At 34.8% G+C, this 72,089-nt stretch overlaps 1 protein-coding gene across 1 annotated transcript; it reads right to left on the reverse strand.

The window, feature by feature from the left end:
• Window positions 1-28,492: 28,492 nt before the first annotated feature.
• LOC100804592 (histone-lysine N-methyltransferase family member SUVH9) lies at window positions 28,493-45,711 on the reverse strand. The gene is made up of 2 exons (XM_003530263.5): window positions 43,125-45,711; window positions 28,493-29,060 (listed from the first exon to the last, which is right to left on the reverse strand). Exon 1 carries the CDS (start codon window positions 45,314-45,316, stop codon window positions 43,187-43,189), a length of 2,130 nt encoding a protein of 709 aa, XP_003530311.1. The 5' UTR covers window positions 45,317-45,711; the 3' UTR covers window positions 28,493-29,060; window positions 43,125-43,186.
• Window positions 45,712-72,089: the final 26,378 nt, after the last annotated feature.

Genomic DNA, 72,089 nt, shown 5'->3' on the forward strand with positions numbered 1-72,089 from the left:
AGCAGAAAAGACAATTTGGAGGTGGAGCAAGAACAAATACTTCTCAATTTGAACTTCATACCACGTGGGTCGAAGCTTGATAAATTTAGATCAACTTAAGGTTGAAGGAAACTAGGAATTACTATGGAAGCTAAAGATCCCACAAAAGGTTAAGCACTTTTTATGGAGAACGTGTCGTAACGTGTTCCCCACTAGGTTGAACCTCCAACATCGTGGAGTAGAGTGTGAAGGTGCTTGTGTAATTTGCATTGGGAATCCAGAGAGTTGCTGGAATTTATTTATTGATTGTGAAAAGGCAGGGTTGTACTAGAAATATGCAGGTATGAAAGAGACAATAGGGTAGTAGAAGGGTCAGGTGGAAGGTTTCACAGAGTTAATTTTCCTTATGTTAACCTCTATGGAAGAAGTGAAGCCATAGATAGCTGCATGATAATGTGGAGCTTATGGAGGCAATGAATGAGTGCTTGTGGGAAGAATTGTCTATCCCGATCAACCAGATTATTGCTCGTTCGAGGAATGTGCAGAACGATGCGACAATCACATGTCGGAGGAGAACCATTGATTTGCCAATAATAAAATGGGAAGCTCCATCCACTAGATTGATAGCATGCGATCGATGTGGATGTAAGCTTTTATGAGGATGGCAAACGCATGGGAGTGGACATTTTTTTTAGAGATATAATGTGGGCAATTTTATCCAAGCAAGAAAAAGTATGAGGACCTTTTTGCCAATTGTGGAGGAAGGGAAAACAATTGCACTGCTAGAAGCAATCTATTAGCTTTAAGAGCTCAACTATGGGAAGGTCATCATCTAGGTAGATAGCCAGAGAATAGCTTCTGCCATTGCTGGAAGGACGATGGATCAATCCGAGTTCAATTGTATCATCTGTCAGTGTGAGCATGCTCTCAATTTCTCAACAGACTTTAAAGTTTGCAGTGTTACAAGACAAGTTAATTTGGTTGCTCATAACTTAGCTAGGACATTATATTTGCAGTTCCCCATCAACATGTATTTTTTGAGAAACATTTGTTGCAAATTATATGAACTAGTTATTGTATATAAAAATAAAAAAACATTGCTTAAAGTTTAAAATATTCATATAATGCAAAAAATGCTATTATTTAAACTGCGTACATTCTTGGGTGATTCTTTATTTTGTTGCATATATATATTTTGGTCTCTTAATATTTAATTATAAATTAGAATACATATCAGAGTTGAACTCATGATATTTTAATTAAAGACAAAATAATAAAATATTCATATGTTTATTTTGTTTAATTAACTTTAGAAATATTATTTTATATCATTAGTCAAGAGTTATTAATTTATTTCGAATTATAAAAATTTATTTAATATATAAATATTTTTAAATTTCTTTTATATCATTTTATTTTTAATAGTTTACATATTTTTATTTTAATTTTACCAATTTATAATAAAATTTCATAAATTAGTATATAGATCATTTATATAAACTATTTTGTAAATTAATTCAATATATAAATTAATTTTACTCTAATTATATAAATTAATATAATTACATCAATTAATATGTAAATTACACAAATCAAAAAAATTATTTTAATATGTAAATTATTTTTATCCTAATTATATAAATTAATAAATATTTAATATTTAATTTTTAAGAAAACTTACATGTTATTATTTTTGTTTTAACTGTAAAAAATTATTTAGTAAATAATTTTTTTACTACTAATTTTATCAATCAAGAAAATTACATAAATTAATACGTAAATAATTTATATAAATTATTTTATTTAATTTATAAAAATTTTGTGAATTCATTTTTACATATAATAAATAATTTTTTATTTTAATTATAAAATGTATTAAATTTTTAAAAGATTTTTTTAATTATATTGTAATTTTAATTTTTTTAAAAAAGTTTAATTAAATGAAAATCATAAGATAGATAAGGAAAGTTATGATATTTATTTTCAAGAATTTGAGATTCAAATCTCCTACAATTAAGTAATTAGTTACATCTCTTATTAATGTTAATAAAAGTGGAAACAAGCGAGGAACAATGACAATTATAAGCTCATAATTGGTGATAAAAAAAAAGAAGGTTGGCAGAAATTGATGGAAGGAATAAGTATTTGAACGTAAATTGAAAAATGATTAAAAGTGATTTATGTGCCAATTGTTTGCTTTTATCCTCTTTGCTTCTATTAATCTGTCTCCCTCTTTATTCATGGGTTGGTTTTATCTTTGCAAGTTCTGTAACCTTAGCTTCGCTAAAACATTCTTATTGTATCATGGGAAGGTTACGTGGAACACTGCGGATAAACCTTTTAGGTCAGTGACTGCCACGCCTCAAAAAGTTCGACCGTGTTCATGATTTTCGACTTCAGCAACAATAATCTAAAAGGTTTATATCATGGCTAAAGTCGCAAAACCTGTCAACAATGTCGACGCTTCCAACCCCATGCCACTGACTGCAACCTTTGCCAATTCGTTGCCTAACGTCTCAAAAATTGAGGTCTTCACTGGCCAAAACTTTCGTTGCTGGCAAGAACGCGTTCATACCTTGCTGGACATGCATGGAGTTGTCTTTGCTCTTTCCAATCCCAAACCTGATGTCGCTGTTGATGCCAGTCAACTTCAACAATGGGTTTAGACCAATAAGGTATGTCGTCACACTTTCTAAAGTGCCTTGTCTAATGATCTTTTTGATGTCTATTGCTTCTACAAGGAATCTAAAGAGATATAGGACTCTCTCATACTCAAATACACTACCGAGGACATGGTCAGACAGAGATTCATCATCGTCAACTACTACCATTGGACCATGAACAAAGAAAAAGGCATCAAGGTACAAATCAACGAATCCTACAAGCTACTGGAAGACCTGAAGATTGAAAACATCTCTCTACCTAACAAGTTTGTTTTTGAACTCCTGATTAAGAAACTATCGAAGTCCTAGACAGACTATAAACAACAGTTAAAGCACAAGCACAAACAGATATCAATGCTAGTAAACCTTATCACCCACATTATCATTGAAGATACAAATAAGAAGTAAAGTGTTGCAACAAAGACCAAAGCAATGTCTTCCAAGGCAAACACAGTACAAGACAAACCGTTTCATAAGAGGTATGTAAACAAAACTGATCACAATAATAAGAAAAAGTACAAACATAATAACTCACATGTTGCTCCTTCTAATCTCATCCCACGTGCTAGTACTTCTAATCCTTCTTTCAAGAAAAAGGGAGCATGTTTTGTTTTTGGGAAGCCAGGACATTTCGTTTCTCAGTACAGGTGTAGAGTTATGAGAAATGACAATCCTCCTAAGCCTAGGGCTAACCTAGTTGAAGGAGATGGCATTATTGTTATGGTCATTTCTCAAGTGAATGTTGTCACCAATGTGAACAAATGGGTGGTAGACTCTAGGGCTACCAGGCACATCTGTGCTAATAAGAGTATGTTTACATCTTGGTGATTCGAGAACTACTTTAGTTCAAGGAAAGGGAAAAATACTTCTCAAGCTCACATCTAGGAAAACACTAACTTTGAATGATGTGTTACATGCTCCCTCTATCAAAGTTAACCTTGTTTTCGTAGCATTGTTGGGAAAGTTTGGGGTAAAGATATCCTTTGAGTCTGATAAGATAGTTATGACTAAGAATAATGTATTTGTGGGGAAGGGTTATTGTGATCAGGGTCTCTTTGTACTCAATGTTTCTGAAGTGATTAATGAGAATGCATCTTCTTCTGCATACTTGATTGATTCTTATGATATATGACATGCTAGATTAGGACATGTTAATATGCATGATAAACAAAGTAAGAAATGTGAAATATGCGTTGAATCAAAATTAATTAAGAAGTCATGTTCTTTTGTACAACATGAAACTGAACTGCTAGGCTTAATTCATTATGATCTTGCTAATTTAAAACAAACTATGACAAGAGGAGGTAAGAGTTATTTTGTAATCTTTATAGATGATTACTCTAGATATACTAAAGTTTATCTAATTAGACACAAAGATGAAGCGTTTGATATGTTTTTATCTTATAAACCCGAAGTTGAAAATCAATTGAATAGAAAAATCAAGAGGCTAAGATCCAATAGAGGTGGTGAGTATACTTTGCTTAATGAATTTTGTGAAAAAGGAAGGTATAATTAATGAAGTAAACTCACCATATTCACCCGAGTCTAATGGAGTAGTTGAAAGGAAAAATAAAACCCTTAAGGAAATGATGAATGCTTTACTTGTTAGTTCCTCTGCTCCTAACAACCTTTGGGGATAAGCCTTTTGGACTGCTAGTTTTTTACAAAATAGAATTACATATAAGAAAACAGGTTTGAGCCCTTATGAGTTATGGAAAGGATATAAACCTAACCTAAAATATCTGAGAGTGTGGGGGTGTCTAGCCAAAGTAATGTTACCCGATCCTAAGAAAAGGAAAATAGAATCTAAGACTTCTGACTACTTGTTTATTGGCTATGTTGAACATAATGTTGCCTATAGGTTTCTAGTTCTTAAGAGTGATATGATTGAGTGTGACACCATCGCAGAGACTAAGAATGCCAAATTATTTGAGGAAGTTTTCCCTTTCAGGTTTAGTGCTAGTTCTAATATCGTTTCTAGTCTTGAACAATTAGTTAAACCTATAGTGAACCTATAAGCGGGGATTTGAGAAGTAAAAGACATAGGACATAGAAATCTTTTGGAGATGATTATTATACATATCTTATTAAGGATGATCCCTTAAGTTTTTTAGAAGCTATTAGTTCTTTAGATGCAAACCTTTGGGAGCAAGTCATTAGGATTGAAATTGATTCTATTAAAAAGAATAATACATGGACTTTAGTATATCTACCTGAGGGTGCAAATCCTATTGGATGTAAATGGACCTTTAAGAGGAAGTATAACCCTAATGGATCTATAAATAAATAAAACGCAAGGTTGGTTGCTAAAGGATTTACTCAAAAACCTAACATAGATTTTTTTTATACCTTTGCACCTTTTACAAGGATTTCCTCCATTAGGAATTTTGATAGCCTTAGCTGCAATCCACAAGTTAGTGATTCATCATATGGATGTTAAGATAGCTTTCTTGAATGGTAATTTGGAGGAAGAGATATATATGACTCAACCTAAGGGGTGTGTGGTGGATGGTCAAGAGAACAAAGTGTGCAAACATTTGAAATCCATATATGGTTTAAAGCAAGTTCCTAAACAATGGCATGAAAAGTTTAATGAGACTTTACTTGTTGATGGCTTTTCTAGTAGTTTCGTTGATAGATGTGTGTATACAAAGTTCATGAATGATGATTGTAACGATCCACCTCGTCGCTACGATATCATCATTCTAAATTGCGATTATTTCAAATTTTAAATGAAAACTCCGTTAATTTTGCTTATGAAAAATGAAGGTAATTTTTTTCTCGACATACATTCACCAAACATCACACCATTACTTAAGTTAATACATATACATATAGGAATAGTAACTCAGTACGCGTCATACACATAATGGAAATAACATTTGTTCATACATATAATTAAATATGTGATTTACATCTTTAGTTCAACAAAAGGATCATGAACCAGCTATGCAGGAGTTGATTAACAAAACACAACTCTCTCCCAAAATAATCCCAACATCATCACGTCGGTTCGGCGGCTCCTCAACAAAATCTCACTTCCTGCACCCTACTGTTGTCATTCTACTCCCACGAACACGGTTCGCGATCATCACAGGTATCAACCACATGATACAAAATTGCAAGTGTGAGTTCATTATAAAAAGAATTAACACAAAAACCAAACAATCATGATTAGAAGAAACACATTAACAATTATCATAAGAATACACAGACATTTATTGATCCACACACACTCAAGAATCAGTCATTATCCATCTATGGATCCCATCAATCATTGCTCAGTATGATGCATGCACCTGACCTCAACTCTCAGATGCAATGTGGTACTGTACCATCCCCAAGGAAATAGCCTAAGTGTGTCCCCATGACACCTCACTTAGGGAAACTATGCAGTAAGTGTCGAGGCCATCCTGTCGCACATCGTAACCCCCCCCCCATGGTGATCAGCCTGGGCCACAAGAGAGTTCCCAAACCAAGTGACACACCCCCTAGTACAAGTAGTCCTCCTCACAAGGAACTACAAGTACATATTGCCATAGTTTATACTATTTCCCGTGTCATATGAGGCATGAAACATGGGCACCATCAAGTGCAAAGACCATGGATGAATTAAAGATCCTAAACATCCCCTCAGAGATGTTTAACTCTTTAACCACTCTATTTTCCCCCACCAGGGACATCCGACAAGGTCAATGCACCCCCCATGAACATACACAACATATGACGTATGAACGTGAGCACCATCAAGTACAAAGACCATGGATGAATTAAATATCCTAAACATCCCCTCAGAGATGTTTAAACTCTTTAACCACTCTATTTTCCTCCACCAGGGACATCCGACAAGGTCAATGCACCCCCCCCCCCCCACACGAACATACACAACATCCCACGTATGAAACATGGGCACCATCAAGTACACTGACCATGGATGAATTAAAGATCCTAAGACATCCCCTTGAAGATGCTTAAACTCTTTAACCACTCTATTTTCCCCCTCCAGGGACATCCGACAAGGTCAATGCACCCCCCCCCCATGAACATACACAAAATTCATCATCTCAATGCATTTCCAACATCATCAACATTTCATTTCAATATCATTCTCAACATAAACATCATCTCATCTTAATGACATTATCAACAACAACAACCTCATTCCATATCAACATAATCATCAATAATAACATCAATTCATGTTGACCTGATCATCACTAACAACGTCATCTCAAATCAATATCATCATAAATATCAACATCACCACATATCAATTTAAGTCATCAATAGCAACATCAATAGTAAGTCGCATTCCGCATATACGTATATCTTTCATGCTTGGGATTCACACTCCCCAGGTCTTCAGACAACACAAGTCTAATAAAGACAATAATGTCATTCATCAATAATAAATATATCGCATCCCATTTGTCAAAAACATTGTTTTCTAAAAACAAACTCAGCATGCAACAGGGACAGACATATATTCCCATAGTTAGGTTCCCTGACCCTAATCGTGGCATCAAAACAGTAAATTTATAATAAACTCCCCTCACCTATTGTGAGCTATCCTTCCGTTCTTCTTTGTGTCACTCAGTGGTCTCTCTCGTTCACGCTCGTCAGTCCAAACGCAAGTCTCTATATGCCAAATTGAAGGAAATTCAATATAGATTTCAAAAGCAAGGTCAATGAAAACATTCAGGGTCAAATACCCATGTCAAAACATAAAGGGTTGAGGGGTATTTCGAATTCTACAAAAAGGAAACATCATTTTGAAATTCCGATCACGCCAATGTGATCGGGGTTCAGTGAATGCCACAAAAATAACCTCAATGTTATAAAAAGAAAAATTTTACAATGTCTCATTCTCTAGGGTTTTTCAAAGGAAGTGTAAAAACACCCTATTACAGTACCCAACACATAAGAGACATTAAGAGGAACTCAAACCAACTAGGAGAAGGTTTAGAAGTCAAGATTACTTCATAGAAACTTTGAAATGGAGGATTGAGGGATTTTTTCAACCGAATCCTTGAGGAGGATTCCGCTCGATTAAAGTGTTCCTCTTGGTGTGGGGGTTCAATGGCAAGCAACGATGGCTAGCGGCGGCCACCGGTGGCCTTGGGTGGTGGAAAAATGAGGTTTTAGGGTTTGGGTGGTGTTTTGGAGAAGAGGAGAGTGAAAAATCGTGTTTTTCACGCTGAGAACGCATTTATTAGCTGCAGATTTCACTTAGCGAGCCTGTCGCACTAAGCCGAAGTCCACTTCTTGCGTTTTGCACAAGAATTTAGGCTTAGCGCAGCCCCCTCTGCACTAGGTCTCGCTTAGCGCACCTTTGTTCGCTAAGCGCAATTCGCTCTCTGGTTGGAATTGGGCTTAGCCCACCTCTGGGCGCTCAGTGCAATTCCCTCTCTAGTTGGAATTGCGCTTAGCACGTCATTCTCGCTTAGTGAGACATCAAAAGTTATTATTTTCAAAATCCCAAGGGTCAGACTATGGAAACATGTCTTAGGAAGCTCTAGACAAAATTTGAAGTCGATCCAACGGTTAACGAATCCGAGATCGCGATTTTATTGAACTAGATTTAGGCAAAAATCTAAAATCTCATAATTTCATCTTAGCTCAACAAAACTCCACATAACTCAACATCCACATCAAGAAATTCACACATGACTAATTCAAGGCATACTTCAACTCATTCAAGTCAATCATATAGTCAAATAACACAATAAATACAATTAAACACCAATTTATAATTAGTAATATTTTAGGGTGTTACAATGATCATGTTATTATATGCTTGTATGTGGATGACATACTTATTTTTGGTACATGCAATGATATAGTTTTTAAAAATAAATCTTTCGTAGCATATAAATTTGATATGAAAGACATGGGTAAAACAAGGGTTATTTTGGGAGTTAAAATTATAAGGAAGGGAGATAGTATATTATTACCCCAAGAGCATTATGTTGAGAAACTTCTTAGGAAATATAAATATTATGACTTTAAGTCACTAAGTACCCTTATGATGCAAACTCTCAATTAAAAAAAAATAGAGGAGAACCAATTGCTGAAACTCAATATGCCCAAATCATTGGGAGCTTACTGCATTTGATGAACTTTTCTAAACCTGATATTGCATATGTAGTAAGCAGATTGAGTATATATACCCATAGTCCTAATCAGGACCATTGGGATGCACTTGTTAGACTCATGAGATATCTGAGAGGTACCATGGATTATGGTATTGAATACAGTGGATTTTTGGTAGTACTTGAAGGGTATAACGATGCTAATTGGGTCTCTGATTCAGATGAGACAAAATCCACTAGTGGTTATGTGTTTACTCTTGGTGGGAGTGCGGTCGCTTGGAGATCAACCAGACAAACTATTATTGCTAGATCAACAATGGAGTCAAAGTTTGTTGCTCTAGAAATGGCTAGTAGTGAGGCTGAGTGGTTGAAAAACTTCTTAGCTAACATTCCTTTGGGAATGAAACTAACCCCATCAATATCTATGTATTGTGATTCCTAATTAGCGATAGCTGTGTCTAAGAATAAAACATTCAATGCAAAAATAGACATATACAACAGAGACATAATGTGGTTAAGCAACTGTTAAAAGATGGAACAATTTCCATAGATTATGTGAAGTCCAAAGGAAACTTATTAGATCCTTTGACAAAAGCCCTAGGGAGGAATATGATATTAGAAACATCCAAGGGAATGAGACTTAAGCCACTTGAAAACAAACAAGTGATGGTGACCCAACCTTTGTGATTAGAGATCCCATGAAGAAGGTTCATATGGGTAAAAACAAGTCATTTGTCAGTTCTGCTAACACTCAAATTGATTTCTATCAATTTCCTTTTAGTTCCTTCCTATGGTGTGAGAAAGAGTTAGAGATGCATTAATGAGAGGATAAACTTTACGTGTTTGAGAAAGCTTTACATCTTATAAAGGTTTTAATGATTTTCATATCCCTTATAGGTGGTGTATGATTTGTAGCATGCACTTGATGAAATCACCCATGTGAGTGTCAAGTGGGCCGCTTGCGTAAGATCTTGACGAGATCTCTAAAGCACTCATGAATACTGGGTACATGCATGGCCTATTAGTACAACGCAGCAGTAACAAAAAAGATTGTGGGGGTGTCTTATGATTGATAGACCATAATCACATGCCAAGTATTTTTGGTTCATATAGCTTGCTACACCAATTACACTGTGTGTTAAGTCCTATCAGCCTAGGTCTGGTTCATACAGTTTGCTATACTAGGTCTAATGCATTACACCTCATGTCAACCCAGAAATTTTCTTTTATTTATTAAATGTAATTTATTCTTTTGAAATATGTGGGGAATTGTTGTAATTTTACTGTTTATTTCAAAATATTTTTTTAAAGATTTAATTCAATGGAAATCATGAGGCAGACAAGGAAAGTTATGACATTTATTTTCAAGAATTTGAAATTCAAATCTCCTACAATTAAGCAATTAGTTACATCTCTTATTAATCCAATACAAGTGGAATCAAGAGGGGGACAATGACAATTATAGGCTCATAATTGGTGATAAAGAGGAAGGTTGGCCAAAACTAATGGAAGGAACAAGTATTTGAACATGAATTCAAAAGTGATTTGTGTGTCAATTGTTTGCTTTTCTCCTATTTGCTTCTATTAATCTCTCTAACTCTTCATTCCTAGGTTGGTTTTATCTTTGTTAGTTTTGTAACCTTAGTTTCGTCAAGACGTTCCTGTTGTATCCTAGGAGGTTTGCATGGAACACTGCGGATAAACTTTTTAGGTTAATGACTATCACGCCTCAAGAAATCCAACCACGTTCGTGATTTTCGACTTCGGCAACAACAAATTATCACCTTCCTAGATGATAGGGAACTGGAGTTTGGAGATGAAATTGGTCTTAGGCTTCGTAAAGCCATAAAAGAATCAAGGATTTCAATTGTTGTGTTTTCTCTAGAAATTTTGCACATTCTTCATGGTGCCTTGATGAACTTGTCATTATACACGAGTCTAAGAAGTAAAAAAACACAACTTGTTTGTCCCATCTTCTACAAAGTGGATCCCTTGGATGTGCGGCATCATAATGAAAGTTATGGTGAGGCCATGGTTGTGCATGAAACAAGGTTTGGGCAAAAATCGGAGAACGTCAAGAAGCACTAGAGATGAGTCTTGACTGACATAGCCAACTTGAAAGGAGAACATTTGAAATTGGAAGAAGGGTAGGTAAATGCTCTCCCTATATTATTTTTTCTGTTTGCTCTTTAAGTTATGAAATATTTAGTAGTTGTTGATTCAAGTCCATGCATGATTGTTCATATACTAGTTTTTCATGCACGAAACAATACTATTTGAAAGTAATTTGTTAAATTATGGTAAATTTTTTCTTTTAATTAGCTAAAACTGAAATATTGTAAGTAATGATTGTTCAAATCTTTTCTTAACCATAATTCAATTATTGCTACTATCATCATCATTAAAAAATATATTTAATTTTCTTGCAGTAAAGTATTTAGTTTATTTTAGGTTTGAGTAGATAAAGTTTCAAATTAATTCTTACATTACATGATATGCTTTTATAATTTTTATATATTGTTTTAAAAATATTTATGAATATTTAAATATTACGAATTATTTATTATTAGAGTCCATTTGATTTGTTAAAATTTATAGTACTGAATAAGAAATATTTTTGTTCCACAATTGATTTAAAAAGAAAATTATAAGACATTGCAAATTATGCATATGAGAATGAGACAAAAATTTAACTTCTTATTATTTAGAAAATCATGGTACAACAACTTCTTTTTTCAACTATAAAGTATTTAAAAGATACACATATCCTCATTTTTTTATTATTTTTCGTCAATTATCTACCTATAACAACCTTATTATTATTTCATGTATATTTTGAATTCACATTATCTACTAATTATAACAACCTTATCATGTTGTATATTTTGAATTTATAATATTATCTACTAGCTAACTTACTTGTAAAACTTATATTATAATAAAAAATATAATAATATTATAAATTTTAGTAATATTACAAACTTATATCCTGTATTTTGAATTCACATAAAATAATAATATTATAAATTTGATTAAGATAATTAATATTAAAAAGGTATTTTAGTAAAACTTATATTATAATAAAAAAAATTCTTGTTACTCAAGTATTTGTAATGTGTTATTCTCTTTATCCGATACTATAGTGTTTATCAAACACAACCTAATATCATGTAAGGTATAAGGACAACTATCAAGAAGGCATAGCTAGAGGGGATATACTTGGTGTGAGGATTTTTAGAGGCACTCTTGTATCAAATAATTTTTCTTTGCTACATGTGACTATACTATCAAATTCCTTTGCTATATGTGACTACACCAAGTATATCCCCTCTAACAAAAAAATTTCCTTTGCTACATGTGACTATACTATCAAATTCCTTAATGATGTAACAAGTCATTAGGTTGTAAACATAATTCTTACATCATTTGTTAATATTGTTACCTAACAACATGAAGCAAAGGAAAATTTTAAGGACCAAAATGCTAAAAAATTATTTAGGGACAAAAAACTAAAATTTGCAAATAATTTTAGGACCAAAAATATAACTATATTTGAGTCAACTATATAAAAAATTTTATATTGTCTTTGGTCCTATATATAAAAAACAATTACCTAATTCATCAAGACCAATAAAAGTAGTTAGGGTTATTTTTCAAATAGCAATAAAATTAGTTGGATTAGTTAATTTGTCATAAGTTTTAATTTTATCCTGAGTGGTTACTTTTTAAAATATAACTTTTCAACCAATAAGTGTATCTTGTTTTGTTGGCAACTCAATAAATACACTCGTTTTCATGGGAAAATGAATCTATCATTAGTAAACCTCAAATAATTAGGGATAAAAAAATTAGCAATAAAATAGTCTTATGTTTCTTATGATTAGGATAAAAAAATATTACTTTTTATTTCTTATATATAGGACCAAAGATAGTATCATTAATATTACTTTCGTTTGAAAACAATTCACATACTCTGGATGCATTCTTCTTAATTAATTTTCTTTATACATCATTTGCAAAAGTTTGACTTACATGAATTTATCCTATTGTCGTATGGTTACTAAATTTCCTTATGTGTCTAGTGCCATGAATTTAAGAGAATTGGCACTTAATGGATGCGAGAATCTGGTTAGCATTCATAAATAAGTTGGGCATCTCACTAACCTTGTTGTCCTAAGTGCTAAAAACTGCACTCAACTCCAAAGTTTTGTGCCGACAATCTATTTGTCATCTCTCGAATACCTTTGTTTTGGTAGCTGCTTAAGACTCAAACACTTCCCAGAGGTCAAGGGAAGGATGGATAAGCCTTTAAAGACTAAAATGTTAGATACAACTATCAATAAGCTTCTAGAATCCATTGAGAGGCTTACAAGGCTCAACTACCTTGAGATGACAAGTTGTTTGAGACTCCAACTGATAGCAACATACCCATCTTACCCTGAGCCAAAACAACTTAGCCTAGAAACATACTACCTTATCCCAAGCCCAGACTACCATGAATTCCAAAATCGACTCCCTCCTCGAGCGTCTCGCAGCAGTCACCACCACACCTACTTCCCTGAAATCCCCAACCACCACACTCCCGCCCTCACATGAAACCGGAAGTCCCATGATTTGACAAACACGATCCCATGGGGTGGATTTTTAAAAGCTCCCAATTCTTCGATTATCATGCTATTCTTGACCACGAGCGCCTTATAGTGGCCTTATTCTACATGGAGGGATTGACATTAAGCTGGTATCAGTGGATTTCCCGGAACAGTTTTCTTACCTCGTGCTCGGCGATGCTTCAAGCGTTAGAATCCCCGCTTTGCTCCCTCTTTCTATGGCAATCCTGAGAGGACTTTGTTTAAGCTCCAACAATTAGGCGCAATCAACAAATATCTCATCAAATTTGAACGATTAGCCAATCAAATTGTTAGCTTGGCTCCCCCATTCCTGTTGAGTTGCTTCGTGTCCGACCTCAACCTAGAACTTTGTCGTGAGGTCCAGGCTCTTCAGCCTCTATCGCTCCCTTAAGCGGTTGCGTTGGCTAAACTCCATGAGGACAAGATAAATGACTGTTGTCGTGGTTTTCGGCCTCTAGTCTAGTCAAGGTTTTCACCATCGATGCCACCCACCCTGAAAGGTTCGTCACCACCCCAATTACCCTTCAAACAACTGTCATAAGAGGAAATAGCTCTACACAGAGACAAAGGCCTCTGTTACCATTGCGACAAGAAGTGGAACCTCAGCCACCGTTGCCAGCCCCACCTCCACCTCACTATTGCGGACGAGGACGTAGACCCACTAATAGCCCTATTGACAGAACCCCATCACCAAGAGGTTCCCACAGACTCTGAACCCACCCTTTTTCCCAGATCAGCCTTAATGCTCTCACTGGGACATCAGCTCTGGAGACGTTTCGCCTCTATGGCTCCATCGCTCATCACTGAGTCGTTATTCTAATTGACGGTGGTAGCACGCATAATTTCATACAATCATGCGTTGCACGGTTCCATAATTTACTATCAATATCAACGCTGGCTCTTCAAGTGATGGTGGGTAACGATAGTACCCTAGCCTGTGACATCACCTCCCTTCAGGTGCCCATTTCCATCCAAGGGTACACCTTCACCCTCAACCTTTACCATTTTCCTCTCAGTGGTGCAGATATTGTTTTGGGCGTGCAATGGTTGAAACTACTAGGCCCAATCACTACTGACTACTCTGCCTTGACCATGAATTTCACTCATTTGGTCCAGCCCATTGCCCTTCATGTTGATGTTCCTCTATCTCTAGAAACTACCTCGGCCCAACAAGTCAAACGATTTGCGCAAACGCAAAGCATCTCTACTTTGTTTCACTTGACCCCAATCTCAGACCAAGCCTAATATTCATCTTCACCCCCTCCATCCCTTCAACCTACACCCCTGGCCATCGTCTCTCTCCTCGACGAATTCTCCAACCTCTTCCAGGAACCTTACTCCTTTCCTCCTACTCACTCCATCACCCACGGTGAATGTAAAGCCATACAAGTACCCCCATTACTAGAAATCAGAACTTGAGAGGCAATTTGCCACCTTGCTTGACGCTAGCCTTATCCAACCCAGCCACAATCCCTTTTCATCTCCTGTTCTATTAGTCTAAAAGAAGGATGAGAGTTGACAGTGTTGTCTCGACTACAGGGCTCTCAATGCAATAACGATGAAAGATCGTTTTTCGTGCCCACCATTGACGAGTTGCTTGATGACTTGGGTCCTGCTTCTTGGCTCTCCAAGCTCGATTTATGTTAGGGATTTCACCAAATTCCTATGGCGGAAGAAGATATACCTAAAATGGCGTTTCACACCCATCATGGCCACTATGAATTCAAGGTCATGTTGTTCATCCTGTGCAATGCATCATCGACCTTCCCAGCCACAATGAAAGATGTTTTACCACCATTTCTCCATCAATTCACTGTGGTCTTCTTTGAAGATATCTTTGTGTATAGTCCGTCACTCTCATCACACATCATGCACCTGGAATCAATCATTTCCTCACTATTACATGGACAGTTCCTGCTGCGCCAATCTAAGTGTGTTTTCACCCAAACCCAACTGTAGTATCTCAGACACATGGTATTTGTCCAGGGTGTCACGTCGTACCCTGCTAAAATCCAGGTCATGGTGGATTGGCCTACCCTTACTTCTCCTCCTACTTTAAAAGGATTCTTGGGTCTGATAGGGTTTTGCCAAAAATTAATCTAGGGCTATGTCGCCATCGTGGAACCTTTAACATCTCTCATTTGCAAGGATCAACTCTCGTGGCACTCAGAGGCACAACAAGTATTTGACAAGTTAAAGGAATTAATGACAAAAGCTTTGGTACTTGCCACTCCAGATTTTACTATTCCCTTCACACTGGAAACAAATGCTTCGGGCACGTCCATGGGCATTGTCCTCTTCCAAAATTCCCACCCCCTTGCCTACTACAGGAGGGTGTTTTGCCCTCGTCTCCAGCGCGCTTCTACTTACATCCACAAGCTTCACGTCATCACCTCCGCCGTTCGGAAATGGCGCCAATACCTGTTAGGATACCCATTTGTAATCTTCACATATCACAAGAGTTTAAGGGACCTCATGCCGCAAGTGATTCAGACTCCAAAATAGCAAACATATTTATCTAAGTTGTTTGGCTATGATTATACGATCAAATACAAGTCTGGCACCTCTAACATCGTTGCCGACGCTTTATCCAGAATTACGGCCATAGAATCCATTCAGTTATTTGCGTTATGCATGCCACACTTCATATTCATGGACCAACTTTGCCAATCATTCTTTACCAATCCTGATTATGTTTAATTGCGACAACAAATCCAACAAACCCCAGAAGCCCATCATGGTTTCACAATCCATCAAGAACTCATTTTCAATAAGGGCAAAGTTTGGTTACTAACCAGGTCTCATTTCATTCTCATTCTGTTGGAGGAATTTCACAAAACACCCCTTGGTGGTCACATAGGGATTGGCAAGACCCTCCATCACCTCTAAGAAAATTTTCTATGGCCCCTGTCATAACCTACCTCACAACGAGATGACGAAGGCAAAATAGATAAGCCAAAGCGCGTTCGTCTCCAAGGGAGAAAACGAGCAAAATCGCCACCAATGTTTATTTGAGGAAAAACGTTAGAAAAACCAAAAAAAGGCCTGTGAATTTTGAAAATATGGGTTCGGGAGTTGTTTACGCATGGGGAAGGTATTAGCACCCCACGCATCCGTCACAAGGGACGACAACCTTTAATCGAGTGTGCGCAACGTGACTTCAGAATTATTTACTTTTCCCTTTTTATATTTTTTATTTCTTTGGGGTTGACAAGGGGGTTGTCCTTGCTCCTATATATCCTCAGGTGCGATGAGGAATTCAGACCTACATAATTCTTTAAGTCTGAAATTTTGTGTGTTGAGTTGGTTTTATGCTTTTGAAAGATTCATTTTAATTGCGAGCAAAGAGTCGTTTAAGGCACTGGACTTTGAAGGGATGTTTTAAATTTTGAAAAGCGGAGAGAATCGTTAAGGCGTTGGACCTTGAAACAATCTTAGGTGATATTTGATGAAATGAAGTTAGTTATGAGTTGGTTTTATCTTGGTTTTGTTTATTAACTTTCAATCTTTTAAAGACAATTTTACTACACTAGTGATCAGTTAAGATTGAACTTTACAAATAAAAATGAGATCACCGATGATAGATGAAGAAGATGAATGTGCACATAATAACAAGGGAGACCCCTAAGGGTACATAGATCACATTCAATCCCAAAAAATAAAATTAATCGACGGTCGCACGAAGAACACAGAACAAGAAAACGACGTAAGGAATGATCACGGTCGCGATTTGGTAGCGCCTCGGCCTCGTTTCCTCTTGTTTCTCTCTTCTCTCAATTCCCTCAACTTTTGAACCTTGAAACCCTTTAAAACACCCCTAGGATGCCTATTTATAGGCAAAAGGCCACCTTGGGGCGGTTGCAGCTTGCCCAGGCGAGCTAGTCCCTTAGCCTTGAAGTTATTTGGTGGCCCAGGCAAGCCAAATGCTGGCCTGGGCGAGCTGGGGCCTAGGAAAAACAAGGAAAAGACTCTATTGTCCTCCTTTCTTGGTATCTTTTGTCTTCTTGATCATAACACCGAATGGTTCCTTGCTTTGTACTGTAATTGGCATTCAACACCGTAAATCGACTAGCAAGGATCGAAAGATCAACGAACGATAGTCCCCAGACGAAATTAGGGTATGACAGCTCCAAATGCGAAAGTGCATTCGATGGTATGTGTCCTAGTGCCCCATTTGTCAACAAATGAAGTATGAAACCAGGAAGCCGGCCGGACTGCTTCAACCTTTGCCTGCACGTACTTTGGTCTGGGAGGACCTTTCCCTGGACTTTATTATTGGACTTCCACTCTTGCACGGATTCACTACAATCCTAGTCATTGTTGATAGGTTTTCTAAGGGAACCCATCTAGGCGCTCTCTAACCTCATTACCCCGCCTACAAGGTCATCGTGTTTTTCTTGGACATGGTTTGCAAACTCCATGGATTTTCACAGAGCCTTGTATCTAACAACGACCCCATGTTCATAAGTGCTTTCTGGCGAGAACTTTTCCATTTGAGTGGCACCAAGCTATGCATGAGCACTTCCTACCACCCATAATTCGATGGTCAAACGAAAGTCCTCAACCGCGTTCTGGAGCAATATCTTCGTTCCTTTGTTCATGACCGACCATCACAACGGTCCAAATTCCTCCCACTTGTCGAATGGTCGTACAACACCTTTGTTCACTCTGGCACCGGCTTTTCCCAATTTGAGGTCACTTACGACAAGCCTCCGCCTTCTATTCCTCAATACCTACAAGGGTCATCTCCTGTGGAGGCAGCTGACAATATTGTAGCAACACAGTCGACAATCCACTCAACTCTTCAATGCCGACTACAGAAAGCACAGAACACAATGAAAATTACGGTAGATAACCACTGCTAAGATGTTCAATTTTCTGTGGATGATTGGGTTTACGTTAAGCTTTGTCCGTATTGACAAACCTCTATCGCTTTAACTTTCTCCAAACTGACTAAACGATACTATGGTCTATTTCGGGTGGAAGAACGCATCGGCCAAGTTGCCTACCGATTGAAGTTACCAAAATCCTCTAAAATTCACCCAATTTTCCATGTTTCTTTACTGAAGCCTCACCATGTCCCTTGCCGTCTCCAGCAGCTCTCCCTCCCGCCAATTCCAACAACCACCCAGTCATCAAGCCACTTTCCCTGCTGGACTGGAAGTGGGATTCATCAACTTCAACCCTGACTAAGTTGGTCTTGGTGCAATGGACAAGATTGGCTCCTGAGGATACCACGTGGGAGAATTTGTTCTCCTAGTGCAAGGAGATGATAGCAACATACCCATGCCCACTAATAGACCCAGAAAGATCACCAAGAGGCCAGCCCACTACCATGACTTCATGTAGACGGTTATCCAAACTGCAACATGTTCCCTTGTCTCCCACTACCAATTCCCGGCCACCACCAATTCAGTTATACGCATATCCCATTGCTTTTACAACCAATTCTGTTATTGTAGTAGCTATTAGCAGCACTGCTGGCCAGTTAATGGCATAGCCATGTATGACTTCGTTCCTCTATAAATACCACAGAAATGAAGAAATAAAACGAGAAACATTACACCAATTACCTTACTTCCTTTATTTTTCTGCAATAGCTAGTTTAGTGTTCTAACACCAACATTTACCAAGTAGCTTATTTCTATTGCCAAAATTTGTCACATTAAAAATTGGAGGATGTTATAGACTTCGAGAGTCATTTAGAAGGTTCGAAAGAAGCCATTCAATGTGCCCAAAACTAGAGACATTAATTTTCAATAGTGCTTTTCTATCAGACAAAGATGTTCACGCAATTATTTACAATTTTCCGAACTTGAAAGATTTAAATGTATCGTCGAACAATTTTAAGTCTCTCCCAGCACATATTAAAGAATGTACTAAGTTGACAAGTCTTGATGTGAGGTACTGTTATAAGCTTCGGAAAATTCCAGAACTTCCATCAAGTGTTCAGAAAGTAGAAGCAAGCGGATGCAATTCCTTTGCCACAGAGACATCAAATATCTTATGGTCTCAGGTTTACTAGCACTTCTTTTACTGATATGTATTTACATAATCAGATATTCTTTAATTAAAAAAATAAAATAAAACTAATATGTTAGTCATTAAGGAATTCATAATTTCATTTCCATTCCTTCCTCTCATTTTATTTCATTCTCAACAAAAGAAAATAACAAAGTATCATGATAGTAAAACATAAACATAGTTTACAATGGATTATTATAATTTTGTTTCTTGTTTGTGGGATGTGTCACAGGTCCGTAAAGATATGAAGAGAATAGAAATGCCAAAAAGGAAGATTCCAGAATGGTTCGACTATGTTAACGGAGGGTATCCGGTTTTTGAAGCTCGTGGGAAGTTTCCAACGGTTGCTTTAGTGTTTGTGTTCGGGAAAGAAAAGTTCAATCCCAAGCCATATCACAACTAGTCACCTAACTGTTGGCACGAACTTGTTCATTGAGGATGAACAAAAAACAGGGTCAGTTATTAATTATGGGTGAGAATCAAGTGATGATGGGAAAAAGAGTCCAGAAGTTGATTCTTCGTGTTGGTGCTTTTGTAGGAAAAAAAATGTGTTATGTAGAGCAGCCTATTAAACTTTTATTCATCGATTTATGTATAGAGCTAAAGTGTAATATAAAATTCAAATACTAACATTATCCTTAAAATCAAATTGATAGCATCCTAAATCTTTTTTTTTTATGGAAAAGTCTGGGAGATTAGAGAGTATATATCTACATTCAATGATATTGGAACCTACTTCCGATGCTTCTGTCATTCACCAGTTTGCCATCATTTTCCAATATAACATGGCTCATGTCCAAATCTGCGATCAATTGCAAGGCATGCAGCAGTCCAAGCGAGTATCCTTCCAAAACTGAGATGCACGGACTAGACCAAAGGGACTTTGCCGCAACAAACGAGCCTAAGTCATCATGGACATAGAATCCCCAGCTCGTCTAGCGCTCCAGAGAGTGAAAAGTTGCATCAATGATATCCTTATAAAATCATAAAAACTTGATGGCAGGGACGAAAAAATTCTTCAGGACCAAGATCAATCAAATTTTAGTTGAACAACTAAAAACAAAAACGTTAAATAATTAAGGGATTAAAAACATATTTTACCTATTTTAGAATGTGGTACACCTTTATTTTCCTCATGAACATCAGCATTCCCCAAACACATGTATCTTTGAGCTCTTCTTTTAATTCGGATCATTCTTTTTTTGTCATCCTCATACGTAGTATATATGTTCCTCACTCATCAAATATAAAGTAAATTTTTTACCTTTCATTTGTATGTTTGTTTGAAGTGAAGGAGAGGAGAAAAGGGATGAAATAAACAGTAAAATGAGATGAGATTCACATTTTTACACTTTATCTTAATTCAAAACTTTCATCTCATTTTGCTTTCTTTCCACTTTACTGAACTGTAACATGGATGCTATATAGTAAGGACTTTTTGCACAAAGCAGTGTGAATTCACTTGTTTAAATATCATTGAATAAACATTAAATTAAGGAAAAAAAAACTTAAACCTAGGACTTTGACATAAACCAGACAGAGTTGTTTTTATACAACTGTTTTGTGTGATACAATTCCGCACAAAAAAGCATTTTTCTCATTTAAATTTTGAATCACTTCTATGTTGTTTGTATATTTAATCACTCAAATTTTATGCCTTTCTACAATAGTTGTAGTTGAGTACTAAAAGATTTTGATAAATTCCAGGAACATATAAAAGACCATAAATTAATTTCAAACCTAAATGACTCATAACTACAAGTATTCTTTTGCCTTTTATTTCAACATGCACTTCATTTCCAATTCTAATTTTGGAACTAGTAGTTTTGTTGAGCTCTTTGAAGAGCTCTTGATCATCATGTCATATGGTTTGTACAACGAGTATCAATAACTCAAGTTTCTATAAAGTAGTTGACGGTAAAGCATGGCATTGCAAAAAGTTTTTCCTCTTCTTGCTATCAATTTTGCTCGAAAAAGTATCAAGAGAAAAGGATTGTCGTCACTTAGAAGGCAGTTAATACAATTGTCCTTTTGACTATTCTCACAAGCTTCTTGTTTCCTCTCATTTGCTATCAGTTTACTTTTTGTTATATGGTATCATAGCTTTGAACTTCAGAGCATTAGATACATGGTCGGATATACGAGAGAGATTTTCTCAAGGTGATATGTTTCAAATTGTTGACCATTGTTGTATGTTGTCTAATATTAATTGGATAGTTAGGGGGTTAGCTGGTAGCCTTAAGTAGTTATTTTCTATATATAAGTTCTATTTTTTTTTTGTTAATAAAATAACACCAATTCTTTCAGTTTCTAGAGCTCCATTTTGTTCCCAATTTTTGTTTCCACAGCCAATTCATCTTCTTGATTTATAGCAAGTGGTATCAATGACTGAGTTGAGATCCTAAGAGAAAGAAGGAAGAAAACCATGGCTCTCGCAAGAATGGAGATCTAAAAATATGTTGGTGGAATAAATGATTTCAGTCCATGGCAAGTGAAGATGAATGCATCGCTCGTTCATCAAGGCTTGGATGCAACATTTTCAGAGAAAGTAATCGCAAAGATAGAAGAGAGGAGACTCGCAGATGTGACAAAGAAGACTCACAGTGCAATCTTGCTCAGTCTTGGAGATGAAGTGCTTCAGGAAGAGGCTGAAGAAAAGTATGCCAAGGCGGTTTGGGATAAGCTAGAAGATTTGTACTTGAAGAAGTCCCTGGCAAATAGGTTGTATCTCAAGAAACATCTAGATGATTTCAATAAGATCATATTGGAGCTTAAGAGCATTGATGTATAGATGATAAAGATCAAACCATCATTATGTTGAGTTCCTTTCCCAAGCTATTTGAGCATTTTGTTTATACAATGTTGTATATGAAGGCTACTCTATCAGTGGATGAGGTCACGACTGTGTTGAACTCAAAAGAAAATCAACGGAAGAATGACTCCAAGAAGAAAGAGATTGCTAAAAGGCTCATTGCAAGTAACAATAATCAGAAGAAGGTTTTCAAGAATAAGAAACCAAAGCCTAAAAATAAGAAGAAGAAATGTTTCCTCTGTGACAAAAAGGGGCACTTCAAGAAAGACTGCCCAAGCAAGTCAAGGTTCAATGAGTGGAACAAGCCCAACATAGATGTGGTTGTGGCTCAAGAAGGATATGACAATGTAGAGGCTCTTGTTGTATCAGAAGAGGATTCTCAGAAGGAATGGATCTTGGATTTAGGGTGTCCATTCCACATGTACCCCAATAAAGGTTGGTTTGAAAATTACAAGCAAATAGATGGTGGTACTGTACTACTAGGAAATAATAGGTCTTGTAAGGTTATTGGGATTGGTTCATTAAGAACTAGAATGCACAATGAAATAAAGAGGGAGATGTACAATGAAATAAAGAGGGAGCTGGAAGATGTGAGACATATTCCAGAATTGAAGAGAAATATGATCTCCTTAGGCACATTGGACAAGAAGGGTTATGGCTACAAGTGTGATCGTGGTAGCCTTGAAATCTATAAGGGGGAAATATAATCATGAGAGGAATAAGGAAGAATGGATTGTATTCCTTGGTTGGACAGACAATTGTTGTTGATTCTGCAAATGTTGTAACTAATGATAACACAAAGTTATGGCACCACAGATTAGTACATATCACTCGGAAAGGGCTGGAAAAGTTAGCAAAACAAGGTGTTTGTAGGAAAGGTGGGATTAAGCCACTGAAGTTTTATGAGCATTGTGTGCTAGGCAAGGCAAAGAGGCAAAAATTTCCCACCAGCACTCATTCCAGTAATGCAGCTCGTGATTATATGCATGCAGATCTATGGGGACCATCAAGAACTGAGTCACATAGAGGGGCAAGGTATTTTTTATCCTTAGTAAATGACTTCTTCAGAAAGGTTTGGGTTTACTTTCTAAAATACAAGAATGAAGTTTTCAAGGTGTTTGAAGAATGGAAAATTTTAGTTGAAACTCAAACAGGAAGAAAGTTGAAGAAATTAAGGACAAATAATGGACTTGAATTTTGTGATGAAAGGTTCAAAACCTTATGCGAATAGAATGGTATTGCTAGGCACTTAACTGTGAGAGGGACACCACAACAAAAATGACTTGGTGGAGAGGTTCAACAGAACCATACTTGAAAAAGTTAGGTGTATGTTGAATCATGTTGGTCTACCAAAGTCCTTCTTGGAAGAGGTTGTAAGCACTGTTGTATACTGCATAAACAGAATCCCATCAACTCCCATAAGCTTTAAAACCCCACAGGAAGCTTAGAGTGGCATGAAAGCTGATTACAGTGAACTGAAGACATTTGGTTGTATTTCTTAGCTCATCTAAAGTAGGATAAGTTGGAACCAAGGGCCTTGAAGTGTATCTTCATATGCTATCCATAAGGAGTAAAGGGATACAAGCTATGGTGTTTGGAACCTAGACACAAGAAGTGCATTATCAGCAGAGATGTGGTGTTTAATGAACTTCAAATGGAAAATTTAATTATGTCATTCAAGTCTACTAGAGGTTAGAGTTCACTGGTTCAGGTGAAATCTGATGAGAGTGTGAACACTTAGAAATCAGTAGTGGCAAGAGACAATTTTGTTCCTGCATCTGGACAAGGATTATGGTTTGGCTAGAGACAGGAAAAAGAGGATAATCAAACCTCCTGAAAGATATGATCATGCAAATATGATCTCCTATGATTTAATAGTTGGAAGGAAGATTGAAAATCAGGAGGAACCTCGGTCCTATGATGAGGCCATAAGCAGTAAGGACAGTTCAAAATGGATTAAAGTTGTGGAAAAAGAAATGGCTTCTCTAGAAAAGAATCAAATCTAGACACTTGTGGATTATCCTAAAGGGAAGTCACTTGTTGGATACAAATGGCTATTCAAGAGGAAAGAAGGTATTGAAGGAGTTCAAAGTGGAAGGTTCAAATCTAGGCTAGTAGCTCATGGGTTTACTCAAAAGGAAAGAGTAGATTTTGTAGAAATCTTTTCATTTATGGTAAAGCATTGTTCAATAAGAGTTCTTCTTGACATGGTAGCTCATTTTGATATAGAGCTTGAGCAGATGGATGTCAAAACAACCTTTTTGCCTAGGAAGCTGGATGAGACCATTTATATGAAGCAACCTACTAGTTTTGTCAAAAAAGGTTATGAACAGAAGGTATATTTACTCAATCGGTCCTTATACGGCCTTAAACAGTCTCCTAGGATGTGGTATAGGTGTTTTGAGGATTATGTCATTAAAATTGGATTCTCTGGGAGTGCTTATGACTATTGTGTGTACTGGAAATGTCACAAAAATGAGAAACCAATTTACTTGTTGCTCTATGTTGATGATATGCTACTAGCCAGCAAAAGCATGACTGAAATTGCTAGAGTTAAGAGATTTTTGAATCTAGAGTTTGAGATGAAAGATCTTGGACATGCTAAGAAGATTCTTGATATAGAAATAACCAGGAATAAGAAAGGAAAAAGTGTTGTATTTATCTCGGGTAGATTACCTCAAAAGGGTCTTGGAAAGATTTAATTTAAGAGGAGCAAAGTCAATTACCACTCCCCTAGCACAACACTTTAAGCTATCTAAGGAACAAGAATCATAGTCTGATGAAGATATAGCTTATATGCAGAAAGTGCCATATGCTAGTGTTGTTGGAAGCATCATGTACTCCATAGTGTGTTGCAAGTCAGATCTGTCATACTCTATGAGTGTGGTAAGCATATTTATGACAAATCTGGGTAAGAGGCATTGGGAGGCTGCTAAATGGGTTCTGAGGTACATATCTGAGACCATTTATGTTAGACTTAAGTATGCTAATTGAGGTGAAGTTCCTAATACTAAAGGGTATATGGATTCTGATTTTGTTGGGAGCATTGATACAAGAAAGTCCACTACTGGCTATATGCTTTCAAGGTGTTTGGAAACTTAGTCAGTTGGAGGGCTAATTTGTAGTCAGTAGTGGCCTTATCCACTATTGAAGTTGAATAAGTAATGGCTAGTAAAGCTGTAAATGAAGTATTGTGATTAAGAGACTTGATTTCAGAACTACTCCAATTGAAAGAGCTGAAAACCACTATAATTCACTATGACAGTCAAAGTGCAATGAGTTTGAGTAAGAACCAAGTGTATCATGACAGAACAAAGCATGTGGATATCAAATATCACTTCATTCGAGATACGACAGAACAAAGCATGTTGAATATTATTGGTTTTAACTAAGCATTAGACCAAGATGAAGATTGTTGTATATGGTCTAATATTAGTTGGTTAGTTAGGAGGTTAGCTAATAGCCTTAGGTAGTTATTTTTTGTTATTTTATTTCTAGAGCTCCATTTTATTCTTAATTTTTATTTCCACAACCAATTCATCTTCTTGATTCATCACAACCTTGAAGATATACTTTCATCCTTTAAACAAGGAGAATTAAATGTTACTAGTATTCACTGAGTTAAAAATTCTTTGGGATGATCGTGATATTTTTCTCCCATTACCTGAGAAAAATATGAAGTTGAAGATAGGTAATTAAGTTTAATTTAGCCCTTGAATGGGCCAGATTTTGAACTGAAAAAATCCAAAGTAATAAGAAATATATTATAACTAGCCTTTCTTCTGTTAACTAAAGCAGCAAGGAGCGCAAGGGATAAGTCCCATCATTTATATGATCAAAATGTGGCAGGAGCAATACATGTAACGGCATCATAAATTAACGGGTTAAATAACTTTTTTTAATATATATTATCGTATATGATTTTTTAACTACTCTAAAAAATTCTTCTGGTCCTTATTAATTTTTGTTTTATTTTAATCTTTTACTTCAAGGTTCCTTGTTTAAGTGATGACTAACTTAATAATTAGAAATTAGACATGATTTTACTTAAAATAATAAAGACAAATAAAAAAAAAAAGACTTTCACTATAAGAAAGACTTGTATAAAAAAATAACAATATTATAAGGAATAAAATAACACCAGCAACTAAAATTAAGAGAACCAGAAAAAAAAAATTACAAGCTAAAATTACCAGAAAAATATTTAAGCTAAAAATTACATGAAATGACAAATGACATTGTTGGGATATGATAATAGATGATAATAGTTTAAACCCTCACTATTTTCAAAGTAGAGTCCAAATCTTAACTAAAGTTGGATTATGTTGAGAAAACCTTACATGTTTTGTTACATTGTTAAAAAAAAAAAAAGGGAGCAAATAATCATTTTTGTCTTTCAACGTGTAATTTGTTGATAAATACGTCCTTGAAAGATAAAAATACAAAATTTAATTTCCAAAAGTGTAAAAAGTGTAACAAATATATCTGACGGCTAACACTATTAATAAAATAGCCTACGTGATGGAGGGACAAATTTGTCATTGAAATGATTGCCAACATGGTTTGTCAACCTAGGGACATGTTTATCATAATATTTTTTTGACTTTTCGTCTTCTCATCCTGCTCACAAATGCGTCCCTGAAAGATGAAAATACAAAATTTAGTCTCCAAAAGTATAAAAAGTGCAACAAATATATTCGAACATTAATAATAGATTGTGAATAATAATAATAATAATAATAATAATAATAATAATAATAATAATAATAATAATAATTATTATTATTATTATTATTATTATTATTATTATTATTATTATTATTATTATTATGTGTTTGAATTTACTACTCTTATTCGTTTAGTACTTATGCAATATATTTTTTAAATTGTCTTTTAATATATATATTTTTATTATTTTGATTCCCTTGTCAAACCTTAATATTTGCTATTAAAGAAAATTCTTATATCTTATAATTTTATCAAATTTCTACTAAATTTCTCACTTTTAATCTTTAAAATTATTTCATATCCCAATTCCAACTTAAGTATCCTTATATTTATATTGAAAATAATATGTCGAGAGTTTTGAGTAGAAAAAACATAACCGGACGCAAGACCAAATTTATTTATTTATTTATTTTTAAAAAATAATTTAATCAACTATTTTTTTTAAAACAGTCTCACAAAATTTAAACTAGATAAAGCTAAACTGGAATTATAAATCTTTTTCCTTAATCAATAAAATGTATATATATACCTCAAATATGAAAGAATCCCTTAAATAAATCTTATGTGCTTCCACTCGAGACAACACTTATTATACATAATATGAATGAAATAAAAATAGTTACTAACAAATAAAGAACCCAAATAAATTTAAATAAAAAAAATACAATAATGTTCAAACTAATAAAGAGGTTAACTTCAAAACAAAACTAATAAAAAGGTTTATTTTTTGTCTTTGGGACGTAGAGTGGGTTGTGGCGATCTTGAATTCCATTTGGCATACTATGATAGAGTAGGTAATAAAGATTAATAATTAATTGAAGAAACAAAAAATTTCAAGAAATAGAAGGCTTTCATTTTTTTTAAATGGTAACTCAATTTTTTTTATATCATAAAACTAAAGAAATTTTTTTATTTTAGAAAATAAGTAGCTATATTGATTAATTAAAAAACTAATTAATAATTTGATAGATAGATAATCAAAGTATAAGAGTTCAAATCTTAAGCCGTATTTTACTATTTTTTAATCTTTTTTTCTCTAACTTTTCTCCTATACAATTCATTATTAATGTTCGAATATATTTATCGTATTTTTTATACTTTCAGGAACTAAATTTTGCATTTTCATGAACTCATTTGTTAGTAGAGTGAGAAAACGAAAAATAAAAAAAATATTATGACAAATATATCTATATGCTAACAATCCACGTTGACAATCATTTCAGTGACAAATTTGTCCCTCCATGTCACGTAAACTATTTTATTAACAGTGACAGACGAAAGTTAACGGTCAAATATATTTGTCACACTTTTTATACTTTTAGAAACTAAATTTTATATTTTCATCTTTCAAGAATGCATTTATCAATAAATTAGATAGAAGGACAAAACTGACTATTTAAAAAAAACATTGTACCACGATTAACAAAGACCAAATTTCAGAATGAAAGGCCATAATATACCCTTCCACAATAGTGTTAAATGAATGATATGCATGTAAGCCATATCTACATACAAAGTGCAAACAATTTCTTTACCATAGTTGTTCTACTACATTATTGGGTTAAATTCATAACAACCAAATTGTCCATTTCATCATAATTTGATTTTCCTCATACAAGATCATTAGCAACAATGGCTATATCCTAGTAATCTTAATATCCAGATGCCCAATTTACCCGCTTCTAAATTAATTAAAATGTTGCATCCGATACCAGTCACTATTATAAAACCTTTACAAGCTTTGAAATTATACTATATACAAACAAGTTCTCCAAAAGAAGAAAGAGTTAATACAGCTTGCACTATTATTGCTTACAAAAATGTGATTTGAAAATGCTTCGCCGAGCTGAGGAAGACATCAACAATTACAGAACAAACAAATGGCATCAACAAGTGAGAAAACTACTGAAGTCTTCAAGATTAAGCAGAAATGGGAACTTCAATTCTTGACCTTCCTCACCAGAGGAGCACCGTGTACTAGCCATTGACAGTTAGATAAAAACCAGAATAACGTAATAGACATTTCTTTATATTTGAATTTTGATTTCCTGACACCGTCGTATAGCAAGCAATTCTACTACTGCTCTTTGTAAATTGGCAGTGTTGAAAACTTGTGCTGCATCAACTTGACTATCTGCAAATGAATATCAACTCATTGATTAATTGTAATACCAAAACTATACGGGATAGTAAATTGAACAATCAAAATAGGGAAGAGATGTAAAATCCAAGACTAACCCAAAATAATAACAACGCTGATAATGAAAGACAAATATGATTCAAGTCACACTAGAGTTTCAAGGAAAGTATATAAATTTTTTCATACGTAGTAAAGGGAGTAACCATTTGCACCTAAAATCAACTGCTCAGATGTGACCAACAGGTATGGTAAAAACACATGTAAAACTTTCAAAGCACAATAAAAAAAAAAATGTAAAGTATAGTGGTGTCTGTCTCATTCTACAATAAAATATATCGAACCAACAATATTCATGTTATTGTATAGTCTATGATAAAAAGGCTTATTGAAGCAAAATGAACAAAAGAATAGAATAGGGTCTGTTCTAAATCTGATAAAATATTTCACCAGCAATATTTATATTATGATTTTATCTCAGAAAAAATATTTCTGTAGGTATCATTGACCACTCGTTTGAGTCTCTTCTTTAAAGATAAAGAGATTAATTTTCATGCACTGGCAGTGTAAAGTTTTTTTACACTGCCAACCAATTAAAAATCACCCTAGAAATGACTTCCAAAGCAGTTATTACAAAAGTCAACAATTTTACCATTCACAAAAATATATCATAAAAGCCTGATCCATTGAAACTTAGGAATACAGTTTTGAAGCAACTCCTTCACATTAAGTTTATAACTAAGGAGTACAGAAAATGCAGGACAATGAACAAGAGAATCAGTGCTGGAAAGATTTCAAGGGAATGGAACAGTGTGAAGAATGGGGGTGGAATATGGACTGTTTGAGGACCAAATAATTGTAAAGCACCGGAGCTCCTTTAACTTTAGGGGGATTGCAAACAGACCCCTAAACGTTAATTTTGCCAACCCTCCTTTAACTAATTTTTATGAAAAGGGGGGGAGGGGAAGATGCAATAACTAATTTGTACGCAAAGAATTGACTAATTTTTACCAAATTTTATTTTATTTAAGTATTGAAAAAAGGGGCACGCCAACAAAGAGACAATGGAAGCAAGTCCAAATATGGACCAACTGAATATAAATATACTGATAAATGTACGGATATAAAATCATAAAAAGGAAAAGGACTTAAATGCCAAATAACTAAAAAAACATAGTTCGTAACATTAAGCATGACTATTTGTAACAAGGAATGGAAAGTTTTCTTGTCGAAAACATTTCAAGTTACAAGCAGTTTGTTATACTTACAACCATACATGAGCCTTCACCCTACAATTTAAGTTTCTAGAATAATTGGTTCATGACATATTTATCATGCCACCTGTGACTATGCAGTCTACAGCCCAAACTTCATTACACATTCTTCTAAATAAATAAAAAGTTAAATTTCAAAAACAAGATAGTACAGGCCCTGTGCACTGACTATAATTTAAGGCATGTTGATATTTATCAATAACAGGTGATAGCAGCACTATCACAGTGGGGATGGGGGCTGGAGCAGTCTTTGGCCGACACACAATACTATTGCAGAGTGTTTTCTTAGATTCATTCTAAGAGAAGCAGACTTAAGCACCAAAAGTTGCAAGATTTGGTTTTTGTGAAGTATAATTGGACTTTGAAAGATCATTATGAAATTCGAGATATGATTGATCCCATTGTCCTGGATGATATCATTAATGATTGTAATGTGAGGTTGATAGGAGAAATGGGTGAAAATGGAGAACATACTGAAAATGAATTGGTTTTTGATGGTGATAATTTAACTTAGAGACCTATTGCTGATGCATTTGAATCTGGTTAGCCTTCAACTAACACTACGCAGAAAACAAGTGGAAGGAAGAAAAAAGATGCTGCTAGCTCTAGGTCTAGGAAGGGGATGGGAATTGTACAAGGGGGCAAAATGGAAGATGAAGTATATAAAACTGGTCATCCCCACTATGTGCTATTCCCCTATAGCATTTTGGAGGTCAGCCACTGTGCTTTGTTATTAACTATGGATGTGTAAGAACTTCACCCAAACAGCTAATACTTTTTGGATATTTAGTTCATGACACGATTCAAATATGAATTCACCAAAAAATTAGATAGAAGTGGCTAATGATATATTTTTCAAAATTCCAAGAGTCAATTGCTAAAATTGAAAGTGCAGAGGCATCCATTTTCCAATCCCAAAGTGCATCCTCCCAAACACAGACTAGAAATATTTCCAATCAACCAGCTTTCAATGCAAATGGCAAACATAAAGAAAATTATCAGAACATGACAAATAACAATAAATTTCTATATGAACTTTTACAGATCCACAACAATATTTGAAGTACCAATCTAGCTTGATTGTAATTTAGGAACAAACCTACAAGATGCTGCAAAAAGCCCACATGAAACAAATGTACGTAGTGAAACCCAATGGGAAGTCAGGATGGATGGAAATCCAACAGAAATAAAGCACATTTTGGCAACATAAATTACTTGAGCCTAATGGCCATCTTTCAGCTGTTGTGTTACAAGATGACATGTTCTCCTTATATACAAGCAAAGATTCACAGTATAGCAATAAACGATTCATAAGTAATTACAAAAATGTGAAAGTAATTATCCAGTTCTTCATCCCAGCAGTAGAGCTAAATGCTAAAATTAATAAAAGATCAAAATGAAGAACTTATTCTGCTAGTATACACTATAAACATTTAAATTAGCCAAGTCTTATAATAACCTAGCAACCTTCTTGGAGAAAACTAGGGAACTGCAACCCAAGACATGATTTTGACACCAAAATACATTGAACCTATATAAATCTAGAAGACAATCTATGAACAACTGAAAAAATAATTCATTAATTTTGGAAATAATTTTACTGGAACAATTAAAAATCATACACCTTATTTCACAGTATAGGAAATGCACTTAATGAATACACACAATAATTAGATATAAAATACTAGAGCAAATAAGCTTCAGTAGAACTGCAAGTAGAGAAGGAAAAATCCAATAATAAAGAGCAATTAGTAGCCTCTTTTATCTTCATGAGGAATTACTTCAGGTATAAAGAAATATATATTAACATTGATATTTAGTTACAGCAGGAGCACTACCATTTGTAACCAAGTCTCAATTACCCAAGGTTGTTAAAATCAAGAGGAACAAGAAGGGGATGAAAACCTGTAACTCAGATCATAAGATCCTACAGTCCCCTGCCTAGAATACTTATATATAATACATTTTTTTATTACTATCATTTAATTTATTATATCACATTATATGCTTTTTTTAGTTTATTATTATTTAGTTATTATATTATGTTATATGTCATGCTTTAAATAGTTTATTATATTTTTAATACTAATATTTTTTATTACTGTTATTCTTCAGTTTATTATAGTATATGTTATGTTTTACGCAAAAAAAAAAAAAAAAAAAAAAAGAAGCTGAATTGAACTCAAGTCGAGGCCCAACAAACCAAACCAAAAGAAGAGAAAACAGAGAGAAACATATGGGGCACAATTCCCATGAAACCCTATGATAGGCCAAGCATGACTCAGGCCAAGAACGAAAGGCCCAAAAGGAGAACATCAGCTCCTAAGCGTTTCCAAGATTACGTGTAATAGGTGCCGATTGAAATAAAGGATTTGCAAAACAGTAGGATTTGCAAATCCCAATAGTACGTGTGTGCTGTAGGTTGTCGGGAATATAACAGTAATATCATTAGTGGGTTATAGCACTACGTGTATTCACGTATATTGCATGTTTTCATGTTTTGTCGTTTGTGCCCTACATGTGTATATATATGTTACATGTGCACTGTAGGAGGAATATCAGAGAAGTAACAATTCTCTCTCTCTCTTCCTGTGCTTTCTTCCTCATTTTGTACCTATCAATTGGTGCTCTCATCCTGAACTCTCATGGCCGACTCCACACACTCAAAATCAAATCTTGATAGGCTGGAAGATGCCATAGCAAAACTCACCACAAACCAGCTTTCCATGTCAGCTAAACTTGATGATCTTTGTCAAAAGTTTGCAGTAATGGAGTCGACGCAGCACTCACCTGCTTCTTCGGCCCACCCTCCATCTCCGTCTCCGACGATCACACCATATCGCCTGAAACTTGAAATACCCCGTTTCAATGGCACGGACCCAGTTGGCTGGCTCTTTAAAATCAATCAATTTTTTTATTATCATGCAACTCCAAAAAACAAATGGCTGACGATTGTCTCCTTTTACATGGATGGGCCTGCACTTGCGTGGTATCAATGGATGACCTGCAACGGACAGATTACTTCCTGGTCAGGTCTGTTATAGGCCCTTGAAGCGGGCTTCGCGTCGTCTCACTACGAGGATCCTACGGGGTCTTTGTTTAAGCTTGCCCAGCAAGGCTCGGTGAATGACTACCTAACCGAGTTCGAAGCGTAGGCGAACCGGATCCTAGGCCTTCCACCCTCATTTTTGTTGAGTTGTTTTATCTTCGGCCTATCCCCAGAGATTCATTGTGAAGTACAAGCACTCCAACCTCTTTCCATGATTCATGCTGCCGCACTGACTCGTCTGCAAGAAGACAAGTTCTGTGAGTTGCACAAGCCATTTCGCCCTCGTTCGTACACCCAACCTTCTAACTTTCCGTGACCCATCCCTACCTCTTCCTCCCTACCACCTCCCCTTTTATTGCCTACCCCACCTAAACCACCAGTTCCATATAAACGCTTGTCCCCAGAGGAACTTACATTGCACGGAGAAAAAGGATTGTGTTTTAATTGTGACGAGAAATTCACCCGAGGCCATTGTTGTTCTTCAAAGTTGTTTCTCTTCATCGCTGATGAAGACGAGCTGGACCCGAACGACCTCCCTCATGAAGAATTTGTTCAAGAAGCAACAGATCAAGATGATAAATCTCCCGCTCAAATCAGTTTTCATGCCATTTGTGGCCACCTAGCTCCTGAAACTCTACGCCTTGTGGGAACCATCTACGACAGTAATGTTGTGGTGCTGATTGACAGCAGAAGTACTCATAATTTTCTCCAGGAACGCTTGGTCACTACTTTGGGCTTACGAGTGCAACCCACTCAAATGTTGCAGGTGATGGTTGGCAATGATAGTGAAATTGACTGTTTGCAGGTTTGTCGAGATGTCATCCTCCACATTCAAGGGCATCGTTTCACAGTCAACTTTCATGTGCTGCCATTAGGAGGGACGGACCTAGTCCTTGGAGTTCAATGGCTTAAATCCTTGGGACCCGTTTTGACCGATTATGCTGACTTGACTATGAAGTTCATGCAGCATGGTCATGTTGTTGAGCTACAGGGGAAACGTGAAGCTAACATTCAGTGTCAACCACCACCAGCTACAGCGCATGGTTCAAACCAATGGTGTCAGCACCCTCTTCCACATTCGCCTCACCACACCTGAGCCCCCTTCTACCCAAATCTCCACACTTAACAACCACTCACCAGAAATAGAGTCCATCCTTCACCGTTACACTTTCCTTCTCCAAACACCCACTACCCTACCTCCAAACCACGAAACAAACCTCACCATTAACCTTCTTCCCCACTTAACCCCGGTCAATGTGCAACCTTATAGGTACCCACATTTTTCAGTAATAGGAAATCGAATCTTAGGAGGAGACCATGCTGTGTAGCAGCATCATTTGACCTAGTCAAAGTCCTTTCTCATCACCAGTCCTTCTGGTGAAAAAACGCAACGGCACTTGGCAGTTTTGCATAAACTATAAAGCGTTGAATGCTATTACCATTAAAGATCGATTCCCTATACCCATGATTGATGAACTATTAGATGAACTGGGGGGCGCTAGCTGGTTTACGAAGCTGGATTTGTTGCAGGGATATCATCAAATTTTGGTGAATGAAGAAGACATTCATAAAACAGTCTTCCACACTCATCAAGGGCATTATGAATTTCGTGTTATACCCTTTGGCTTGTGCAATGCCCCCTCCTCGTTTCAGGCACTGATGAACACAACGTTTCAACCCTACTTGTGTAAATTCATTATCGTCTTCTTCGATGATATATTGATTTACAGCAAGTCCTTTGAAGACCATTTGCGACATTTGGATTGTGCCTTGCAGGTCCCGAAGGATGGTCGATTTTTCCTCAAATTATCTAAATGTTGCCTGGCCCAACAGCAAATTGAATATTTGGGACATGTCGTGTCCGGGGCTGGAGTTCAACCAGTGCTCGAAACGGTGCTCGCCGTGCAGCAATGGCCCCAACCCACTTCATTTCGCACCCTTCAAGGATTCTTGGGCCTTATGGGGTTCTATAGACGATTCATCAAGGGAAATGCTGCGATAGCAGCCCCTTTGGTTCATCTCTTAACCCGAAACACTTCGAATGGTCACTTGAAACACAGGATGCCTTCCAAACCTTGAAATCCATCGTAAGTACTGCCCCAGTTCTTCGCTTACCGGATTTCACCTTACCCTTTACTTGGAAACAGATGCTTTAGGTTCTGGAATGGGTGTCGTGCTATCTCAGCAAACTCACCCAATTGCATTCTTTAGTAAACAGTTTTATCCAAGGCTTCAACAAGCTTCAACTTATGTTCGTGAACCATGCGATCACGATTGCTGTCAAAAAATGGAGACAGTACTTGCTTGGTCATTCCTTTGTTATTCTCACTGACCATAGAAGCCTTAAGGAGCTAATGAGTCAAATTGTGCAAACCCCAGAACAGCATAAGTATTTAACCAAATTGATGGGCTATGATTTCACCATCCAATATCGCTCGGATAGTTCGAATATAGTGGCGGACGCACTTTCTCATACTCTGAAGACACCCACAGGCATGGTGTTTTTATTATCAATTCCGCACTTCACGTTCTTGACCGAGCTTAAAAATGAACTAGCTGCCCACCAAGAGTTTGTGGCTCTTCAAAAATCGTTGCAAGACGAGCCCTTGAGTCACTCGGAGTACAATTACAACAATGGCTTAATTCTGAAGAAGGGTTGTATTTGGTTACCCAATAGCTTAAAATTTATCCATCTTTTGCAGCAAGAATTCCACTCAACACCTACGGGCGGACATATGGGGATTACTAAGACATTGTCAATATTATAGGAGAATTTAAATTGGAATTCAATCCACAAGGATGTTCATAAATTTATGGTGCAGTGTGTTGATTGTCAGGCAACCAAATACGAAACTAAAAAAATAGCAGGGCTCTTGGAACCACTTCCAATTTCGCACAGACCTTGGGAGGATTATCTCTCGACCTTATCGTCAGGTTACCACCGTACCGGGGAAACACCACTGTACCGGTCATTGTTGATTGATTCTCGAAGGGGATCCATCCGGGTATCCTTCCAATGAAATATTTCGCTTACCAAGTTGCCACTCTCTTTTTGGATATCTTAGCCAAACACCATGGTATGCCTAAGAGTTTGGTCTCTGATCAGGATCCTTTCTTCATCAGCAAGTTTCAGCAGGAACTATTCAAACTCTCAGGAACAAAATTGTGGCTAAGCTTTGCTTATCACCCCCAATTTGACGGTCAAACAAAGGTCATGAATCGTATCATCGAGTAGTACCAGAGAGCCTTTGTTCATAAACGACCCGCGACATGGGGCAAATTCCTACCTTGGGTGGAGGGGTCATACAATACCTCCCGTAACACAAGCACGGGTATTTCACCGTTTGAGGTCACTTTCGGAAAGAAACCTCCCACAATTCTCCAATATATTCCAAGCTCATCCCCAGTTGATGTCGTGGATAACTAATTGTGCTCCAAGGATGCCATGTTTGCTAGCTTACAAAAGCAACTACTCAAAGCTCAGGAGCGCATGAAGCATTTCGCCGATATGCATCGCAGGGAGGTTCACTTCAAGGTTGGTGATAACATAATGGTCAAGCTTTGACCTCACCGTCAATCTTCAGTGACGGGAACCAGCCAAAACAAGCTTGCCAAACGTTTTTACAGCCCATTCTAGGTTATCGAACGTATTGGTCCTGTGGCCTACAAACTCTGCTTACCGGAAGGTTCTCGTATTCATCCGGTTTTCCACTGCTCTCTCCTTAAACCCTTCCTTCACGATACTTCAGCCACACCCAAGCCACTTTCGCTGCCACCGTCAACCTTGGATAACCAACCAGTAATCATGCCACTGGCCATTTTAAGTACTCGATGGGAGGGCTCCGCAGACAACTCTCGCTTGCAGGTGCTAGTGCAATGGCAGGGTCTTCATGTGGACGACACATCATGGGAGGACTGGACCACCTTGAAGGAGGCCTATCACCTTGAGGACAAGGTGATTTTTTATGAAGCCGGGAATGATAGGCCAAGCACGACTCAGACCAAGAACAAAAGGCCCAAAAGGAGAACATCAGCTCCTGAGCTTTCCAAGATTACGTGTAATAGGCGCGGATTGAAATAAAGGATTTGCAAATCAGTAGGATTTGCAAATCCCGATAGTACGTGTGTGTTGTAGGTTGTCAGGAATATACCTGCAATTTCTTAGTGGGTTATAGCACTATGTGTATTCACGTATATTGCATGTTTTCATGTTTTGTCGTTTGTGCCCTACATGTGTATATATACGTTATATGTGCACTGTAGGAGGAATATCAGAAAAGTAACAATTCTCTCCCTCTCTTCATGTGCTTTCTTTCTCATTCTGTACCTATCACCCTAGGACCCATAAGCTTCTCTACTAAGTGCCGCCGCTGTTCTGAAAAAGCAAGTGCCACCTTAATTCCCTATTGCACAATGCAGATGACAGAGAACACAAATGGAGGTGTACTGGGAGGTCGGAAGCAGCAAGAGGGAGGTGACAGAGGCTGTCCAGTGACAGAGGCTGTCCAGCGACAGCGCAGGTTGCAGTGCCATATCTGGCAACGGCACAAATGGAGGAGTCACCATGAAGCCCACAAAACACTGCAATTTGCACCCCATAAAATGGCTCCACAACATCTGCAAAAGACAGGTGCTTCGCAATGAGTGCATCAAGAGCAGTGGACGATTGCTCTGCTTTTCTGTTTCTTCCTGCTCGCAGGGGATCACCAACTATACGATTGAGTGTGGAAGACTGATCCCACTCAACCATGATCCACAGCACAAGTTTGCACGAAAGGGGGCTTTTAATGCGTAAGATTGTGTGATTACACAATCTCAACAACGATGCAATTACCACCATGCATATATGGAAATTTGGAGGTGAGCTGACTATGATGCCACTTATTATCAATTATCAATATGAGATCAAGAGGTAACCTTTTAATGGCAATTTCCATTTATATAATCCATAACCAGTGGAATCAGAATCATATTAGACAAAACAAATCAATTTATCAAAAAATTTATGTTGTGTTTGGTAGCAGTGAAAGATATAGGAATGGGAGGAAGAGCAAGGAAATAAGGTTGTAGTACACAAGTTCCCTTGTTTAGTAACAGAGAAATAGAGAGATATTTGAAAAAGTGAGAGACCCACACTTTTTATTTCCACTCTTGTGAGCGATGAAATACTACAGAGGTCTTGGTTTTTTTTCACTTCACCAAAAGTAACCCAGAATGGATTTTTAAGTGCAGCTAATCAATTACGCTTGCACATAATTGATTGTGTCTAAAGTCTAAACATAATTGATTATATGCAAGCATAATCAATTAGCTGCACCACATTCCTCTATTTTTGTGTGATTGGAGACATATAATTGACTATACTAATAGTATAATCGATTTTATGGAGAGCATGGGGGCTACAAGTAAAAAATAACAACTACATATGTGAAGGGTAAAATGGTATATTTCTTAATTATCTAATTTCTTTCCTTTTCTTTCTTTCAAACTAAACAACCTCAATTTTTGTTCCACTCTATTTCTCTTAAACCAAACAACAAATATTTCTACTCTATTTCTTATATATTTCTCTTCTTTTCTTACCTGCCTATTTCCACTCCTTCTATTTCCTCTCTCTACCAAACACAATGTTAATGACCTTAATCTCTTGAGCATCTTAAAATGATAGCTTAAGGTTCTCTATAGTTGTTCGATTCTCAACTATATTAGTTTTGTTCTTGTTCAAGGTTCCAACCTTATCTTGGTCTTCTCTGTAGTTTGTTGGCTGGACAAATTTAGTAATTAACACCTTTAATGACATAAAGTAGCAGAAAGTTAGTTAGTAAATTGTCATCTGTATTTTTAAGAATCTTAGTCAATATTTTCAGAACAAATTATTTAATGAAAGCATTGAGCAGCCCCTATTAACCTTGTAATTTAGTTTTGTTGAGAATAAGGAATTTAATGTATAATGATGTGATAGGATATGATATCTGATTTAGAGGATCTGATTTCGATGAAACTTATTATCCTCTCTACTTATGTGTATTTAATGCAATATGTCTATATAAACAATGACCCGTGTGTATTTCAGACACAGAAATACACACGGTTTTCAGTCCAAATATCCCTCGGTTTCTTCTATTTTACAAGTTTTATATTGTAGGTGAAAAATTCAGGGATCAATTTTCAATACAATTTTAATTAAAAGGACTTGTACTATCTCAATTGTAACATTCTTAAATCCTACCTAGCTTACAAAAAAATATAAGCTAGTAAAAAGGAAAAGATTAACCAAAATCTACTATAAATCTTAGAGATATAATCCTACTAGATAAGATAAAAGTTTCCCACTTTCCTAGAAATAAGCTATCATATCTCTACCATATCATACACAGAATCATATCTTAATCTCTACCATATTATAACATCATCATATCTTATCAAAACTCCTAAATCTCTATCATATAATATCTTAACACGACATGACGCAGGGCCCTTTTTCAGTTCGTGAAGTTCACACACACAACGCATCTCCGGCAAGCGTCACACTGGAACCACCTCCTTCCACCTCAAGGTGTGCTTTTATTTACTGGTGAACACACATCACCACTATGGGCCTTCATTGGATACTGTCGAGCCATGCTTATCTGGCACAATCACCCAACTAGAACCGTTTATCGTTTCTGTTGGGTTTACCACATTTGTAACAAACTTGGTTCATATGACATATATACTCCAACTTGAGGGGGAGTGTCAAAGATATGATTTGATATGTTTTAATTACAGTTTAGTATGGGATTGTTTCCATTATTACTCATTATTTTGTTTCCTTATTTTGTAAACCTCCTTGATTATAAATAAGAATATTTCGGGTGGTATGATACAACAACACAAAGCAATAAATAACTCTTAAATGATATCAAAGTCTATCCTAGATCCATTAAACGAACCACCCACCATGTCATCCATGCACCAAGTCCAAAAAAGTATTGGGCATGAGGGAGTGTATTGGAAAAAATCCAAATTCCACATTGGCTAGAGATAAGACTAAGATAGAATATATAAGTGGGCCACAATCCTCACCCTATGAGCTAACTTTTGAGGTTGAATTAGACCCAAAACCCACATTTTAATATCATGTTCACAAAAAGTACCAAATCCTTAGAGAAACAATTTCTAGTGTAGGAACCAGAGCCCTAATAGAACACCAGAATATGCATAATAGTACAAGATTGAAACCAGTGAAACATAATTCATGATTTTAAAAAAGAACTGCAAATGGGTTCATGAGTACCAATTCACGGAACGTTCTCATACTGGTATGCTAAAAATTGGCAAAAATTCATGGCAGTGACGATCCAAGAATATGAAGTATGACAAATTGAAGAGAGAGAATATGAGAATTCCAAATTCTCAATAAGTGCAGTAGGAGAGAGAGAGAGATTGAAGAGTGCATTAATAGGGTAATTTTTTCTAGGAAACATTTGCACGCTCATTAGAGTGAGAAGATAAGATTAAATGTGCAGTCAATAAATCCATTCAACTTCAAACTCTGGATAGCACAGCCTTGCTTTAGAATTAAAGAGTTATAACAAAATATATATTAATAAGACTTGACACTTGAGTGTTATCCAGTTCTTTTAATTTAGGAAGGTTGTGCAGCTCTTTTTCTCAATAAAACTTGATTGAGGCTCTCTTGGTACACATGAAGTACCAAAGAAAAGAAGTGGTGAGAACGGAAATGCAAAGAAGTGTACAAATTCGCTTGTTTGGTACACACGAGATGTATTGAAAATATATAAAAATAAAAAATTGGTGGGGCCCACAGTCATCAGCTTCCACACTCCACGGAGATTATTTTCGTGGAAATCTTGAGGGAGCTACTTCTTTTACAAAACTGACCCTGTGCTCCTTGTGTCTTCTTCCTCTTTTGCTCTAGCTTTTGATGTCGTGCTGCTGGTGTCTTCTTCCTCGCAAGCTCCAGCATTCGATCTCCAACTTAATTGATTATGCATTCAAAATAGTTGATTATGTTGTCCAATGGTAAAAAAATAAAATAAAATGTTATCTTTGTGTAGGGTAAAATTGTATTTTTATGATCATCGCTATATTTCTTTATCTTATCTTCACTCTATTTTTCTTAAACCAAACAACCACTATTTCCACTCTATTTCTAATCTATTTATCTTTTCTTCTTTTCTCATCTACCTACCTCCACTACCTCTATTTCCTTCCTATCTACCAAACACAACCCTAGTGTACAAAGGAGAAGAGTAATATAAATTAAAGAGTTATTCATTTACTTTTTACAGTTATTCAACACTTTTCACTTTAAAATTATAGTGGATAATAGAAATTTAAAATTTAAAATTCTTCTATTTTTAAAAGGGCTTCTTTTTAATAAGCATACCAACTCTATATACCCGTGTACCAATACTTTGTATGATCGCATACCGTGTACAGGTACCTATACCATGTCCCAGGGAGTATTGCAAACCTGGTAACTGTGGTTGAAACTGATAATATTATTGAATTAAAATATAACCATAGAAATTACAATTTCTCCTACCAGAGCCAAGGAATCCCTGAGAGAGCATGCTCAGCCACATCATGACAGTACTCCTCAACATGATTCTCACCTAGCCCCCTACTCCCCTCTATAATGCTGGCTGGCTGGCTTAACTAACTTGTCAATGTCAGCAAATCCACATGACAGAAAACTTCCGTCACTATTTAGCCCCTCCTCTGAAAGGTGGCTTACATCATCCAGCTCATCTAAACCGTTTACAATTTACCTCATGCAGTCCAAGGTTTCTATCAAACCCACATTGAAACAATACAATAACAAGTGAACTGTTAGGACAAGGGAAGCCCAAAACATTGTGAAGATCTCCTTTCATGGGCTTAAGCAAGAGACACTTATAGGCTTTACACCACACCCCGACCCAAAAACTTAATTAGGTCAATGGGTCCTTTAACTGGCATATTCCTCCATTAGCCCATTACCTTTTTTGTGTGTGCATATAATGGCAACAACAAGATTAAAACCAACACCTTGTGCTAACAACCCAAACCCATTACTTTTAAATGGAGAACTTCCACGCTCATACCTGAATGCCCAACATGAGGCTATGAACAAAGTAAGTCTTCTAATATTCCACAACCAATTTAGAAAGAACCAAGATCTAGAATTCAGAGAAATTGCCCCAGCATGATCACCAAATCAACACAGAAAGTTTCTATTGCTTGGGGATATTTAAAATTAAAGAATTAGTGGTTACAGTCTTAACAAATTAGAATTGAAAATTCATAATACTAATACATAATATGATGTGACTGTAAATAAAGTAGATTTCTTAGGAAAGGAAAGGAAAGTTTTAAGAGCATATGTTCAATAAAATAGCACCAATATTAGATAGATGGAATGCAAACACACACATAAACCCAGATACAGGAAAACAGATTTGGATTGCCAGAAGCAGAAAAAGCTCATATTCAGAACAACCACAATATCAGTTTGAAAACCAAACTACAATGACAAGATATTACAACATATTATCTCAATCTTAAAAGTCACAATAAATATTGAACTTCCTGTCATCTGAAGTACACCAGAATGCTAGGAAGACCAACTCATATGGTTAACAGAGTTTATAATGGAGACCAGACAAAGATTGAGCGATAAGATAAAATTAAATGGAAAACAACAGTGAAAATTATGAAAACAAATAAGTTGATGAAAGAACTTGGCTTTACCTCTGCAAACAATGCCCGAAAGTCAGCTTCAGTATATTATAAAGTGTATGAAACTTTCAAAATCATTCATTGCATATAGAGAGCTTTCCTGTCCACTCATCAGCTACCCCATAATCAAGGCTGAGCTCTCTCATCGGAGGGATGCTCTCCATCGCAAATAGCATAAGGCGAGGGAACATCAAATTATTGTGATCATACAGAACAAACTGAACCAACACATTGGGAGTTGAACTATGACTCATATAGCAAGCAACATTCCTCATTCTTGACACATCCATGGCAAAATCCAAAGGAGGTATTGACGGATATGATGGACGCACAAAATTGGAGTCTATCATAGACAAGTCCCCCCATTCTGCCCACCTATCAGTAAACCGATTTGGATATATCAAGGAATCACCATTCATAGTCAAAAGCCGTGCTTGCTCCCTAGTCAGAACAACCCCTGTGTACTCGCATATAAAAGCACCAGCTTGAATAAGGTCCATGGACCTAACTCCCCAACCAGTTTCCCTAGATCTGAACACTTCCAACCTATTTTTCAACCCCTTCTGCGTGACACGGTTCCGACAATGAGGAGGACAACGACAAAATGGGCCACACTCAAAAACCAAAGGCTTCCCTCTCAAGAGAATCCCACTCTGATTATAAGGAAAATCCCCTCCATTCTTCATGGCACAAAAGCACCCCTCAACACACCCGTCCGCACACTCACAACCTGTCCCCCTCCCGCTCTGATGGAACACAAACTGCGGAAAATTTGTCTTCACAAGATACTCATACTGCAGAGGGTCATAGTTAGGATCAATGTCATTGAAAAGCCGAACCGCCACATTCTCCTTCCTATTTGAAACATCAAGCGACAAACAACACGTGGGTTTGAAACTCAAGGGATCCTTCCTAAGCATAAGCGCCTCCTTCATCACCACAGTCCCCATCTTAGCCTGCCCATCAATCCTACACAGCTTATACTTATAAACCCCAAAACCCGACTTCCCCACATCAAACCAGCACTCATGAATTCTATACAACCCATCATACACATACAACCTCCCAGTAGCAGAGGCAGCACCCTCATACCGCACTCCGCGAATGACCCTCACCTCAATCCCATAGTGCATACTCCTCTCCATTGCAAGGTTCCCCCCCTCAAGCTTCTGGTGGAAAACCTGCCTAGAATGCTTGTCCTGGCCACCATGGCCAGAGTAAATAATAACATCACCCTCATCAACATCATCCTCATAACCACCAGAAACAATGACACTAGTGGCAATTGGTTCACCATTGGAACTCATGCTAGCAGGGAGATAATCAATCCCAGCCTGAGGCTGACCGTGAAGGCCAACAACACACAACTCCATCCTATAAAGGAACACATCACCAATGCAGACACCGGGAATTGCACCAACAATTCTCTTGTCACGGTTCAGCCACAGGCCACAGTTCCTCATCACCGCCGAGGCGCGCAGATCGCTGCGCCCCCGGCGGGCATCCACCCGGCCCTCGTCCTCCACCGTCGCCAGGACGCGCAGGGAGTCGTAAACCATCCTCGTCCGGCGGACCACGTCCCGGAAGTGCCGTTGCTCCGGCCCGCCGACATCCGTCAGGCGGACCAGCTCCTTGAAGCGCCGCTGCCGCGGCGTGGTGACCGCCACCGAAGAGGACCGCCCTTCCTCCGGGACCGGCACAATTGCCCGCGAATCCGGGTCCGAAACGGCCCCGTTCGGGTACTGCTGCTGCTGCTGCATCCCGGGGTCCGAATTTTGGAAGCTCTGCGGTGGAACAACGGTAGTGCCGTCTAGAGGGTCGGAAACAGCGTCGTTTTGGAGCTGCTGGAGCCCTTGGGCGATGGGGTCGAGAACGGCGTTGTTGTTGGTGAAAGCGGTTTTGAAAAGCTGAGAGAGACGGTTGAAATCTGAGAGCAAGCTTGGGTCGCCAGAGAAAGCACCGGGGGTTTCGTCGCAGACGAGCTTGAGGTCGAGGTCGAGGTCGAGGTCAAGGGACCCATTTGAAAAACTGGGGTCCTGAGATTGTTGTTGTTGTTGGGGTGTGTGGGTGTTGAGCAATTCGTCGAAAGGTTCGAGCTTTGGGATTAGAATTGGGTTTGGGGTGGTGTTGGCGGCGGCAATGGTGGCGGGGATTGGGATTCCCGGAGGTGGGGGAAGGTTTTCCCGTGAAAAGAGAAAATTCATGGTGGTAATGTTATAGAAGAAGGTGTTCTTGTTGGAGGTGGAGGTGGTGGTGGTGTTGGGTAGGGTTTAGATTGGAAGAAGAAGAAGCATTGGAAATGGTGATTTGGAGGGAAGAAGATGCATTGGAGGGGAAATGGACACTTGGGAAATTTTTGGTTTCCGGTTTTGAAATTTTGGTTGGGTGGGGTTTGAAATTTATGAACTAAGAGCTTCAGAATTTGAACTTTGAATTGCTTTTTTGTTTTGTGGGAAAGGTAGAGATAGCTGTGCAAGATGCCAGATCCTTGATGTTGCTTACCTAATGTGTAGATTTATGTGGAGTGGTGATTAATGGACACCTCATTTTTTGGGAATTAGGGTAGGAAGAAGAGAGATGAGAAGAAAAGAAATAGATAAAGTGAGAAAATGATAGCTTAAAAGATAAGTAAGTTTCTTTAAGTTGAGATGAGATATAAATGAGATGAAAGAGAAAATACATAAATGATGACAGTGACATGTAATAAGAGAGGTAAAGTAGATATAAATAGAAGAGAATTAGAAAGAAAGAAAAAAGGTATAGAGAAAAAAAAATACATGTAATAAATAGTGTGAAAGAGAAAGTCAAAGAGACATTAAAAAGAAAATGGGGTGAAAATAATATAGAAAAGAAAGTAGGTAAAAGATCATAATTATTGTTTTATTTTAATTTTTTCTAATTTTGTAATTTTGATTTTTTTTAATGAGGCTTTCTTCTTTTTAGAAGATGATATTTAATTTTAATTTTAATTTTTTATTGTAATTAATATGTAATTTTATTTTTTAACTAATTTTTCTAGATAAATATTAATTTTTCATTATTATTGTTATAATAAAGATTTAAATTTTTTTCACTTTTCTTAGAGTAAATTAAACTCGTATTTTTGTATTTTATATAAATTGTGTTCACAAGCTTCCATCATTTGACATTACTTTTACCTATTATTGTAATGTTATTATCCTTAACTATATGGAGTATAATTTGTAGAAAATGTCGAGTATGCAATGAAATAGTCAAGCAAGTGCAAGATGTCACATTATTGATCTTGTTTACCTAATGTGTATTTTTATGTACAGTGTATTTGGGGTGGTGGTAAGGTAGATCATAATGGGGGTCAAAATCATGACGAGAAAGCAACATTTAACTGTTTTAATTATTTTTTTATGTTCTCACCACGATTTTTGGTTGTTCACGGTCAAATCAAACACCCTCTTATATTATGGATAACATGACATCTCATTTTGGAGGAATTAGGATAGGGATAAGAGAGATGGAAAAAAGAGTAAAAGGTAGATAAAGAAAGTGATAATGTAATAACTAAGCAATGTATTGTATTATGAAGTGAAAATAAAATATAAATGGCATGAAAGAGAAAATATATAAAAGAATAATAGTGACATATATAATAGGATAGGTAAATTATGATAAATAAATAAAAAAAGATCATTTATGTATTAAATAATGTGAAAGAGAAACAAAAATAAACATATAAAAAGAAAATGGGGTGAAAATAATATAGAAAAGGAATTAGGAAGAAGATCATAATTATTGTTTTATTTCAATATTTTTTTTATTTCTTAAATGGGGCTTCTTTTTTATAAAAAGAGATATTAGCAATTAATGATTATATATTAATAAAATTAATTAAATTCTACTCAATAATTCATAATTAAAAAATCATATAATATATTTATATAAATATTATACTAATAAAAATAATTAAATATTATCTTAATATTTGTGTTATCAACACTCTCATTAAAATTCAAATTCAACTCATAATTATAATTGTGCTTTAATTTTAATTTATTTTTTTGCAATTCAAATATAAAAATTATAATCCATACCAAATGAAATTAAGTCAAATTCAAATAATTTAATCAACTATTATTATTATTATTATTATTATTAACATACATTTAATTAGAAAATAAGTTTTTAATATATATATATATATATATATATATATATATATATATATAAGTATGCATTAAATTTTGTTATAATTATATTTTATTAAATATTTATTTTCATATATAAAAAATAAATTAAAATTTAATATTTTTAAAAGCATAAAATTTCAAAAATTCAGTTATAAATTTTTTTAAATAATTAAAAGTAATAAATGTGAACTTATTTTTTTTAATATAAACTATTACCAGTTTCAGAAAGACATTTATAAAATTTTTGAAAATTATAAGAATGTATTTATAACAATTTTTAATAATAAAAACTAATAAATTTGACATTATTAACTTAACCCCAAAAATATTTATATTTCTTTGAAATTTAAAATTTTAAAAAAATATTTATAACAACTTCAATAATTAGAACTAACAAATTTTAGTATAATTGTTTAATGTCAACGATTCATAATTTCAATAAAGCATTTATAACATTATTTTAAAAGTTTAAAAAATTTAAAAAGAATTTACCAAAACTTTCAAATAATTAAAGTTATTAAATTTTAAAGAGGGAGTACATTGATCCTCCCTATAAGGGAGATTTTATAAATATTAAACAAAATGAGTATTCTATTATTGTATGTAAGTAAGTTAAATGTTAATGTAATCTGATCTATTTTGAATTCTTACAATAATTAATTTGATTTATGGTCAAATGTCATTGCTAATACATTTTTTTATCTCTTTTAAACCAATTTATTAATATTTAATGACATTAAATGAAAATAACAGGGACCAATTTAATTAGAAATTCTGGTCAAATTTTTAATATCAATTTAATTAGAATTTATAAGCAAAAAAAATTTAAAGGGATCATTAATTGAATTGATTCCCTTTTAATATCAAATTAATTAGAATTTATGACCATAAACAAATTTAATTAGAATTTTTGGGTCAAAATTGAAACTTAATAATTGATATCAAGAATAAAAAGAAATCATCAATGGAAAATAAAATATTAATCAAATAAAAGATACTTTAGATATGATCTCATTAAATATAATAAAAGTTAGTTGAAATTTGAGACAAAAATATATATATGAAGGAATGTGATAAAATGACATTAAGATTATGTTCCACAAAACTAACTGAAAAGTTAGTTGAAAGTCGAAGAATTAACTAAAAGTTACAAGATTTGTTGATAGTTGATAGCTTAGATATGAAAAAATAGCTTATTAAATTATAAGTGTTCGATAAAATTAGCTGATGGAATAGCTGAAAAGTGTAAAATAACAGTCAACTAATAAAATTATGATTTATTTAAAAAAATAACTAGAAAATTAGATAAATATATTGATGATAAAAATAGAAGAATAACAAAACTAGAAGCTAAAGTCCAAAAAATGATAAAAGATATTAAGAAGTACTAAAAAAGTTTGTTTACCAAAAAGTAAAACAAACTTTTCAATTAATAAAAAAAGCTTGAAGCTATCTCAAGGATATACATGTGGTTTATATAAGAAAAAAAAAAGTTTAAGTATATTTTTAGTCCTTCAAATTTGGTACATTTTTTGTTTTGGTCCCCAAATTAAAAATTCCTCTTTTTAGTCCCTCATATTTGGGAAATGTTGATTTTAGTCCCTCAAATTCATTTTAAAGGATTAAAATATTCTTTTATTAGTCCCTGGAATTCACTTTGTGGGAATAAAAACAACATTTTACTAATTTGAGTAACTAAAAAAACAAATTTTTAATTGAGGAACCAAAATCAAAGTGTCTCAAATTTAAGGGATTAAAAACATATTTAAGCAAAAAAAAAAAAAAAAAAAAAACCTCAATTTAGATTAATTTTTCAGGAGAGAAAAGTTTCCAAATGTTGTTTAAAAAAATTCCTAATGTTTCTTACTCTAATTGATAAAAGATAAAATACCAAATATTTATCTTAATTTGACATTTTACCTTTTATTAATTAAAATTATTTAACAACTTGTAAAAATGAGTCCACTTACAAATGAAATATATTTAATTTAATATATATTATGGAGTACTACCATTTAAATAAAAAAAAACAACTTGACAATGATAAAAACTCATAATATTTAATCGATATACATAAAATTCAATATACACATTACTTTACCATTTAAATTAGGCTTCATTTTATATTTTATCACATAACTGAAGTGACAAAAATACTATAAGAATGGAGGTTGGATTGGGGTTTTTGAAAACTTTTATTACTTATTTGAAAACAAAGAGATGTCTAATATAAGTTGAGCATGAAGAATTGTTTTGAGCTCATAATGAAAATGCAAGCAATTATGGGAAAAAGGTTCTTTAGTAGTTCAAAGCTTTTATTTCAGAAAAAGTTGCATGTATAAAGACCTTTGATGAAAGCAAGTTTAGTTTTAGGTGTTAATGAAAAAGATTGTTTGTTTTAGTGTTTAAACAAAAATTGTTAATAGATATATTCAAAAACAAAGTAAGAGAGAAAGAAAAGAATACACAATAATTTTTATATTGGTTCATTTGATCTCGAGCTAGTCTAGTCCTTATCCTTCAAAATGAGATTCCACTAACACAACCAACCGATGTTGGACCAACAACCTCTAGATTTCAACAAACTGTTAGCACTCCTACTAGACTTCCAACCTAACCTCAACTAAACCAGTTACATCACTAGATTTTAGTTTTGCCAACCACTGTTGGATATACAACATTAAGGGGTATCTGTGTTTTTGGTTGCACATATTATAGATCTTCATCTCAAAAGGGATTTCACTAAGGAATGTGTTTTCTCTCTTATATCTACTAGATAAACTTAATACAAAAGTAAGTTACTCTCACAAAGAGGGTTGAAGCAAAAATTCCAAATTTCCTACTCAAAGATTTTCTCAAGTTGTTATTGTTTGGAATGCTTCAACTTGTTCAAGGTGCTCTTTGAAAAAGCCTCATAAAGCTCACAAAAAGATTGTTGAGGTGGGCTCCACTCAACTTATAGGCTTTTGGAGCAAATAGGCAAACATGACAACTATCATGAAATGATAGCTTGCAGAACCATTATGAGGTTTCCATTATGAGAAACCTTTCTGATGAGCATTTTGAAGTATCATTAAAATAGTCATTTTGATGTTTGATGAGAAAGAATCCATACATGATAGATTTTGTTGATGAATTTCAAACTAATATTTCATTCTAAAGTAGCACAGTTTCATCAAACTTAACACTTATTCATAGCTCCAAGCATTCTGAAGTAGATTGCTTCATAAACATCAAGTGAGTTCAGTTGCTAGTGTGTTAGTGTTGTATCCAAGGCTAGACTATCTAGTATCTTCAATCTTCTACTATGATGTTTTTCATCACTGCTTCTTATGGACATATTTCTGTTTTCAACAAGTGTTCATCTTCTTATGTAGTTAAACTTTACTTTCTAATATGTCCTCAATGTGTTTGGCAGCATGTGTAAAGTGAAGTGGTATCAACTTTAGTCTTATGAAGTCTTGATATTGTTCCTTGAAAAGCATTATGAGGTGGTCATTCTAAATCTATTCTAAAGTTCAGTCTTTAGAGTCATCATTTTATGATAGCTTCAATACGATGCTTGATGCTTTCTATGCGATATTCTTGTTTCAAGACTTAGTTGTTTAGTACACTTGTCATGGCTGAGTACTCAAAGAAGCTTTCTTAATCATTTTGATGTGCTTCAAGAAATTTTTTAAGTTCATAATACACTAATAGTTTTTCTAAGCAAACCTTTCTCAGCATCATTTTGAGTACCTCAAAATGAACATATTTGTTCTTTAATAGTTTTGTTAGTGAAACACTTGAACATAATGTTAGTCGTCATATATACCCATCATCCTATCAATTTGTTTATCTAATGATTTGTCATAATTAAAACTAGGGACGGATTCAACAATAACTATCACCATTTCATAAATTTTATCACCCTTGCCAACATATTTTTTAATTTTTGCACCAAATCTTTGAATGTGTAATGAAATGTTGACATATCCTCACAAAAGGCTTAAATATTTTTTTAGTCCTTGTAATTTATCGCTTTTCTACTTTTAGTCTTTGCAAAATTATTTTTTGTTTTTAGTCCTTGCAAATTATGTTTTTTGTATTTGGTCCTTATGACAATTTAGATAATCCTTTTCACTGTTCAAAGTGTTATCTTAAGTGCTTTAAAGATTAAAAACTAAACAAACATAATTTGCAAAGACTAAAAACTAAAAAATATTTTTGCTAGGACTAAAAGCAAAAAAGTGTTAAATTACAAGGACCAAAAATATATTTAAACCCCTAAAAAGTAATGTCATTTTGTCTCCAACGTTTGCAAAATGAAATCATGCATTTTATTATCAACATAATGATAAAATGTGTGAAAATTAAAAAAATGTGATGATAAAATACACAAAGAAGAAACTTGGATACTAAAATACATAAAAATTAAAAACAAGAAGATAAAATGCATTGGGGAAAAATTAAGTAGTAAAATTTGTAAAATAATATCAGTTGAGTGATAAAATATGCAACTAATTATTTAAATTACAATAACTTTACAATTGTAAAGAATTGATAATATTTAGTGAAAACAATAGACTTCTAATCATATTGCTCATTCATTAGTTCTACACAACCATGATATTTTGATAAAAGTAAATTCTCTTTATTTTAATTAAATTGATGATCTAGATTTTCCTTTTATTAGGAATTTTCAATTTTGGTTTTTTTTAGTGGCGGAACTTTGAGTCCCACAATCATCAGCATAGTTAACATTTTAAATTTAATATTTTTTCTTCGCAAATAGTATTTAGAAGTAGAATGTCACATCATTGTAACACTTGTCTATTATTTTCTATTATATGAATTATAAAATTGATTGACAAGAATCACATGAGACAATTAAATTTAATTTTATAAAAAAATATTCAATAAATATGTGTGATTTTTTAGGTAAGAAGATGTAATTCAATTAACCCTTTTAAATAAAGATTTGTTATAATCGTAATTTTGAATTAAATAGTAAAACTTATCTCAAACTACTCGTGATTTATCAAAAGCCTAAAACAACTAACAATAAATAAAATATAACAGCAACAGAGAGAAAATCACATGAAAACTTACTATTAATTAGCTGAAGACAAAATGAATGACATAAAAAAACAGAAATATCAAAGTGAATAAACATAAAAGAACTCAAAAGCATTTGCTGTTATAGTTTCCTACAGAATATACAAATAAGCATAAAAAGAACTCATCAAAACGAGCACTTAAGCCCATTATTAAATTTAATTACGTAAGGGAATATGCACAGTGAGACAAAACACACGCAAACTAGTAATTCTAAAAAAATCAAACGACATGCATTTATCAATAACTATTAATAAATGTAATTACCCAGTAAATATTTATTATTCCTAAACTACCCTTTAATATATATAACTGATTTCATTTCCTTCATAAACATTCTAGATGTAATTGTTGTCCCTTCCTTAAAAAAACTGTTACCACTACTTTTTTTTTTTTTTAACTATTTTGTCTTTTTTTTTCTTTTTTTTTTAAAGTAAAGATAGAGGCACAAAGTGCCTCTTTTTCAACTATAGTATAATAACTTTCATGCTGTTAATTAAAAAGAAAAAAAAAGGAAAGATTTTTTACTAGTGCACGAGTGGGATAAGGTGAATGCGTATGTTGCTAGGAGTCTCACATTGAACAAAATAAATTATTTGATGTGATACTTAAGCCCTGAGGCTCTCCCACCTAATAAACTTGTCTTTTGAGTTGAACTCTCCTCTTGTGCTTAAGTTCTAACAATTGATGTTTCTGTTAAGGTGCAAATTGAATACTTTTTGTGTTTTGATTCATGCATGTGTTGGGTTTTTGGTTTTGGTCTATTAGCGGTGTTAATTATAACATGTTTGTGTGGTGTTGGTATTGGCATTGTGGTTCAGTGAGAAAGATAGAAAGGTGGTTTTCTCTGTTTTGTGTCTAAGAGCATATTGTTAGAGAGATAGTGCGAAGAGGATGGTGAGGGAGGGAGAGACTCTTTGGTATGAGGGAAAAATGAATTACGAACGTAAGAGTGATGATTTGTGAAAGTGAGACTCTCATTGTTTCAAATCTTATATTATTTGAGGATAGAGGTGATGGTACAAGCTATTGCTGAGCAAATGATACCATATGTGTAGTGGTTAGGAAGGACTGGAATGAGACAAATTGATGCTTTCGTGGACTGTTAGGCCACAAAAAGGGCTACTTATGGGTTGCATTAAGGTGCAAGCCAATTACTTATTGTGTTTCGGTTCATATGTGTGTTGGGGTTTTTGGTTTTGGTCTGGTAGTGGTGCTAATTTTAACATTGATTGTTTATAACATGTGTTGGAAAACAATTCAAATTTGTAATTTCAAATCTCTAGGATATTATTTAGATTTAAAAAATGATATTCTTATTTCTAGGATGTTGTTTAGAATTACAGATATATTTTGTAAAGTAGAGATTTGTTCCCTCTTTTAAGATTATAATGCTAGCTCTAAATATAGAGGTTCTTAAGATGAGAAGAATTACCCAACCTGAAAAGAGGGTCACCACCCTAGGTGAGAGAGGGGGGTCATGTTAAGGGAGGGTTTACAAGTTTGTCCTAAAAACTTTTTGTGAAGAGATTATAGAGGTAAGGATGAGGGTTCAAACCATATTAAATAAATTAAGGTTGAGGTTGTGGATGTCAGGGTGAGGACTCGAATCATGTGAAACAAATTTATAAGTTTTCTATTTTGTTTATGGCGTTATCTCTTGTTATTGGTTGTGTATTTTTTAGTAATAAAGATATGAGTATGTTTTTTTTCAACAATTGGTATTAGAGTTGAATGATCTTACGACCTGGTGACTAGAGAGAGAAGAGTATTGAAGAAGTTTGAGGAAGTTGATAGTGGATCTGTGTGGGGTCCTTGTGTGGAAAGTCTACTTGGCAATGTGATAATCAAGTGATGTGTTTCAATGGAGGTAGTTGCCAGTACAAGTTCAAAAGTCTCACCATTAAGTACTCATGGAGCAGATCGGGAAACATACCGGATTTTGTGCAAGCAAAGTGAAAGCATGACGGACATCCAAGAAGATTGAAGATGAAATTAAATTTTAATTGAGGGAAGAATTATTGGGAAACAATTCAAATTTGTAATTTCGAATCTCTAGGATATTGTTTAGATTTAAAAAAAGGATATTGTCTTATTTATAGGATGCTCTTTAGAATCAAAGATATATTTTGTAAATTAGATTTGTTTCCTCTTTTAAGATTATGATACTAGGTTTATATTTAGTGGTTTTTAAGATGCGAAGAATTACCTAACCTGAAGAAAGGGTCACCACCGTAGGTGAGGGAGGGGGGTCACTGATAATTGCCATCCATATGTAATTTGTGTATTTAAATCACATAGCAATGATCTACTTTCCTCTCTTTTAACACTTCTTTTAAGTTAAAAAGTTACAAATTTAGCTTCTTCTGAGCTTTTATCTAGTGGATGCTAAAGTTAGTTAATTTACAGTATTTTCTGTTGTATTTTTTTTGTAGAATTATGCAGCAGAAGGCTTGGAAGATGATTGAAGAACTAGAGCAACACGCTCAGTGCATCATCAACCACTCGGCGCGAGGAGCCAACCTGGAGGCCAGTTCTAGCACGCATCTGATGGCTTAGCGCACATTTGATAGCTTAGCCTGCATATGGCGGCTTAGCACCCATTTGGCGATTTAGTGAATGATCACTTATGATAGCTAGACTTTGCATGTCGCACATGCAGGCTTGGGGCATAGTCAATGTCAAAAAACATGATTATACTGTGTTTTAAAGGAGAAAAGGAGGACAACAAGGACCAACTAGGAGAGCTAAGGCACGAGACAAGAGAGGAAACTCACTCACTTGGGCACCAATTCCTCCATCTTCTTCCATTTCCTTCTATCCCTCTTGTTTCCTTTTTGTATTTGTAAGTCTCTCATGACAATGAGAGGCTAAACCATCCCATTGTTGGGAGCTCAACAACCAAACACTCTTGATGTAATGATTCTAACTATCTATTTAATGTTATTTTGATATTATTGTCTCTTTTTTTTGCTTATTGTCATGTTTATGGTTGATCACCCATGTTCATGTAGTGTTATAGGGTTTATGCATTAGGAAATGTTTATATCCTAAGAACTTGAAAAGATCATCTAGGTAATCCTTCTCTAGGGATAGAATGGTATTATTTAGCCTTATTTATGCATCTTTATTCTTAAAGAAAATTATTTGATGTAGTTCTTAAGGGATTATGAGTGAAATTAGGTAATTTGGGCTTTTTCACATGATGGATCATGGTTAGGGTAGGTTAGCAGATGAAGGTAATAATTGGAATAACGATACATGGTGAAAACTCTATAACATTGCATCAAGAGTAGTTTCAGTAAGTTGAACACCCAACATATCACAAAACTCTGCATCAACCGGCAACTTACCACCCCAAGTGCTTGTTTTTCTATCTCTTGCATGTGCTCTGCTCTTTATCTTTATTTATGTTGAATTTTACATTTTCTGCATCATTACTTAACAAATATCAAATTTAGTTCAGCATTTGCTAAAAATTTGAGACATACAAACTTCGAGTACAATCAAAGTCCCTGCGGACTCGACACTTAGACTTATCGTTTTATTTCTACTTGGACGAATTGGTGCACTTGCCAAGGAGTTAACAATTTTTTGACACCGTTGCTGAAGATTTTGTCCCTTGTACTCGATAGTTTGTATATCCTCATTTGAAGCATCAATTCTTTATTCTTTAATTCTTTGTCTAAAAAAAAGAGTACCTTTTTCTTATGAGTCTATGCTTGCAAGGTGAAACCTTTGAAGAACTTGATCCATGGAAGATATTTGGAGTAGTATGCTCATACAGCAAAGGCTTCTTAGTAACCAATTAGAGATGTTGTCTAAGCATCTTGAAATCATGCAAATAGTGGTCATACACCCACAACCTATCAATTGTGATTTTTGTGGAGGAAAATATTTCAATGATAGTTGTCATCTTTACTCCATGGAAAATTCTTGGTGGGAGCAAGAGTTACACCCTTACAATCAATATAAAGAAGAAAGACTCTTTATTCTTGAGAATGTGTTAATGCATTTCATGGAAACTTCCCAAGCTAGATTTAAAGCCAATCAAAGCTCAATTCAAAATCTGGAGATTCAACTTGGTAAGCTATGAAATACCCTTTTTGGTCATAAGAGAAGAAAACTTTGTAGAGAATAAAGCACATGAGGAGAGTCTTGTAGAAGAGCATGATTCAAGAGAAAAAGATGAAGAAAAAAAGAAAAAGGTGAGGAGAGAACACAACAACAATGGAAGAAGTGCTCACAAGTAGAAATTCAACAAGAAAGCCCTCTCCAAGTCAATACCTCTCCTCATCAATTGATTGGCAAGGAAGAAATGCATGGAGAATGTGATAAATCTTTAAGTGTCATTTTCTCCTTGATCACCAACACTTCCCTTGCAACGATATGGAAGGTGTTTCAGGGATACATGATTCTCATGGAGTTTCTAGCTAAGAAGCAAAAATGCAAGGAAGATGTGTTCTATGTGACCTTCATGCCACCTTAAGGCATCTGGCCCGTCAAGCTAGTGACATTAAAGAAGTGCTTATTGGGAGGCAACCCAGGATTTCTACCTTTTTTCTCTTCTTTTTGTGACTTGTTTAATAATTGTTTTAATTGATTTGTGTGTTGATATTTGATTGATTTTGGTTATGCCCATGACTTTGTGAATATTTATGTTAGTTGATTTTTGTGCAAATGTTTGTTGTTAATTGTTGTCTGATTATATTGTGCGCTTGACACACATCTGTTTTGAAATATTTTGTATTTGGGCTTAGCGCACACTTACGTGCTAAGTCCATTGTGCATTTATGTCTATTTTGTTTTGGGAAGCACTAAGCGTGCACCTATGCGCTTAGTGCACCACTCCTACTTGTCTTACTTCATTTTTTTTGTTAATTTTCAAGTTTGAATTCACTGTTATGTTTAATTTTACATGAAAGACATGAAGATACATTTTGGTTAACTCTAATAGTTAACACATTTTGGACATGTTTTGGTTGAATTGATTGCATGACTGAGACATTGCGTATTGGTTATTAATGTTGTGAAATTTTTTATTTTTTAGTGAGCACACATTGTCGTTGAGTGATGGTTGTGTGAATTAAATGCGCTTGAGTGAGTTGGTTGGCTTGCATGATAGGAAATTTATGGAAGAAAAACTAAATGTTTCACGTTACCGTGTGAGTTGTGTGCACCTTAATTGCGAGAGAACAATTGGTTTTACTTTCTTGATTTTGCATGATTCTTGAACTGCTTAAGTGCATACATGACGTGGATATAATCAAGGCCTTGTTGTTTATTTTAATTTCAGCCACTTAGCCAAATAGCTAACCTGGTTGTAAGTGAGTGATTGAACCCCTTGCACCCTCTTGAGCCTAAATGTGAATGAATTTTGTCATTGAGCCCTGAGCTAAATGCAAATGCTATTGTTGTGCACCTTATCTTAGGTTATAGAAGAGTATTGTTACAGATCAAGACAAATTTGTTCCAAATTTTGGGGAGTGTCTTGGGTAAATTTTGTTGCAGGGATGTAAGTAACAAGCACACAGAGAACCAGAACTACATTCCTTTGTAGTGCTTGTTATTGTGAAAAAAAACTGGAAATAAAGATTGAAAGCAAATGTATATCAGGAAAATCTCTGTGTGCTGTCAAGTGTGGCATGATAATAAAGGTTTGGTGGTCAAAGAAAAAGTGGTTCTTCAAGTAGATAGGGAATGGGTGAATGCTCTTCTAGAACTTAACTGTTTGAATCCTGAGAAAAACCATGATTTCCTTGTTAACCCAGCCACGTTACAAGCCTAATAAAGTCCTTAGTGATCCATATTGTGTGTGTGTGATTGCATTGAATGAGATGATGTGTAAATTTGAGAATTGTAACTTTAGTTGGTTTGAATGAAATACACATAACTGAAACAATTGTGTGCTTGAGAGAAATACTAGCCTTGTGAGGAGTGAAGCATGGTTAATCTTCTTTGATACCTATCATACTTGCTAACTTGTTTCTATCTCTAAGTGCATTCTTTGCATGATTCCATCATGAAAACCATGACAGTGTGAACTTGAGGGCTGAAACTGAAATTGTTTGAAAAGTATGCAATTATCTCAATTGTTGTGATTTGTTACATCTTGAACATTGTCATTGATCTAACTTAGTGTAGTTTTAGTTTACTTTTTCTTGAGGACAAGTAAAACTTTAAATTTTGGTTTGTGTATTTAAATCACAAAACAATTATCTAGTTTCCTCTTTTTTAATGTTTCTTTTGAGTTAAAAAGTTAAGAATTTAACTTTTTGAGTTTTTATCCAGTGGATGCTAAAGTAAGTTAATTTACAGTATTTTTGGTTGTATTTTTTTTAGAATTACACAATATGAGACCTAGAAGATGGTTGAAGAATTGGAGCAGCACGCTCAATGCATCATCAACTGCTTAACACGAGGAGCCAACCTGAAAGCCAGTTGTAGTGCACATCTGGTGGCTTAGCGCATGGTCACTTATGCCAACTAGACTTTGCAAGTGTGCTCAACGCGCACATGTAGGCTTAGCGCATAGTCAATGTTGAAAAACATGACTATACTGCATTTTAAAGGATAAAAAGAGGGAAACTTAGAAGAGGACAATGAGGAACAAATAGGATAGCTAAGGCACGAGACAAGAGAGGAAACTCACTCACTTAGGCACCAATTCCTTTTGTTTCCTTTTTGTATTTGTAATCCTCTCATGACAATGAGAAGCTAAACCACCCCATTGTTGAGAACTCAGCGATCAGACACTCTTGATGTAATGATTCTAACTATCTATTTAATGTTATTTTGATATTATTGTCTCTTTTTTGTGCTTATTGTCATGTTTATCATTTGATCACCCATGTTCATGTAGTGTTATAGGGTTTATGCATTGGGAAATGTTTATATCCTAAGAACTTGAAAGAACATCTAGGTAATCATCATTAGGGATAGAATGGTATTATTTAGCCTTATTTATGCATCTTTATTCTTAAATCAAATTATTTGATGTAGCTCTTAAGGGATTATGAGTGAAATTAGGTAATTTAGGTTCTTTCACACGAGGGATCATGATTAAGATAGGTTAACGGATGAAAGTAATAATTGGAATAACGTTAAATGGTGAAAACTCTCTAACATTGCATCATGAGTAGTTTTGATAAGTCGAGCACCCAACACATCGTGAAACTTTGCATCAACTAGCAACTTACCACCCCAAGTGTTTGTTTTTTTTGTCTCTTGCATGTGCTCTGCTCGTTATCTTTATTTATGTTGAATTTTACCTTTTCGGCATCATTACTTAACAAATATCAAATTTAGTTCAATATTCGCTTAAAATTTGAGATATACAAACTTCGAGTACAGTCAAAGTCCATGTGGACTTGGCACTTGAACTTATCGTTTTATTACTACTTTGATGAATTAGTGCACTTGCCAAGGAGTTAACACTTATTTTGACTGAAGGCTTACAAGTTTGTTCAACTTGTTCTAAAAACTTGTTGTGAGGAGATTGTGGAGGTAGGGATGAAGGTTCGAACCACGTTAAACAAATTGACACTGAGGTTGTAGATGTTGGGGTGAAGGCCTGAACCATGTTAAAAAAAAGTGTGATTTTTTTCTATTTCGTTTATGGAATTATCTCTTATTGTTGGTTGTGTGATTTTTGAGTGATAAAGATATTCATGTGTTTTTCCCCCCAACAACATGCTTGCGGGGTGTCGATATTGGTGTTGTGGTTCAATGAGAAAGAGAAAGAGGTGGTTTATGTGTGTTTCACAAGTGTGAGCACAATTCTTATGAAAGAAAGAAAAATCAAAAAGAACTTTGTCCTTTTTTGGTTTGTGCCTGAGAGCATATTGTGAGAGATAATGCGAAGAGCATGGTGAAGGAGGGGGAGACTATTTGGTATGAAGGCAAAACGAATTAAGAATGTGAGAGTGATGATTTATGGAAGTGAGACTCTCATTGTTGCAAATCTTATAATGAAGGTCATAGTGTAGGCTTGTTGCAGAGCAACTGATACCATATGTGTAGTGGTTGGAAGGGTTGGAATGAGACAAATTGTGCAGAAACAAAGCTTAAGATGGATTTAGATCAAAAAAATGGTAGAGGCAAGGAAAAAGTGCATATTGTGACACCCTCTACCTCACACATATATGTTGTAACATCCCATTTTTTTCGTAAAATAAATTAAAAAAGATTTTATTTAAAAATAAATAAAGTTTTAGAAAAATAATGAAAATTTTGTAATTAAATAAATAAAGAGAAATAGTTTTAAGGTAAATAAAATAAATATATGTTCTTAGAAAAAATATTTTATTTATTCATTTGATAGGTAGGAAAATAAAGTTTCTTTTTATAAAATGATAAAATAAAGAAAAATAGAGTAAATAATATGCTCAGAGTATCCTAGCTATAAATAGAGACCTATTATATCAGTTTTTACATTTATTGTACATCTCTACACTCTTTCTCTCAATTTCAATTTTCCTTCTTCATCTCTCAAAACCTTCTCTTTTTCCCGCATACATCCAAATCTTTCAAAGTAAAACGATGATTCCAGAATCATGAACCGTTGGATTGTCATGCAATTTGAACAACATGTAAGGAACTTATTGTCTCACATAACCACAGTTGGAATTTACGAAATAATGTTGGTGGTGAGGTAAATGTCCCTCACACCTACCTTTTTGTTTATCCCACATACACTCAAACCTATCCCAAAAAAACTATGATCCTTGACTCGTTAACCATTGGATCATCATGAAGTTTGGATGCTAGATTAAGGTCATATTTTCACACATCCCCACCGTTGGGATTTATGAAATAATGTTTGTGGTCAGAAAAATTCTCTTCGCACATGGATAGTGAAATGGAGGCTTCAATCCCTTCTCCTTCTCTCTAATGCTAGGAAACCCTAGCAGAGCAACCAAAGGAAAATCTGAGAAATCTCAAGGAACCGCTAAAGATGCCACTATCGCTTCCAGACTACACATGTGAGCCTACTTAGAGGTAATGGATGAGTTATTCACAATTGGAGAGTAATGAGAACATGCGTATGGATCCTTAGAGGATCAATTGGAATGAGTTTTGAGGTGTTTCTACAAATTTTGATTCTATCTTTACAATTACAATTGTGAATTATATATGTTTTACGGACCAATTGATGTCCCGATGAAAAACTATTGTGAAATTGATGTGTTCTCGTATCGAGTGTGAACCCTAAAAATTAAGTTTTTGTCTAACTAACGTGAATTACACTCTAAATAATCTTCTCTTTAATTGCTTATTGATACAAATTATTGTATTTGTTCTGTATCTTCCCACAATGATGATCAACATGTTTTATATATTGTAATAATAAAAGTAATAAAATAATAAATTAAAGAAAGTTGTAAAGCTAATGTCCAGTAGTAATTTCTTTTGATATAATTTTAATTTAATTGTTGTAGAAACTCTTTTTGATTGAAAATAATATAGTTTGATTTAATACACAAACACACACACACACACACACATATATACACACACACATATGTTCTGTGTCATGCAAATATTATTACTGTGTGATGTGCATATGATTTATGAGACGTGATAAATTGTTATGACGAAATTATAACATTGTTATTGAGATTGAACCTAAGTGCAAAGTTGAACATGTGTTAATTTTTTAGATATACGTAAACATGTGATGGTGGACTGTGACATTGTGAGATTTTAAATTGTGGACATGAAATTTGGTTGTGAATAAGTGTGCGGTTAACACTTGATATGACAATACTTGTGTTGTGAGCTGTGAATTATACAATAACCTGACTGATGTTTACCTTGCGAAAAGTGTTTTATGCGCAAAGTGTTAAAGGGAAAGTGTAAGATTCCTAGTTAGAAACCTAAAGTTTTAAATTGTAGCGCAATGTGTTAAACGTGTTTGAAACATGAGTATGAGATCGTGGGTATTGTATTATTCATAAGCAGTGTTTGCGTGCAAAAGTTGTTTTAGGGGTTGAACCTGAATTAGGAAGGTGAGACCCTAACGGATTCTTCGGAGTCTAGGCCTTAGGGGTAGGGGTGGAAATGAGCCGAGCAGCTTGTCGAGGGCCTTTGGTTCGGCCTATGTAAGTCTCGGCTCGGCTCGACTTGTTTACTATAAAGGCTAAGCTCAAGCTTTTTAAAAAGCCTTTTTAGATAAAAAGACCAAACTCAAACTATAAAAAAAAGCTTATTAAGCTTGACAAGCCGGCTTGTTTAACTAATAATAATAATAATAACTTTATTTTATCAAATCCTATCTTATCCAGATTTTATTCTATCTAGATTTTATTTTATCCAGATTTTATTCCACCTAGATTTTATTTCGTGCAGATTTTATTTCATCTAATCTTATCTTATCTTGTCCAGATTTTGTTTTATTTTGTTTATGAGCTTAGACTTAAAATAGATTTATGAGCTTTGGGGCTGAGAACCTATATAACAACACCAAGGTTTTAGTTTGGAGAGTTTTTTTTTTCAGAGAAGAGAATAATTCTAGGATTTTAGAATTCCAGTTTTTATTACTGTTCATACACACTGTTCATGTAGAATAAAATTCATTTTCTACAATTTCATTTCGGCTTCAATCTACAATTTCGTTTCTACTGATTAATGGAAGGCTAAGTCTCTAGCATTGTTTTCTCTTGAGGATCAAGCACAACTCTCTTTGAGGTTTTGTTATTACTATTGAATACTGATCAGTTTTTCCTCTTCACCAATTACTTTGTATTTGTTGCTATTAATCCATGCATGCTTAGTGCTTGATTAATTGTCTCTGCGCTTAATTTACGGTCATGCTTAATGATCAATTTCGTTCATGATTAATTGGTGTATGTATTGTTTAATCACATAATGATAGCCTTATGTTAATTTTTGCTTAGTAATTTAATTTAAGGTTGGATTAAGTGGTTGAACTGATTAACGATAAATTCTCGTAACCTAGGATAAGAGACTTGCTTGTGAATCAAGGGGATGTTTTAATTCTGTTATTTTCTAATTCAAATTTGCTTGCTGTTTAATTTACAAAAACAAGCAACCCCCAATTCGTTACTGTTTTATTACTATCTGTTATGAACGTTTGGTTGACCATTGCTCGTTGGGAGACGACCTAGGATCACTTCCTAGATACTACATTTTTAATGTTTATTTGATTCGGGTATAGCCTCGATCAATAGTATATAAGATATGGCTTGAGTAGACTAAGATGAAATTATTGTAGATATATATTTTTTAAAAATATTTAATATAATTATATATTCAAAAAATTGGATTAAAAATTGTTAATTTAACTAATAATAATTTTTGTTTGGCTATATTAGTGTAAATCATCTCTAATCCATACATTTTTTTTAATATTATGCTCTTTTTATTTTCTTTTGATATACTTTGTGCTTTAACGACTTGAATTCAATATGATTCTGTTTATCAATTATTTTTGGATTTGTACATTACTTATACGAAATTTTATAAGTTTCTTTTTTTAATTAGTATTTCACTAGGTTTTAAAATAATTAATTAATCAAAGACGTCTTTAAGCAAGCTTTTAAATAGGCTCGTGGGCCAAGCCAGACTTTTATGTAAGTCGAGCCGAGCCTTAAAAAAAGTCTATGATAGGTAATGAGCCAAGCTCAAGCCTTACGTATTCAACTCAAGCCGAGCTCAAGGCTAGTAAAGCTTGGCTTGGCTTGGCTTGGCTTGGCTTGGCTCATTTCCACCCCTACTTGGGGGTAAAGACACTCGGTTTGAGTGCTCCTTTAAGCCTATGTTGATCCCACATGGTTGGAGCATTCTCGCAAAATAGAGTGACCCTGACTGGTCACCTTATGATTTTACTTAGTGAGAATGACCTGACATACTCATTGTGTGGTGTGTCTTGTTATGTACTTTTAAGCGCCTCAGTGTGATTTTTCACTAACATGGTACCACATTGTATATAAGTCTGAGTCTTAGTATAATTATTGCATAACATCTTTGAATTGTTTATTATGAAATTTGTGAGTGTTGTTATGTCTTGACTCGATTGTGTGATTCATGTATAATGTGATTGGTGATTTCTATGATGAATTTTAAATGATAAAGTGATGAAGTGATAACTCACTCCTTATGTGTTGTTTGTGTTTGGATCTTATGATGATCTCGAATCTTGTGTTCGTGGGAGCAGATGGTTAGGTAAATGCTTTAAAGAACCTCGTGCTATAGGACGCTGGGATACAACATTCTGATAGGATGTGACATTGAGGTATGAGTTTTTGTTTTAATTACATGATGTTCCAAACATGTATTTTACTTTATTTTATTATGATGTTTAACTTGAGTTCTTTTGTAAACTTGAATGACCTTGTTTTGAGTCAGAGATGTCTTTAATAAGTTCTATTTGAAGTGAATATAACCCTTTTACCCACGTGAATTGGTTTAGGTAATTTGAATAACATTGATTTAATTAAATTTCATATTTTTATATGTTTTTCCTATTTATATGCATGTTAGGATAGAGGGTGTCACATAAGTACTAATAATAAAAGGAATAGGAATGCGAAATTAACTAAAAGTTTTAAAACACATTTAAATAAAAACATTGAAAAGGATAAAAGGTTCAAATTCACTTTTCTAACATCATAATAGAATTTGTCCAAATAAATAATAATATAATCTCGGCTCAAAAGAAGGTCATCCATTCTGAATGAAAAAAAGTCAAACTAGTAGTGAAAAACATAAAACAACTATATTATTCATGAAATTGTAACATATGAAATAAAACCTCATGCCCTGATGTCACATTTATCAGAGCATTTCCCTAGCAAAGGCTAAGTCTCTCCATCTCTAGCATGAGACTCATCATATGTTGGCCCACCTAAAATAAAATGTCATCAGTCCAAACACAAATACACACTGGGAATGAGTTATCACATTCCTATATAATAAAATACTGGAGCATGGGAAACATATAATACTTAAAGCTGAATTTACATAAACAACATCATTCCACAGAATCACACACATTATTCACACTTATTCAAGTTCAAACACTCTAGAAAATAACACATACACCTCAATCGTTAACTCAATGAAAGTCAAACACAAGCGTTATGCAACAGGTACACTAAACTCAAGCCTACATGCAATGTGGTACCATTTTCAGTGAAAAACCTTGTCAGGCGCCTAAAATTAAATAACAAGACATCATGCCTCACAATGGATAAGTCAGGTCACTCTCACTTAGTGAAATCATAGGGAGACTAGTCAGGGTCACTCTATTTTGCGAGAATGCTCCAATCATGTGGAATCAACACAAACTTAAAGGAACACTCAAACCGAATGTATTTACTCCCAAGGCCTAGACTCCGAGAAGTCTGTTAGGGCATCTCCCTCCTGACTCAAGTCCAACCCAAAAAATATTTTAACACACAGACTCTACCTTTAAACTATACAATACACACAACTACTCAATTGTTTTCAAAATCTCAATTATTTTCAAAATCATTTTAACTTATCGTGCCTCCAGTGATTAAACTCGTCGGGTTTCCACGATGAAGCCCATCACAAAATCATCGCATATTAACTCATCACTCTTAAAGGGTCTTATAGTTGTGTGATTGCAGAGTTCATGACTCACAACTCAATACATACAACATCTCAATACACATGTATCTCATAATTCCTTACATACTCAATTTATCACTTATACACAATCTCAATCACCATTTCATAATCTCAATACAACAATTTATCATGTCTCATGAATTATATACACATCATACAATAATAATATTTACATGACACAAAACCTATATATATTAAATCAAACTATATTATTTTCAATTAAAAAAGCCTCTACAACAATTATATTGAAGTGTAGCAAAAATAATTATTATTAAGCAATAATTTCATAATAGTATTTAATTTATTAATATTATTATTATTACTTTAATATATATATATATATATATATAATTATAATTATTCATTCATAGACAAAATTGCACTTTTGGTCCCCCACTTTAACTCCAATTTCGCATATGGTCCCCCGGTAATTTAATTCATGAATTGGATCCTTTATTTTGTAAAAAAGTGCAATGTTGGTCCCTCAACGTCACAATTGGATATTGACCGTTAGGCAGTGACATTGACTGCCACATGTCAACGTCTGATAGGCACATAAAAATAAACATTTTTTAAGTGTCATTAGTAAAAAATAAACATAATTTGCAGATATTAGAAAACCCTAAAAAACTCTTTCTCTCTCTCTCTATTGTTTCTTTCTTTGCCGATACCCTTTCCCTGAACCACCACCATGCCCTCGTCGTCCTCTCTCCATCGCCGTCTTCACCCACCATCACCGTCGATCACCCCACCACAACGGAGCATGGCTATTGGAGACCACACCACGCCACTTATGGATTCCTTCAAATGCAGGGTTTGGGAGTGAGGAACCACTACATCATGCAGTGTTCCTTGATCCAACTTCCAATGCATCACGGTGGCCTCGATCCAGCTTCTTTCGACAATATGAAGAACAGACTCGTTGGGGCCGACAATGCTTGTCTTCATTTATGTCAAAAGGGTTTGTCAGGGTTTTTTTTTATAAAAAATGTCTGGTTTATTCATGTTTAGTGGGTTTTGGTGTTGACAGTGAATTTTGTTTTGAAAAGGGGGAAAAGTTGTTGCCTTTTTGTGTTTGATTTTAATGGAAGGATAAGGCATATCATGTTGCTGTGGTTTTTTTAAATTTGAATACAACGTGTTGTTGTTGCTGTGGAAGGATAAGGCATAGTCTAAATTTGAATTTAGTATGTGGTTTGTTAATTGTAGATAAAGATAGATCATGTTGTTAGCTGCACTGTTATGTTACAATTTCTTTTATTGATAAGGCCTCACAATTTGAATTCTTGCAATGCCTATATAGAGGCACATGTATCTCTTATCTCTGGATCAATAAAATACGATTTTCATTAGATATATTGTTTCGTTGATTTGGTTGGTGTGGATTGTGAAGTGCTGAATTTAGTGGCGGTTTTTAACCCCGATAAAAAAATTTCCAAGAATTGGCGACGGTTTTTTAGTAACTGAAAATTATGTTTATTTTTACTAATGACACTTAAAAAATGTTTATTTTTACGTGCCTATCAGACGTTGACACGTGGCAGTCAACGTCATTGCCTAATGGTCAACGTCCAATTGTGACGTCGAGGGACCAACATTGCACTTTTTTACAAAATAAAGGACTCAATTCATGAATTAAATTACCGGGGGACCATATGCGAAATTGGAGCTAAAGTGGGGGACCAAAAGTGCAATTTTGCCTCATTCATACATGTGTAGAAAAGATCATGTGCAATTAGAAAAGCTTTGATATCTAAATATGCCATCAATAAGCATGTACCTATGAACAACAACATCACGTTTCTAACAAAAATACCACATAAATCTATTTGACTTTTTTCATCCATTATTGCGGAAAGAAATCTCAATTTGCGAAACCGCAATCGCCTCGTACACACGAGTTTGTAATCACCATCACAAAAATTGCAAAAGGTTAGGAGGCAACAACAAAAATAAAATAATTCAACCCTTTAAAATCATCAAAATCCCTAAATGACATAAAAGTAAAAACACAAAATCACAAACAAATACTCTTGAAATCAAATCGCTAATAATTTTGCATTGGGACATTAATTGATCCGTCAAACAAAGTCTATTTGTGAATAAAAGCATAAAAACAAAATTGAATTTCATAAAACAGCCCAAAATTGGTCATCTAGGGATCCCTACACATGTTAATTCTAATCCTCAAGTTTGAGTAACTCATCCCTTACCTCAATGTAGTTGTTCAAGCGTTCTCCGTTAGCAATGATGACGTTTCTGGTGCTCTCTAGAGCTCCTCGTCTAATTTCTTTGGTAGGGTTCTTGAGCGTTGAAAAAAAAAGGAACAAAAATGTTTTGTAAAACTATTTTGGGATTAAAAGCTCCTTTTTATAGAAAATTGATGACCTAATTCTTATTCTTATTTTATTTATTTATTTATTTTTATTTGAAAAAAAAAGACCAAAGGAACCGACTATTACATATGTGATGTAGCTCCATTGGAGCTTGTAGGCCTTGAATCTTCTTCATCAATGAAGTCCTTTGCTTCTTGAATTTTAATGGCAGCGGAATGGAGAAGAAGAAGAATTGAGAGGAGACGCCACTTCAAGGAGAAGATGAGTCAAGAAGAAGCTCACCACCATAGGAAGTCATGGATAAGAGCTTGAAGGTAGGAGAAGATGAGTGAAAGCAGAAGGAGAAAAAGAGCACGAAATTTTATGCCTCAAAAAGAGTTCATTTCGTGCTCCTTCTCTCCTTCTCCCTCCACTCATCTTCTCCTACATTCAAGATCTTATCCATGGCTTCCTATGGTGGTGAGCTTCTTCTTGACTCATCTTCTCCTTGAAGTGGCGTCTCCTCTCAATTCTTCTTCTTCTCCATTCCGCTGCCATTAAAATTTAAGAAGCAAAGGACTCCATTGATGAAGAAGATCCAAGGTCTACAAGCTCCACATGGAGCTACATCAATATGGCTCTAAACCAAAAGTAGTATGTGCTCAAGCTTTTCTATTTTGGTTCTTTTTATTTTTTCTTTTATCTTGTTGATATCATCTATCTTGAACAAAGATTGCCCTGAAGTGCCATGTGGCATCATTTCAAGGCCTCACTTCACTTTGTTGAAAATGAAAAATGAAAAAATAAAAATGGAAAAAGAATCAGTCTAAAAAGGAAATGTGAGGGAAAACAAAAAGAATTAAATTTCAAATAGTAAATGGTGCAGAGGACAAACAAAGGACTCTGACCAACATCTTTTCTTTTCCATCTCCACTCCTCTCTTCTTTGCACTTCATCATCTTCTTCTTTCTTCATTTCTTCTGCTTTCTTCACTTCTTCTTTTTTCTTTAATTTTTCTTGCTTCCTCTTCGGATTTGACGCACTAGCTTCGACCGTTGCTTTGCTCCACTAGTTTTCTCACTTCTTCTTGCTTTTCGTTGACCCATGTAACAATGGTGGTTTGTTATTATGGTTTTTCCTATTTAGTTGCCCTAAGAATGATTCATGTAACTTCCCTAATAATGCAAAAGAACATGCAATTTGTTTAATAATGTGACAACTTTTGAAGTGTGAATGGATTTGCGAGTAATAAAATCTTGTTTCAGTTTTGTTTCTGCTTCATTGTCTCTGATTTTCTGCTTTTTTTTTCCGGTTTAACCTCTTACAAAGGTGAGTCTGTTTGATTTGTTGTCATTTGCTTGAACACTCAGTGACTTCAAACCATTAGTTGCAATGTTAGTTGATTTATGCAAAGGTGTTAGCTTTGATTTTTAGTTGACTTTTCAAACGTGTTCTATTCTACTAATTTCCTTTTTTTTTCTCTTTGTTGGTGGAAATCTGGCTTCTTACCATGTGTTTGGAATATTTTTTGTTTCAGCCATGCCTCGCAAAGAGAATGCCACTAGTGAAATCCATTCGAAAAGAGGGACTTGGAAAATAGTTTTTCGTATTACCAACCTTTGGTTTGTTAGAAAAGCAGGGGGCAAATGTGCGGTTGAAATGGTGTTGATGGACCAGACTGTATGTATTTCCACTATTATAAACTTCAAGCATTAGAAAAGGTTTACCACCTCAGTTCATAAAATTTTTTTGCATTGTCTTTGTTGTGTTGTCTTTTGTAGGGATCTAAGATTGGGGCTACTCTAAGTGAGGATTATTTTGCAGAATTTAGACACTTGCTGCAGCATGGTAAAACATATGTTCTTGAAAACTTTTCAGTTGTAAGAAGCACTAGAGAGTGGAGAGTGAGTAAGAGTGATTATATGTTGTATTTTGGTAAACCAACACGTGTTACAGAAGAAGAATGTCTTGAAATCCCTGAGAATGTCTATAATTTCACATCTTTTGAAGACGTCATTGTGGGTGAGGCAAAACTAGACACTTTAGTTGGTATGTTCTTTTAACAATTTTGCTACACATTCTTTAGATAGTTATTGTTTATGTCATTTTTAATGCTTCTATAATCATTTGAGTTTTATAAAATTTGTAGATATTATCGATGTGGTGGTGAATATCATAGAACAACATACTCAATCACCTCCTTATAGAGTAACTGTTGTTCTTAGAGACAAAAAGTATGTTCATTAGTAGCATTTATTCATTTTTGATAAGCAATTATTTTTAGTTACACTATAAGTGCTCCTAAAAATGGAATATGTAATGTAGGAATGTGGATATGATAGTCACTGTTTAGGAAGTTATGTTGCTGAACTTGGAGTAGTTGTGGATAAAAACAAAATTGAGAAGCAACCATTAATTGTGATGTTAACACTTGCCAAAATCAAACTGCCTACTGGTCAGTATTTAGTACTTATCAGTTCTATAATGCTTTTATTTTCAATTTAGAATTCATACTAAACTCTTGGTATATAATTGTAGATAAATATCCACTTAGTGTTTAGAACACTAAGATAACATCCAAGATGTATATTAATGCTGGCATGTTAGAAATTTATGATTTCCTAAAATGGTATAAACTATTCTAACACTTCAAAAATCCTTATAAATTGATTTTGACCAAAAAAGAGAGTTTTTCAGATTTGTTTACCATACAGATTGGATCTTTCCAAGCCTTATCATACTGTTGAAGTAACTCAGGGAGATGCCCATTCTCAATCTCTGTTTTCTCAGGGATCTCAAGGTTCCCCACTTGGTAGATTTTTACATAATGCAAAAGTGGTGAGGCTAGGAGAGATAAAACCACTGACACAAGTTAAGTTCCATTTCATTCTTTTGTTATTAACGAATATCTAATTTGTGCATATGTGTGCTAATATATTACAATTGTTTTTTTGCCAAACCAGGATTTATACTATTTGACTGTTGGGACTGTTGATGAAATCTTGGTGAAGGATCCATGGAGCTACGATAGCTATTTGTATTGTACCTGTTTTGTTGAGGCAAAAGTGTTCCTGGCTACATGTGGGTCGTGTAAAAGGACCCTAAATGAAACTTTGCCCAAGTTATCATTGTAGTCCATAAAGCTTTGGTTGTGTTGTTTATTATTTAGTTTCACCAATAAAATATATATCCATTTATTCATTTAATTGAAATATTGAAATATTGAAATATAAGGTATAAGTTGATCATTGTGATGGAGAATGAAGGTGAAACCTAAAGATTTCATTTTTGGGATAGTGTTTGCATAAAAATGTTCAGCAGAAGTGCTGCAGAGACAAGGAAACAATTGCAAGATGTAAGTGTGAAGCTATGGTTTAAGTAATGTAAATTAATATAGTGTAAATGCTGGAATGATATATTTTCATTGAATATTAACATGTTTAGATTGTCCCAACCAGGAAGGTATGAAGAATATGAATTCTTTTCCAACATGTGTTGATGAATTGATTGGAAAACAACTTGCTCTAAGGTTAAAGTATCGCCTTCAATATCGTCAGTGTTCTGTTGTGGATGTTAGTGAGAATGAAGACATCATCACTGCAATCAAAGCAAAACTTTCACCATCACAGAATGTATGTATTGTTCTAACTAACACCAAATACTCTCCTGTTGGTTTTCTTTTTAATGTTATTTTGTGATTTTGTGATATTTTGTTATTATTATGCCCATGAATGTTTTTCCTTTTGTATTTTAGCTTGAACAAATCTTAGATAAGGGCAAGTCTG

This window comes from Glycine max, chromosome 7, assembly GCF_000004515.6.
Source record: "Glycine max cultivar Williams 82 chromosome 7, Glycine_max_v4.0, whole genome shotgun sequence".
Classification (NCBI taxonomy): domain Eukaryota; kingdom Viridiplantae; phylum Streptophyta; class Magnoliopsida; order Fabales; family Fabaceae; genus Glycine; species Glycine max.

Excerpts from the sequence above, each read along its gene's own strand:
- LOC100804592 (XM_003530263.5), bottom strand. The coding sequence starts at position 45,316 with ATGAATTTTCTCTTTTCACGGGAAAACCTTCCCCCACCTCCGGGAATC.